General features: G+C 35.3%; 8 protein-coding genes across 16 annotated transcripts; 6 read left to right on the top strand and 2 right to left on the bottom strand.

The window, feature by feature from the left end:
• Positions 1–15,457: 15,457 nt before the first annotated feature.
• On the top strand, positions 15,458–16,924 carry LOC127120890 (chalcone synthase 1). The gene is made up of 2 exons (NM_001427552.1): positions 15,458–15,814; positions 15,903–16,924. The coding sequence occupies exons 1-2, from the start codon at positions 15,637–15,639 to the stop codon at positions 16,892–16,894; spliced, it is 1,170 nt and encodes a 389-aa protein (NP_001414481.1). The 5' UTR covers positions 15,458–15,636; the 3' UTR covers positions 16,895–16,924.
• A 6,526-nt stretch (positions 16,925–23,450) lies between these two features.
• On the top strand, positions 23,451–24,939 carry LOC127120889 (chalcone synthase 2). Its single transcript, NM_001427551.1, has 2 exons — positions 23,451–23,691; positions 23,780–24,939. Exons 1-2 carry the CDS (start codon positions 23,514–23,516, stop codon positions 24,769–24,771), a joined length of 1,170 nt encoding a protein of 389 aa, NP_001414480.1. The 5' UTR covers positions 23,451–23,513; the 3' UTR covers positions 24,772–24,939.
• A 19,829-nt stretch (positions 24,940–44,768) lies between these two features.
• LOC127120885 (uncharacterized) lies at positions 44,769–48,650 on the top strand. Its single transcript, XM_051051472.1, has 8 exons — positions 44,769–44,956; positions 45,064–45,254; positions 45,535–45,702; positions 45,841–46,149; positions 46,292–46,371; positions 46,624–46,987; positions 47,142–47,354; positions 48,198–48,650. The coding sequence occupies exons 1-8, from the start codon at positions 44,914–44,916 to the stop codon at positions 48,525–48,527; spliced, it is 1,698 nt and encodes a 565-aa protein (XP_050907429.1). The 5' UTR covers positions 44,769–44,913; the 3' UTR covers positions 48,528–48,650.
• A 108-nt stretch (positions 48,651–48,758) lies between these two features.
• LOC127120887 (beta-glucuronosyltransferase GlcAT14A) lies at positions 48,759–51,001 on the top strand. The gene is made up of 4 exons (XM_051051477.1): positions 48,759–49,025; positions 49,722–49,797; positions 49,883–49,998; positions 50,082–51,001. The coding sequence occupies exons 1-4, from the start codon at positions 48,791–48,793 to the stop codon at positions 50,594–50,596; spliced, it is 942 nt and encodes a 313-aa protein (XP_050907434.1). The 5' UTR covers positions 48,759–48,790; the 3' UTR covers positions 50,597–51,001.
• A 1,071-nt stretch (positions 51,002–52,072) lies between these two features.
• LOC127120886 (pentatricopeptide repeat-containing protein At1g71060, mitochondrial) lies at positions 52,073–55,098 on the top strand. 3 transcript variants are annotated; one of them, XM_051051474.1, is made up of 3 exons: positions 52,073–54,147; positions 54,843–54,918; positions 55,004–55,098. In XM_051051474.1, the coding sequence occupies exon 1, from the start codon at positions 52,101–52,103 to the stop codon at positions 53,676–53,678; it is 1,578 nt and encodes a 525-aa protein (XP_050907431.1). In that variant the 5' UTR covers positions 52,073–52,100; the 3' UTR covers positions 53,679–54,147; positions 54,843–54,918; positions 55,004–55,098. The 3 variants fall into 3 exon arrangements, with proteins under 3 accessions (XP_050907431.1, XP_050907430.1, XP_050907432.1); XM_051051473.1 differs by having other exon boundaries at positions 52,073–54,266; XM_051051475.1 differs by having other exon boundaries at positions 52,073–54,028; positions 55,004–55,097.
• Positions 55,099–57,848: 2,750 nt separating this feature from the next.
• Positions 57,849–58,358, bottom strand: LOC127123923 (elongation factor G-1, mitochondrial-like). Its single transcript, XM_051054099.1, has one exon. It carries the CDS (start codon positions 58,356–58,358, stop codon positions 57,849–57,851), a length of 510 nt encoding a protein of 169 aa, XP_050910056.1.
• Positions 58,359–59,123: 765 nt separating this feature from the next.
• LOC127121591 (pentatricopeptide repeat-containing protein At1g71060, mitochondrial-like) lies at positions 59,124–59,972 on the top strand. The gene has a single exon (XM_051052052.1). The coding sequence runs from the start codon at positions 59,199–59,201 to the stop codon at positions 59,970–59,972; it is 774 nt and encodes a 257-aa protein (XP_050908009.1). The 5' UTR covers positions 59,124–59,198.
• A 584-nt stretch (positions 59,973–60,556) lies between these two features.
• Positions 60,557–69,870, bottom strand: LOC127120883 (uncharacterized). 7 transcript variants are annotated; one of them, XM_051051465.1, is made up of 12 exons: positions 69,663–69,864; positions 67,334–68,842; positions 67,039–67,263; positions 66,637–66,701; positions 65,946–66,533; positions 63,955–64,158; positions 63,470–63,637; positions 63,023–63,331; positions 62,801–62,880; positions 62,185–62,548; positions 61,818–62,030; positions 60,557–60,982 (listed from the first exon to the last, which is right to left on the bottom strand). In XM_051051465.1, exons 4-12 carry the CDS (start codon positions 66,670–66,672, stop codon positions 60,653–60,655), a joined length of 2,292 nt encoding a protein of 763 aa, XP_050907422.1. In that variant the 5' UTR covers positions 66,673–66,701; positions 67,039–67,263; positions 67,334–68,842; positions 69,663–69,864; the 3' UTR covers positions 60,557–60,652. The 7 variants fall into 7 exon arrangements, with proteins under 7 accessions (XP_050907422.1, XP_050907423.1, XP_050907424.1 ...); XM_051051466.1 differs by having other exon boundaries at positions 67,334–68,832; XM_051051467.1 differs by having other exon boundaries at positions 66,637–66,704; positions 67,334–69,864.
• Between the last annotated feature and the right edge of the window lie 658 nt (positions 69,871–70,528).

The raw sequence follows: 70,528 nt of genomic DNA, 5'->3' as shown, positions 1-70,528 counted from the left end.
GAGACCTTTTTGACATAAACATGTAATAAAATGAAATGCGATACCAAACTAACAAAACATGATAAATGACTCTGAAACAACTATAAACAAACACAAATCTTACCAAAGTGATGAAAATACATCAGATTAATGGTGGGAATTCAATGGAAATGGTGACCGATCACAACCCCAAACTTGTCTCATTGCTTGTCCTCAAGTGATGTATTAAGTCCAAACAAAGGTCACCCACGAATTCATTTCCCACAATGCAACCTTGTCCTTCATAATTTGTGTTCTTCCTTTCCAATCAAGTTTCCGGTATCTCCGACTCAGACAATTCGCCACATTTCCACATCAGAAGCCTCGTTACCTGCAAGCTTTTTCACACACTCACAACATCTCTCATGGTTAGGGTGTGTACACTCTCAGCACAGTATGCAATACCAAACTCTTAAATTTGAATATATTCTAAATTCACGACAACAGCAGATTTCACACACTTTACAAGGTCTTTTAGGTTGTAACGGGGCTTGGGTACGGTGGGATAAACACAAAAATGGATAACAAAAGGTTTAGAACTCGGCATTCATGTTGTGTGATTTTTCTTTCTCTTTTTTTTTTCTTTCGTGCATCACTTAAACTCTGGGTGTTAATTTCACTCTTTTGACTCTTTTTCCACTCAATTCTTTGCGAGCATTTTATAGGTGTTAGAGTCTTAAGTCTCGGCAAGTGCATTTTTCTCTTTTTTTTCTTTTTTTTTTCTTTTTGGACATACACAAATCTCTTATTTTTGTATGATCTCTTATTATGCACTTGCCCTATCTTTCAAGATTACCACCCCAAACTTAGCTTTATGCACATCTTGTAACTCACAACAATCATGCCGAGTGATAGAAGAAATGAATGATTAGTGGTTACATTGGGTTTATTATGAATAAAATGGCTAAGGCTCAACGGGGTTCACGAAGGGAAAACATACAGATAGGGATGGCTAGAAAGGCCCTGGCTAAACAAACAACTTGCCTCAGTGTGTGTTGTCATGCTGTGAAGTGTCAAAAGGACACACGCAAAATCAGAGTGGTAGAGTCATACCTGGCTGAACTCTCATGCTGATGTGTGTTTGGCTTTTGTATTCTCACCATGTTGGTTAGCCTTACAAGCTCTGAAGCCTCCTCGTGTCATGTGGTTTCTTTTCTGATTCGGTTCTACCATACCGCTCTCTTGGTCCAGTGTCACCAAATTGTGTCCGACTTTTACTTTTCATGGTTGCATCAACTTCTGGGGTACCTTAACAGAACAAGTATGAGGAGTGTCTTTCATCCACTACAATCGATTCTGGATTCATCCAACAATTTCTCATCACTCTGTACACACAGGTAAAAAAACAAAATACTACGACAACAGAAGCAAAAACGAAAGCCAAAAACGATGAAGGAAAACATGAACAAAATGAAAACGAAATAAAACATGAAAGGAAAAAAACCCCCCACACCTGAACTAAACATTGACCTCAATGTTTAAATCCAGATACAAAGGGGACTCACAGCGACTACTATTATTTTATTGCACTTGTGTGGTTTCCTTCCATTTTGAGGCGTTTGTGACTTTGCCCTTCTCATTCTCCTCCTCCCCTACAACAAAATTTTAGCACACACAAAGAAAAAGAAAAATGACATAAATTAGAAATCAAACGTGTGGGTTGCCTCCCACGAAGCGCTTCGTTTAACGTCGCATGGCTCAACGGTTCATTTCCCTTATCATGGGGGGTATTTCAGGTTCAAAACCTTGTTGAACCTCTTGTCTATAACTCGGATGTTGTCTCTTTTATCAGTGTGGACTCCTTTGTGCCACGATTCCTTTTTAACCTTACTTTCGGTGTTAGGAATCTTTCCGTTTAGGGTGGCTACTGGCAGTGGTGAGACTTTGATAGTATTCAATGTCCTGATTAAGCCTACTTGATACTGAGATTCTGTATCTTCCTCCATTTCCTGGTCTTCAATAGCATTCAATGTTATTTCCTTGTTGGGAACTTTCAAGGTTAACGTGCACTCATCCATGTCGAGCTTGCATCGACTCGTCTTCATGAAAGGTCGACCCAGAATGATGGGTGCCTCATTGTCTTCAGGTATGTCTAGGATTACAAAATCGACTGGGAAAGTCAAGTCCGATATCGTTACCAACACATCTTCAGCCATACCATAAGCATCTTTTCTTGAGTGATCCGCAAACTTCAGGTTGGTCTTTATATCACTGATATTTTTAATACCCAGCCTGTGATAGATCGATAATGGCATCAGATTCACACTAGCTCCCGAATCTATTAGTACCTTTTTGAAGGTTCTTTCTTTGATTGTGCATGGTACTGTGACGGTTCCTGGATCCTTTTGTTTGTTAAGAATGTTCTGCTCCAGGGAGTTTGCATTATATTGTTCCTTACCGGATACCTGTTCTTCAGTAGTTGGTTTCTTTTCAGCCATTACCTCTTCCACGAATTTCTTGTACATGGGCATCCTTTCAAGTGCTTCAAACAAAGCCATATGACCCTCAATCCTTTTAAACATTGTCATGAATTTCTCCAAGTCTGACTCACTAGGTTCCTTCTTTGTCATTCTCTGAGGATAGGGCAACTTAATCACCGGTTTAGTTCCTTTGGTAGTTTCTTCTTTAGTCGGTTCGCTCGGTGATGTAATTTTTTTCTTTTTAGCCGCCTTTTTCTCTGTCGTCGTGACGGTATTAACATTCTCCTGACCTCTCGGATTTTGAACTGTTTCACTTGGTAGGGAACCTGGTGTTCGAGAACTTGCCAGTTGCTGGGCTATCTGCCCCAGCTGAACTTCGAGATTCTTTAGGGATGCGGTGGTGTGTTTCTGATTGTTTCTAGTCTCTTCTTCAAATTGCCCATTTTGAGCTGCCATCTTTTCAATTGCAATCTCCCAATCTGCCTTCTTTGGGACTTGTTGTTGCTGTTGCTGATAATGGTTTTGATATTGACCTTGTACCTGCTATTGCACATTCCCTTTCTGGTCCTTCCATGCAAAGTTGGGATGATTCTTCCACCCCGGGTTGTATGTGTTGGAGTAGGGATTGTTTTGCTTTAAAAACTTGATATCTTCTATCTGTTGTGGTGTTGCAAAACAATGAACAGTATTGTGTGGTCCATTACAAATGCCACACACATCGTTTGGTGCCTGTTGCACTTGAGCCACTTTCTGAGCACCTATGTTTAATGCCTTCAACCTTTTCTCCACCTCTGCAGCAACTGCTTCTTCAATTTTTACCTATTTATTTGTCTCAAGCTTCAAATCAATTACTGCAGATTTGCTTGACACCCTATCATACAACTCCAGATGCTCATTTGAGGCAATTGCTTCAATTATCTTTTTCATACCGGTGGCTGTTGCAAAGTTAGCTGAGCCACCAGCTGCTGAATCAAGGATTTATCTCGTTTGAATTCGAAGACCATTAACAAACATTTGCATCTGCTCAGTTTCATCCATGTTGTGAGTAGGACAAGCCACTAGGGTTCTCTTGAATCTTTTATAGGCATCTCCTAGTGACTCACCCTCCTTCTGCTTGAAGTTAAGGATCTCGTATCTTTTTCTCAGTGACACAGATGCGGGAAAATATTCCTGCAAGAATGTTGTTTCCATCTGCTCCCGTGTAGTGATACTGCCAGCAGGTAACGAATAGAACCACTCTTCGGCTTCATCTGCTAAAGTGAATGGGAACATACGAAGCCTTATTGCTTCTTCGTTATGTCCAGGCATTTTCAGCGTTGTGCTCATAGTCAAAAACCTTTGGAGATGCTTGTTGGCATCTTCATTCACTCTTCCAGAAAAGGACCGCCTTTCGAGTTGACTAATTGTGCTGGGGTGCAGCTGAAATTGTTCTACATTAACCTGTTGGTTGACAATTGTCACACGACCACCCGCAGTGTTGTTTCCACCATAGTCACCGAGAAGTCTCTCTAGTGGTGGTGGTGGTGGTGGGTTTGCAGCCATGATTTCAGGAACTGTTTCCGCGTCTGAATCTGAATTCTCTGAGTGCACTGAAACAATTTCCTCCTCTGCTTTCTCTGCTAATTCCAGTTTTTCTCGCTTAGCTTGTCTCAGTCTAGCGCGAAGAGTTCTTTCTGGATCTGCGTCAAAAGAAAAATCCGTTGAGGCCTTACCTCGCATACACAAGTTAGACAAATATTAGACTCGAATAACAAGATTGTCACAGATAAAATTTTGGTTGTCAAGCAACAAAATTTCAATAGAATAAAAATTAAAATAGGTATTTTGGCAATCCCCGACAACGGCGCCAAAAACTTGATCGGAAAAATAGCAAGTGTACTATTTTTACCGATGTAGTAATAAGGGGTTTTATTCCCAAGTATCGATCTCAGGGATTGCGTAGGAAATACTTATTTTACTTTTGATTCTATTTGAACAAAAAGATAATGGTTTGGTTGGTTTTGGGAATTTATAACAATAAACTCAAAAAGATAGTAAAAATAATTGATTAAGATGAAACATGCTAGGGTGAGTGGTTGATTTAACTAGTTATGAATTCAGTCAAGATTTCCTTAATACACATGAAACATTCAATCACCTAACCTCAGAATGTTCTTCCTTAAGTCCTTAAGGAAGAAACTATTAAACTACCAATTCTTACTCAAATGTCCATTCAATTAATCATTGGTTTTAATCATAAACAATATCAAGGTTTATGGCGATTTACAAAAGTTCCTAGTCCTAGGTGATGCAATTATAAACCCAATTGTGTGAAAACCCTAACAATCACAATTCTGTTATTGATAGTCATAGATCTATTTGTATTTGTCCGATACAAAAGCATAAGCACATCACACAATTGAATTGAAATTCGTAACATCGTAATAAGGAAATCAATAGTTAGAATTCATAACATCAGATCAAATCAGGACCACCCCCCTAACATTGGGGGTTTAGCCTCTCATAGTATTCAAAGAAATCATAGTATAGAAATTAAACATTACAAAGAATTAGGAGATTTTGATCTTCAATGGGTGATGCCCTTGAATCTCTCCGTCTTCGAATCCTCCGTAGTAGCTATCTCTCTCGTGCAATGTTTCTTTTCGTACGTCAAAAAGTCCCTTCTCCTTTCTCTCCCAAGCCTTCTAATAGTTTCAGATGGATTTTTCCAAAGCAAAAAGTCCAAACTACCCTTAATGAGCAGAATAGATTCACATGGCAAAAGTTGAAGTTTCTAAGCCGCGCCTATCAACACGGGCCGTGTGTGTACACACGGGTGCCCGTGTGTGCTTTCCAACATGATTATTTTCATATTAAGTTACGGGGGCATCAACACGGGCCGTGTTCCTACACACGGGTGCCCGTGTTAACTCTCTGTTTTTTCCCTCTCCAAGCTTGCTTTGCCTAACCAACAACACGGGCAGTGTTGTGGCACATGGGTGCCCGTGTTGAACTGTTGTATTTTCATATTTTTGCCTTTCTGAGTATCCCCAACTCCACTATTAGTGCTTTTAAACCTGTGCAACGGCCTGTAACAATAACACTACCAAAACGAAGCGTAAAAGAGACCTTTTTGACATAAACATGTAATAAAATGAAATGCGATACCAAACTAACAAAACATGATAAATGACTCTGAAACAACTATAAACAAACACAAATCTTACCAAAGTGATGAAAATACGTCGGATTAATGGTGGGAATTCAATGGAAATGGTGACCGATCACCAGGATTAGAAAGAAGTCAACTAAAAATACCAACAACATAAGCAATATCGGATATTGTGTGTACCATAACATACATCAAACTACCAACTGTAGATGCATAAGGAACAGTCTTCATATCTTCTTTGTCTTCTTCACGTGTAGGACATTGCTCTGAATTTAGTTTGAAATGACTAGCATATGGAGTACTACGGATTTTAAATTTCTCATGTTAAACCTCTTTAACACCGTCTCAATGTAATTGTATTGAGACAACCATAATTTACCTTTCTTTATGTCACGAGAAACTCTCATGCTAAGGATTTATTGTTCAGGACCCAAGTCTTTCATTGCAAAGGACTTGCTTAATTATTTCTTTAAGCTTTGAATTTTATTATTGTCATGACCAACAATCAATATGTCATTAACATATAACAAGAGAGTTATATAACCACCATCAAATAAATTCTTCACAAACAAACAATGAGCAGCATTAGTTTTACCATAACCATTTATTTCCAGGAAAGAATCAAACTTGTCATACCATTATCACATAGCCTGTTTGATGTCATGCAAACTTTTCTTTAATCTACAAACAAACTCTTCTTTACCTTTGACTTTGAAGCCCTCAGGTTGACCCATATAATCTCTTCCTCCAAATAACCATGAAGGAAAGCAGTATTCACATCAAGTTGTTCAAACTCTAGATTCAAGCTAGTTGTTAATTCCATCACAACTCGAATAGATGTCATCTTCACCACGGGTGAGAAAATTTATTCAAATTCAATACCTTTTCTCTGATTAAAACCATTCACAGCCAATCTTTATTTGTATCTTGGTTGAGATTTATTCTCTTCATACTTTATCTTGTATACTCATTTATTTTTTAGTTCTCTTCTACCCTTAGGCAATATCATCACTCAAATGTGTGATTCTCATGCAAGGAATTTATCTCTTATTGTATTGCTTTAAGGCACTTTTATTTCTCAATACTTGAAATGGCCTCTTGGTAGTATTCTGGCTCTCCACTATCAGTGGTCATCACATATTCATATGGAGGATATCTCTGAGAAACTTGATGCTCTCTAGTAGATCTTCTTAGCTCCAGTTAAATTGATGGCTCCGGTGGAGCCTCTTCAACTTGCTCATCATGATAAAGTTCTTGGTCGATGGTTACATTCTTGTCCCTACCGGGATTTTACGATAACGAAATCGGGACTAAAGAAATGCCAAAGAGAGGTAAAATCAGAAGAGTCACCATCAAGTTTTATTTGTGTGCCTCTATCAAAGAGGCGAGGGGAAATAATCGATAAAACCCTCAAAATGATATGCGCATGGCAAGCGCTAAAAGGGTATAAGGAATCGGTCTCGCAACCGATATTTCGGTTCGGAATTTGGTTACGCAAGGGGAAGGTATTAACACCCCTCACGTCCATGGTACTCCATAGGAACCATTTGGGTTGTTTACGTACACGGGGATTTATCTCATTATTGTTTTATTTTCAAAAAGAGTGTGTGTGAAAGAGAGGGGCTTTGATTTTTTATTAGGGTGCTCTCCAAGGATTAGGGCCCATATGCCTACGTATCACTCATTCGGGGATGAGGAATCAGAGCTCCGTAGTTCAGAGTAGAAAATATTTGTGTGTTGATTGATTTTACTTTTGAGAACAGGGTTTTCGGGATGATGCCCTAAGGCATAAAAGTGAGTTTGATGAGTTGTATTATTTTTACCTTGAATAAGGGTTTTATGAAAAGAATGTTTGTGATTATATTGTACTAAAGTCTACGGGCGGATGTGATTATTCTAGACAACAAGTCAAATATCTTGCATCCAAAATAATCAGAGTAAGGGTAGGAATGCTCTATTCTTACTCATTCTCCACCACTTAAGGCTCGTGACGCACAATAATAATTATATTTTTGAATTTTATTATGAAAATGCCACTTGGCATTGAATCAATGGTTTGCTTATTTAATTATGAAATTTGGGTAATGCAACATGCATGCAAAGTAACCAACAAGAAAATAAAGGGTCTCATTGTAAGGTAGTCCAAGAGAAAGTCTTGTATGTGCAAAAGTGACCTAAGCTAAACAAATGATAATGGTATTACAAACATGTCCCCTTAATATAGTGTCATGATGCCATTCTTACAACATGAATGTAAGTTACATGAAATCCGAAGTTGAACCAAGTATCACAATAGAGTTGTAGCAAAGAAAGTTATACAACCCCAAGTCCATCTATCAATATTTTGACAAATAGAAGATTATATCACTCAAATAATTATGATTTGTTTTCTTTCTTTTATTTTTACTCTTTTTTAATTAGCAAGATAGTAAGAGAACTTAATGTAAATGATATATGGTTAGATAATAATGGATATAAACATAAGGTACTTGAAATAAAATGAACAATAAAATAAATTGTGAACAAATAAATAGCAAAGAAAATAAAGTGCAATAATATAAATGTTAGAAGTTAGTAGTTAGTGGAATAACAATAAGCAAATGAATTAGCAAGTTAATGTAAAGAATATGGTTTCATCTATGCATCAAATGACTTAAATATGGTTGAAATAGAGGCAACATATCAATGCCTCAAAGTATCATGAAGGATCTATTGATCAATCATTAATAAGTTTGAAAAATTAAATATTTTATCAACTCTAAACAATCATAGTCATGACCTAATAGATTTTATGAACCAAACAAATGTAATAATGAGTGAATAGCAAATGAAAACAAAATAACAAAGTTAAATTGGCAAATGATAAATAAAGAGTAGTAAGAGCAAAAATCCCCAAAAAAAATGTGTGAACCAAACTAGACCATTTGTTTTCAACTTGACTCAAATCTCTCTAAAAAAAACAAACAAGAACCACCAACCATTTTCAATACAAAAACAGAACCAAAAAATATTAAAAAGTTTGAGCTACAATCATTACCAAAAATGTGAAAAAAAGCTAGATTGTTGTGATGTTGAGCTTGAATGTGAAGCAAGAGGTTTTGGATGGAAGTGTTTATGGTGGAAACTTAGTGAGGAGATGAGTTGTGAGTGTTAGAGAATGGAAGGTTTTGAAGAAAAAAGTGAACTAGGAAAAAAAATTGGTGGGAGGTGATTTTGAGAGGTGATGATTTTTTGTTTTGACTTAGGTTTAAGGAAGAAGGTTTGATTGATGTTTGGACAAAACTTTTGTGGGCTGCAAGCATGGTAAATGAGGGGTAAACAATGTTAATTTATAGGGAAAACAAGTGGGTAGGTGAGTGAAAAAGAATCACTTTGTGTAATAAAAATAAAATTATTGCTGCTGTCTGCGCAGGTGTAATCGGTTATCATAATCTGGCTAACCAATTACACAAGCCAAAAATGGCTTAGGGAGCATGCGTAACGTCTGTATAATCGGTTAGCATGATTTGGTTAACCGATTACACAAACCAAAAAGTGACTTTTTCCTTCTTCTTTTTTGTTGCATATTTTTCTCTTGAAGCTTTATCCGAAAAACCCTCGATTTTTTAGATGTGAACACCATTCCTTGAGTTCGTGTAATATGTTTTTGCTTATGAATATTTATGCAATTATGGTGATGGAACAATGAATACATGTATGTGTAATATGGCCAAGGATCAGATGAAAGTTGTCTAGGGTAGGGTGATTTTTTGGGTATGACAATTCTCATATCTACCTATATATCTCTCTCATCAACAAAACTTCTAATAGGAGGTTTAGGCATAACATCAATGTAACTTCTACTATCAGAGTTTTTCTTCTCTATTTTATCAAAATTTTCAATAGTTTGATCTTCAAGAAATATCATATCACGACTTATGATAATTTTCTTGTCAACTAGATCCCACAATGTATAATCAAAATCTTCATGACCATAACCTACAAAAACACATTGTTTAGTCCTTTTATCAAACTTAGATCTCTCATCTCTTGGGATGTGAACAAAAGCCATGCAACCAAACCCTTTAAAGTAACTAGAAGAGACATATTTTCCCATTCATACTTTGTTTGGAACACCACCATCAAGTGGAACAGATGGACAAATATTGATCAAATCCACTTTAGTTGTAAATGTTTCCCCAAAAAAAAATTGATAATTTTTCATGCGGGAGCATACACCTGATTATGTCATTAATCGTACCATTCATTCTCATTGCAACTCCATTTTTTGTTGAGGTGTCTTTAAAACAATCTTCTCAAGCTTTATTTCATGCTCTTTACAATAATCTTCAAATGAACCTCTATATTCACCACCATTATCAGCTCTGACACATTTCAGCTTCCTTCATTTCTCTCTTTCAATACTTGCATGAAAGTGCTTGAAAACATCGAGTACACAGTCTTTAGATTTCAAAACAAAATCCCACACTTTTCTAGTGTGGTCGTCAATAAAAATAACACAATATGATGCACCACCTAAAGATTCACCATCTATCATGAAAACATCAGTGTGAACTAAATTTAGAATATTTGGCCTCATACGAGGATCATTATTATTAAAGGAAACTTTATGTTGCTTACTAGAAAAATAATTAGTGCATGTTTTTAGAGGAGTAGCTTTCACCTGGAGGATTTTTTTTTCAAGAACATTGAGACCTTTCTCACTCAAGTGACCAAGGCGTGTATGTCATAAATCACTAGATTCATCTTCAAATGCATTCACTTCCTCTTTGCATAGCTTTATAGGCACCCTGTAAAAAGTTATGGGACTTTTCTCCTTTACTATCACTAGTGATCCTTTTATGATCTTACACATGCCAACACTACTAAAGTAAGTGTGACACCATTCAATATCCAAGGCTTTAACCGAAACCAAGTTGAGACGGCTATCAAGATCGTGTCTCACATTTTTCAACTTAAGCTTGCATTCAACACCAATTTCAACCCAAACATCTCTCATACCAACAATTTCAAAAACTCCCTCATTTCCCATTTTTACTGTTTCAAAATCATCAATAGTATAAGATCTAAGAAATCACGTCTAGGAGCAACATGGTACGAGGCACCTGAATCAATAATCCAAGTTGAATCTTGACATGCAAGGTTTATTGAATTATCATCATAAATAATGTAGGCATCCCTGTCAGATGCAACTGCTACTATGTCTTTATCAGTTTTCTTCTCATTACCTTAATTTATTTCCCTTGAAAATTCTCTTTTGAGAAACCTACAATTCATTTGTACGTGTCTCATCTTGTGACAGTCGTAGCATATAATTTCTTTTCTAGTTTTTGTCTTTCTTCTTGACTTTCCCGACTCTCAAATTTGTCACGCTTATGAAAATTAATGTTTTGCTTCTCCCCTTTGACTTGATAACTAGATCTTCAGACTGGTTAGGAGTAACAATCAAACCACACTCATTTATTCTAACTTCTTCATTAACCATGCTATCTTTAATCATTGACATTACTATTTTTCCATCCGGATCTGAATTAGTATGTGTCACAACAAGAACTTCCCATTTATCAAGCAAGAAATTAAGCACTAAAAAGGCTTGCAACTCATCATCCAACTTAATATCAGTAGTTGCCAATTGATTCACAATATTATGAAACACACTCATTGAAGGTGTGAAAAACACAAGAAATGGGGGGTTTGAATTGAGTTTTACAATCAAAAGTTTTTTCCAAAACAAAAACACCACTAACAAGTTAAATAATGAAGAGATAAAAACACAATGGTTTTTATCATGGTTCGCTTGAAACTCAAAGCTAACCCAGTCCATCTGCCAATGTGATTTGCCTTATACACAAGTACTTAATCCACTATAATCAACAGATTACAATAAACACAAAGAATACCCTTCTTTGTCTTCTCAATGGTCCAACTAAACCTTAGTCTCCTCAAGGATTCACAAAGAACAACATTCTTTGTCTTCTCAAGGATAACCTCCTTAAGGAATCAAATAAATAGTTTGAATAAAAGTTAATGTGTTACAAGATGCTTCTACAAAAGCAGATTTACACAAATGAATAATAATACTTAAAGAACATTGTATGCAAAAGATAATAGCTTTTCACAAAGAAAATTGGCTTGTCAAAATACTTGTGTATATCAGCAATCTCTTCAAGTCTCCAATGCATGCTTATATAGTGTAAGCATGTGACCGTTGTAGGGCAAAATGGGGAAAGCTCCTTGAGCATTTGTCCATTGTTGGATGAGAAAGGAATAATACCATGTACAGTCCTTTCGCCCGCATATTCAATGACAGGTGTGATGAATAGTGAAGTCCTTGCCCACGAAATCAGGTAGTGGAAAGGTTGTTTGATTTGTACTATGTACTATTTGATCATGTTCTCATTTGATCTTATCTTCATATTCATTGGCTTCTGATAAAAGATGATTGAAGAATGAAGTGAAGAAGTAGAGAGCTGGATTCAGAAACTTCTGAACCTTGTGTCAGAACCTTGACAACGTCAGTAGTCTGACTTGAGTTCTTCAGTGTCTTCAGAATCTTCAGAGTCTTCAGAATCCTCAGTCAGAACCTTGATAACTTCAATCTTCTATCTTGAGATCTTCAGAATCTTCAGCTACATAACAAAATTTCAGAAGCTTTCTATTCTTCAGAAGCTTGTTGATCAGAGTCACGTCCAGAAGAAGAAATTGAGAGAACATCGCAACAACAATAGTGAGTCTCCTCAGAAGCTTCTGATGGGTGAGATAACACAGAAGCAGAAAGAACATTGCAACAGCAATATTGACGTCTTTCAGAACTTCTAAAAGCAACGCAGAAGCGAATTTGGAACACAAAGTTCATAAACTAATGATGTTGCACATCATATGATCAGAATCAGAACTGGTTGTTAAAGCTACACAATAACAAAACATTAGGGTACCAAAATTGTTCTCACACAAATACAACATTGTTATCGTCAAAACTCAAGGTATAGATGCAGAACCAAATATTTTTCTCACACGCATATGCTCTACCATCGAGTCGCCATCCTTGTATTTCATATTAACTAGCTTCCTAGTCGAACATGTTTTATTTTGCACATTCTTGCGCTCATACAAATCTTTTAATGTATTCCATATTTTCAACGCATCAGTTTCAGCGCATCTTTTAATTCTATCCTAATTGAAAACATGTATAGTCACTATTCTGAAGGAGGAAATGCTACCTCACACCTTGTGGGGAGAAGTTGTTGCCACTGCAGCATATTTGCTCAATGGATGTTCAACTAAGAAGCTGAAAGAAATTGTTCCTTTGGAGAAGTAGACTGGAGATAAGTAAAGTGTGAGCCATCTGAAGGTGTTTGGTTCTGTTTGTTATAAGCATGTCCCAGATGCTAAAAGAAGGAAGTTGGATGACATAAGCAGAGTCGTGTTTCTTATAGTGTACCACAATACATGTGCTTATAAACTATATTGTCTTGTCACTAAAAAAGTTGAATTTAACAGAGATGTCATTGTGAAAGAATCAGAAGTGTGGTATTGGAACAAGTCTCAATCCAACTCTGATGCAATGTTAACACCTGAGTTAACTTCTGAAGACATTTCAGACTCTAAAGAAGAATTTGCCATTGAAGGAGATTCTGAGTCTTAAGATGAGTCGGAGTCTAAAGGTGACTTTGATGCTGAAGAAGAGTCTGAAGATGAATTTGACTCTGAAAGTGAATTTGATTTTGATCCTGATGATGATCCAAACTTTGGTGGTAATCATGCCTTTGAAGGTGTTCATGCCTCTAAAGGTGGACAAGACTCTGAAGGTAGTCCAAAATATGATATTGTTCCAACATCTAAAGAACATTCTGAACAAATTTAGAGGCTACAAAGAATCTGACAAATACCAAGAAGATTTGCAGAATTTGACATGTTGCAAGATATTGAGATAGACTCTAAAGGAGAAGTCATTCAGTGTTCCATGTTGGCAGACTTTGAACCAGTAAGTGCTGAAGAAGCTCTCAAGAAGAAAGTGTGGTTGAAGGCCATGAAATAAGAACTTGAGGCTATAGAAAGAAATAAAACTTGGAAGTTGATTGAGCTTCCAAAGAACAAGAAATTCATCAGTGTCAGATGGGTTTACAAGGTGAAACTAAATCCATATGGATAAATTAGAAAACACAAAGCAAGGTTAGTATATAGAGGATTTCTAAGAAATTTGGACTAGGGTTACTTTGAGGTGTTTGCTTATGTAGCTAGACATGAAACAATCAGACTGGTGATTGGTATTACTGCTAACAGGAATTGGCCTCTGATGCATTTAGATGTGAAATCTACATTTTTGAATGGTCCTTTACAAGAGGAAGTTTATGTATCACAACCTCCGGTATTTGTGAAAAATAATCTGGAAGGGATGGTGTACAAGTTACATAGTACCTTGTATAGGGTGAAACAAGCTCCTAGAGCCTAGAATATGAAAATTGATTCATTTTTCAAGCTTAAAGGATTCAGAAAATGTGAGATGGAGTATGATGTTTATGTTCAACATACATCTTATAGCAATATGATTTTGGTGTGTCTCTATGTTGATGACATATTGCTAACAGGGAGTTGTTCAAATGAGATAGCTAAGTTCAAAAAGATGTTGGTGAATGAGTTTGAGATGATTGATCTAGGACGTATGACATATTTCCTAGGGATGGAAATTATGTACTCTTATAAGGGTATCATCTTGCATAAGCTAAAGTATGAACTTGAGCTTCTAGAGAGATTTGAGTTGATGAATTGCAAGTCTGCAATCACACCTACTGAAACAAATCACAAGTTGGATTCTGATGTTGAAGGTATGATGTAGATGCTACAATTTTTAAACAGTTGGTAGGCTCATTGAGATATCTCTGTGATACCAGACCTGACATTTGTTATGCAGTTGGAATGGGGAGTAGGTTTGTTAACGAATGAAAGTGGTCACATTACCAAGTTGTTGTCAAAATACTAAGGTATGTCAAAGGAACTCTGAAGTATGGAGTTTTTCACTTTCCGATAAACAAGCACGTTGACACAAAATTTCATTTTGAGAAACCAAATTTAGAATGGGGTGCTTGAAGTTGTGTAGTGTAGCACTTAGAAACAGCTGACATATGTTCTGATCAAAATAATAAAGACTGAACATTTTATCTAGTTGAAGGGTGAAATTGATGTTGTTGATTTTGATTAGCTGAATATAAATTAAAGGATGGTGTTGGATTGTAATTCATCTCAATTTCATTTAAGTTTAATTTAGCTTTCATTTCAATTTGTATTTACTTTGATTAGTAGTATATAAACCAAATGTGGTTTTAGTTTGTATTAGATTTTTTATATATAACATAATTCTAATTTTTTATTAAAGTTAGTTAAAAACTTTACTCTCTCTTCTCTCTCTTCCATCTTCATCTTCTTTCCCTCGTGCACTAATACATAATAATTTAGTAAAAAAGAAAACATTAAAAAACTTAAAAATTCATAATTTATCGGCAAGAAAGACACAAAATTTGTCGTTCAATTATAACTTTATTTTTCTCTGTAAGTTCTTTTTCATCTTTTATTTTTCCTTTTATTAAACTATTAAATTATTATTATATTTAGATTTTTTTCAAGAACTAAATACTTTTTTTCTTAAATACTAAATTGAATCTTATAACTTTTTAAGAATTAAAATGAATCTTCAAAGACCAATTCAAATTAAAACGGTCACATATATAATATTGTCAATAAAATACTATCCATTCGTTAATAGTAAAATACTTAAAGCAGGGTGTTGTAAGTCGTGCTGATATTTACGACCAAACTCGTGCGACGTCAAGTCATAGACGAATACACTAGCCAGCCAGCCATAGAATATTACAAGTGTTTTTGTGAAGCACGTGAAGTAATGTTCATCTACCTACCCTCTAATATCCACTCTTCCTTTCATATAAAATCTTCCCTCTGCAACCATCTTTCCACCACAACACTCTTCCAACCCTTTCTTTTTCCATAACAAGTACTCAAAACCAATTGAATTCTGCTACCAAATATATCAATATGGTTAGTGTGTCTGAAATCCGCAAGGCTCAGAGGGCAGAAGGTCCTGCAACTATCTTGGCCATTGGCACTGCTAATCCAGCCAACTGTGTTGAACAAAGCACTTATCCTGATTTTTACTTTAAAATCACTAACAGTGAGCACAAAACCGTACTCAAAGAGAAATTCCAACGCATGTGTAAGTATTACTTTTTTGATAAATCTGTTATTAAGTTGTTTCTAAAAAATGGTTGTACTGATATGTCATTTCTTTATAACTATTTCAGGTGATAAATCTATGATTAAGAGAAGATATATGTACTTGACAGAAGAGATTTTGAAAGAGAATCCTAGTCTTTGTGAATACATGGCACCTTCCTTGGATGCTAGGCAAGACATGGTGGTCGTCGAGGTACCTAGACTAGGGAAGGAGGCTGCAGTCAAGGCTATAAAAGAATGGGGGCAACCAAAATCCAAGATTACTCACTTGATCTTTTGCACCACAAGTGGTGTAGACATGCCCGGAGCCGATTACCAACTCACCAAACTCTTAGGTCTTCGCCCATATGTGAAGAGATACATGATGTACCAACAAGGATGCTTTGCAGGTGGGACGGTGCTTCGTTTGGCTAAGGACTTGGCTGAGAACAACAAAGGCGCTCGTGTGTTGGTTGTTTGTTCTGAAGTGACTGCAGTTACATTCCGTGGTCCAAGCGATACTCACTTGGACAGTCTTGTTGGACAAGCACTATTCGGAGATGGAGCTGCTGCACTTATTGTTGGTTCTGACCCAGTACCAGAAATTGAGAAACCTATATTTGAAATGGTTTGGACTGCACAAACAATTGCTCCAGATAGTGAAGGAGCCATTGATGGTCACCTTCGCGAAGCAGGGCTAACATTCCATCTTCTTAAAGATGTTCCTGGGATTGTTTCAAAGAACATCGATAAAGCATTGGTTGAGGCTTTCAAACCATTAGGAATTTCTGATTACAACTCTATCTTTTGGATTGCACACCCAGGTGGACCTGCAATTCTTGATCAAGTCGAGCAAAAGTTAGGCTTGAAGCCGGAAAAGATGAGGGCCACTAGGGAAGTACTTAGTGAGTATGGAAATATGTCAAGTGCTTGTGTGTTGTTTATCTTGGATCAAATGAGAAAGAAATCAACTCAAGATGGTTTGAACACAACGGGAGAAGGACTCGAATGGGGTGTGTTGTTCGGCTTTGGACCAGGACTTACAATAGAGACTGTTGTTCTACACAGTGTCGCTATATGAGATCTTTAAATATATTTGTTTTATTTATCATTTTTAATTTTTCTTTATTTTTATGTATGGAAAATAAAACTCATAATTCAACATGAGCTTTTGTTTTAATCAATGATATATAAATAAAGGGAGCCAAAAGATACAAAGGAATGGGGACTGTGGCAAAACCCTCAACTAATGAAAACCGAAATTAAGAAGCCAAATTCTATCCCTATAGAAAACATGTCTAGCCTCTATAGAATGTCATTCTACCAATTAAAATTGTGTAAAGAAACATCAACATTAGCAAGATTATTGATGCATTGATTCCTCTTCCACATCCTTCGAGTCACTTACGGCCTATTCCTATATCAACTGATGTTTTGGATTCTTTAGATAGTAACAAAGCGATCAAGGTTTTCAAAATTTCAAAGCAATTAAGTTTTAGTTTTTTAGTTCTAAGGTTGAGGGTTTAGTGGGTCTAAAAAAATAGATAGGAAGTTGAGGTTAACTAGGTTGTCCAGGAGTTGTGTTCGATGTTGATTGGATCTTTTAATATTGGTGAGTTATGGAGTAAGATTAAGTAGAGTAAGGTGAGAGAGCTCATTATTTCGAAATCTTTTTCATCGCGATTCAGGAGACAAATATCAGTGAGGTTTCTGATTCTTTTGCTCATGCCTTGTAGGAGAACTCTTTTTGTGATTGGAGTTATTCACCATCTTTGGGTAATAGTGGTGGTCTTATATCTATTTGGTGTAGTTCGAAGGGATCATATCTCTTTTCTTTTGTTGGTCATGGGTACTTAGGTGTCTGTCTTGAGAGGGGGTGGCTAAGAACATTTGTTTCATCGTTAATATTTATTTTAAGTGCAGTTCAAGAGAGAAAAAAGCCATGTGGATGGATCTCCTATTAAGATGGTTCAATCTTGGTGGGGAGGTGCGATGTGTTCTAGGGGACTTAAATTTTGTTTATTCTTCGTCAAAAAGAATTAAAGGGGATGGCTATATCAATAAATGTTGGTAATATTGATTGTCTTGAGTTCAGTAATTTCATCTATGAGATGGTTTTGCTTGATCTTTCTCTTCTAGGAAGGAGTTTTACTTGGTACCAGCCTTTTGATTGGGCGAAGAGTCGTATGGATATGACTCTTATATCGAATGGTTGGTGGGAGTTGTGTGGGGGAAACGTCTTAATGGGATATGCCAAGAGATGTGTATGATCATTATTGTCCTATCATTCTTAGATATTCCAATAAACTATGGGATTAAAGGCATTTCTATTTTAATAATCATTGGCTTTTTCATCCTCGTCTCCGTTAGATGGTGCTTAGTAGTTAGTCTAGTTCCCAGTTCTTTATTTTGAAAAAAAAAATCTAAAAGATAAACTTAAATCCCTTAAAGGTACTTTGAAAACTTGGAATCATAGTTTTGGGAAACCTTGATTTCCATATTACTTCCTTAAGGGGGAGGTTAATTCTCTGGATGTTATAGTTGTATATGGTGGACTTTCGGTAAGGAAGATTGATTCTAGAAACAAGGTTGTCTCAGATAGATATCTGGTCTCTGCTTTGTATCAAAGATTCCCAACTTTTTACAAAGATCTAGAGTCAAGTGGCTTAATAAGGGTCATGCAAATACTGGTTACTTTCATGCTTGTATCAAGAGAAGGTCTAGAAGGAATGCAATTTTATCTCTTAAGTAGGTGATTCTTAGGTGGAAGGGGTGTCTAAGATTTTTTAGGAGGTAGTTAACTATTTTTCTAATCATTTTATATAACTTCTCCTTGATCGGCCTAGGTTGGATGGGGTCCCTTTCCCATCTCTCTCGGAGGATAATTGTGCTAGTCTTATAGCCATTTTTCTCGTAGCCGAGATTGATTAAGTTATTACTTTGTTTGATGGGAATAATATTCTTTGACCCAATGGGGTCTCCTTTTTTTATGAGGTTCTATCTCCTTCTTATGGTTGAGATTGAGACTATGTTCGAGCAATTCCATCAATTTACTTATTTTTCCCATGGTTTTTCTCTTTATCTGTTATCTTGATTTCTAATGTCGATTCTCCTTTTCACATGGGAAACTTACTGCCTATTTTCTTGGTAAGGTCTCTTTATAAACTCTTAGCTAAAGTGTTGGTGGGTAGGCTCGCTAGTGTTATTTAAGCTTAACCAACAAGAATTCCTTAAGGGTATGCTTCTAGTAGATGGGATTGTTGCTTGGAATTAGTTGGTGGACTTAGCTAAGAAGACTGAAAATTCTTGATTCATTTTTTAAGTGGATTTTGAGAAAGCTTATGACTCATTGAGTTGGTACTTTCTGAAATATATGCTTTCTAGATTTGATTTCAATGATAAGTGGAGAGTTTGGATTCGTGCACGTGTTTTTTATGGTAATCTAATGGTTTCCTAAACCAAGAAATTAGCATCCAAATGAGGTAGAATAAAGGTGATCCTCTAGACCATTTTTCTCTTGGTACACTACAAACAGTCTGGTAAATTGCGGCGGCTATTAAAGTACTATTACTATGTGAATTTGGATGCCTCTACGTTATATAAGCTCCAGGAATACAACCATAATTTACAATGAATATAATGGCGGTTCCTTATTTGTAAATAAAGGCGCTCTTAACCGCCACATTATTCTGTTTATCAGTTTTTTAAAGTAGGAAATTGTGGCAGTTCCAACAGCCACAAGTTTCAAATTTTCAACAAGAAATAATCCTTAATGATACACATTTTATAAATATAATCAGAAATTAACAAAGACATAATACCTGAAGTTTTACATGATAACATCTCTATAATCTAAAAAATCTATGTACGACTAATATGCTTGAACTTATAAAGAAACCTTTGTGGGAAAAATCTATTGGTCTCATGCACAAAGTCTTCACCAAGACTATGTTTCCTGAATAGCACATTTTTAATTTAAATTTTATATAACTAAATAATAATAATCAAATCCACAAAATTCATTTCAATTCCAATGGAAGACCAAACTAGACATAGTTGATAAATGATAATAATATCCATCATCATCCGTAAGACTTTTAATAATTTTAGAAACATTTGTAATGTGTGTATTGGTTTTTGTAGTTTTTTTTTTAAAAACATAATACAGATGGAAGGTACCAACATTTCACCTTATGCTTCTTTTTTAAGTTTATAAGTCAAATTTCCATTAATAACTCTTTTGTGATAAAAGACCCATTTTGTAAACCATGGCAAAAAGTGTTAGATTTATGCTTCCTTCATGCATTCTCCTGTAGAATTATTACATTTGGTGATATGCCCATGGACTTTTTATCAGTGGGGGAGGACATCATTAGTCCTTTTCCTTTAGCTGTCGGGCAACTAAAATTTCTTATAGTGGTAGTAGATTATTTCACCAAGGTGGGTGGAAGCCGATGTTGTATCTCACATTACAGCAGAGAGAGTAAGACATTTTTACTGGAGAAATATCATATGTCGTTTTGGTTTACCATGGATCACTGTATCGGATAATGGCAGTAATTTGCGAGCTCGACTATTGAGCACCTATAGACTTCACCTTATCATGTCCTTTACCGAGTTCAAATGATCATAGAGATATCTCAAGCCATTAAAATTGTTAGACCAGAACTTAAATGCAGTGGATGGTTTAGATCTATGGTTACTACCTGAATCCTGCACCATGGTAGTAATTATCAAGTCGGCTTGACTGACGTTATCGCTCATCAGGGTCTTCTTCCTCTTTGGATAACCCGTCTTTGACTCCCTAGAAGGAGGAATGGAGGCAGTCTAGGGCTCTGATACAACACGGGGTTGCTTTGACAGCGTCCATCTTCTTCCTTTTGAGAGTTTGGGTATGAATACCCGATAAATCGCTTTTAGAGGCATACTATTCTCCAAGCCTCGCTTTTGCTTCAGCCATCAACTTCTATTTTTCTGATAGTTTGAGGTTCGTCGTGTCAGCTAGAAAGAAAAGAACAAAGTAAGGTTCATAAAAAAATAAGGTTATCAAAGAACAATAAATGGCATATATAAGCATTACCAAGGAATTTAGAAATTTTTTATGGGTCGTCATCCATATGTACCAAGTCATTAACTTTATCTACCCGGAAAACATCTAAAACGGCTAAAGTTTGGATTTCTAGAACATTCAACTTATCATAATCAAAACTGAAAACCGATAATGGGCTATCCGACCAATAAATCGAGAAACGATAGTTTCCGTATAGTGCATACATAACGAGAGGGCACCTTTCCCAACTCTTTACTCGAAGGAACATGTCCTTAAATCCCTTATAGTTAGTAGTATAAGCCTGAAGGAAGCTTTTCCCTGGAATTTTGCTGAGGGATACCCAACCTTCTTTTTCCGTCCCCTTCAGCTCAAAGAATGAGAAAAATAAACCTAAAGGGAGAGTTATATTCACCGCCTCGCAAACGAGTTCAAAAGCTTTGATAAAGCCTCAATCATTTGGGCGTAACTGAGAAGAGGCTTTATTTAGGGTTCTAAGGAGGTTGGATTCAAAATCAGTAAATGGGATACAAACTTTAAAGTCCTCAATTATCCCTAAGTAGAAATAAAAATACTCATCAGGACTCCTTTTGGCCGAGTAACACAAACTCTCTCATCAACCACACAAGGTTCTAACACAACATCCTCCTCGTTCCCGGTGGAGGAAACTTGATTGTTAGAGCGAAGCTTCGAAATATGGTTATCGTCGATGATGTTATGGTTGTAGCTTAGAAGCTCTTTATCAATCAAAGATCTTGTTGTCTCCATCAGAGTATCCACGAAACCTGATGATGAAGACTCTGAGTCAGTTTTACTACTAGGTGAAGGGATCTCACCATAAACTTCCCTAATAATTTGGTCAAACTCCACTCGACTCAGATGACTCTCACACTCTCTCATGCATTCATTCCATATTTTACTTCTCTCGTTAGGAGTAAGGAAATCGGGAACTCTCCTGAATCGTCACAATCCTGTATTATAAACATAACAAAAAATTTATTAAAAAAAAGGAAAGGGAAAATAATACTTGGGGCTTGAGCTTGCAGAAAGAACGAGTGGTTGAGGAAGCAAAAAGAAACTCGTCAGCAATACTTGAAAGAAAGGTCACTAGCTTTGGCAAAAAAATGAAGAAAGAGTCCTTTTAGTCGAAATAAGTTAACAACTGTCAAGAGAACAAAAATAATGATCACAAGTTGGAGTTCCCATAAAAAACCATCATGACAAGGAAAGAGAAAAGTTTGTCATCATTAAATCATTGTCACACAGTAACTCACGGAATAGATGATCGACTTAAGACAGAAGGAATTTCAAGATTTTCTTGTTCAGACACTTCAATCCGATTAGACCTCGTGATCGGGGGGCTTATGTACATCCCGGAATTTCCAAAGGTCGAGCTTTTGCAGACCGAGTACAAAGGAGCAAGCAAGTCGGATAAACGTAAGCCTAAGTACGTCGGAACCCAGTCAGGAAAAACATAATTGCAAAACTAGAGCGGGTCGGATTCGGTCTCATAGTAACTCTGGAAGAGGAACAAGTCGGATTCGGTCTCATGAAAGATGCTAGGAAGCAACATAAATAATCACAAAGGACGGTTACGAAACATCTCCATGATTGCATGAGAGTTATAGAAATTTAAGGAAGAGATGTTACTTGGTAGTTATGAAAGATGACAGAGTTACCAGAGTCATTTTAACATGGGATATGAATAGACATCCTTTAAAGGTCATTGACGAGTGAATGAGTATAAAAAAAGACTTTCCGACGAGGAAGAGGGACAACAAATACCTCCTAACAAAATAGGACGATTGTAACCTCATCTGATTCTAATCAGAAAGATTTTTCTAAATAGTGTTTAGTAGCAAGGTGTTATATCAGTGATTTCGTTTTTAGTTGTTTTTCTGCTGGTTTGTTTTGATACCTTTTATATCTCTAGTAGTCTCTTCTTTTGTACCCTTGTCCTTTAGTGCTTCTTTATATCTATAAATTATATTAGCTTTTAAAATAAATAAAAAGTTAAGAAAGGGAAAATGTATAAGTAAGTGCTCCTTTGTATTTTTTATAGTGATTTGTTAACTTATAAAAAAGTCGATTCAACTATCCTTTCCTTCTTTATAATAAATACCACTCAACTCAATACATAACAATAAAAGCAATGTAATTTTTGAAAGTCAAAGATTGCAAAAAAAATATGTACAAAAATATTATCCCAAGCCTATCTAATTAAGATTCAATCTATATTCAGAGCACCCAATATCTAGTTAATCAACTCATTATAGGCAAGTTGGTATTTATTAAGTGGCTAATTTTACCACACATGTTAAATAGTGGAAAAATTCAATTTATAAAAAAAATGCAAGCCAGTTTGGTTATAATACACATAATTATTAAAAAGAGAAAAAGGTTTGACTAGAGAGAGTCTTCAACAAACTCATCGGGCTATTTTCCACGAAAGACTTACATGGTCAGTTCAAACAAGCCAGCCAGCCAGCCAGCCATGTTCATCTACCTACCCTCTAATATCCACTAACTCACCTTCATACTATAAAAACCTTCTAACCTTAAACATGTTAATTACAACACCTTTTCTTTTCTATAACAAGCACTGCAAACCCCCCTAACTCACTTCAATTAACTACAACCGTATCATATCAAGATGGTTACTGTCTCTGAAATCCGCAAGGCTCAGAGGGCAGAAGGCCCTGCAACTATCTTGGCCATTGGCACTGCTAATCCAGCCAACTGTGTTGAACAAAGCACTTATCCTGATTTTTACTTTAAAATTACTAACAGTGAACACAAAACTGTACTCAAAGAGAAATTCCAACGCATGTGTAAGTATTACTTTTTTGATAAATCTGTTATTAAGTTGTTTCTAAAAAATGGTTGTACTGATATGTCATTTCTTTATAACTATTTCAGGTGATAAATCTATGATTAAGAGGAGATATATGTACTTGACAGAAGATATTTTGAAAGAAAATCCTAGTCTTTGTGAATACATGGCACCTTCCTTGGATGCTAGGCAAGACATGGTGGTCGTCGAGGTACCTAGACTAGGGAAAGAGGCTGCGGTGAAAGCTATAAAAGAATGGGGGCAACCAAAATCCAAGATTACTCACTTGATCTTTTGCACCACAAGTGGTGTAGACATGCCCGGAGCCGATTACCAACTCACCAAACTCTTAGGTCTTCGCCCATATGTGAAGAGATACATGATGTACCAACAAGGGTGTTTTGCCGGTGGGACGGTGCTTCGTTTGGCTAAGGATTTGGCCGAGAACAACAAAAATGCTCGTGTGCTAGTAGTCTGTTCTGAAGTTACCGCGGTCACATTCCGTGGCCCGAGTGACACTCACTTGGACAGTCTTGTTGGACAAGCATTATTCGGAGATGGAGCAGCTGCACTTATTGTTGGTTCTGATCCAGTACCAGAAATTGAGAAACCTATATTTGAAATGGTATGGACTGCACAAACAATTGCACCTGATAGTGAAGGAGCCATTGACGGTCACCTTCGAGAAGCGGGGTTAACTTTTCACCTTCTTAAAGATGTTCCTGGGATTGTTTCTAAGAACATCGATAAAGCATTGGTTGAGGCTTTTAAACCATTGGGAATTTCTGATTACAACTCTATCTTTTGGATTGCACACCCAGGTGGACCTGCAATTCTAGATCAAGTGGAACAAAAGCTAGCCTTGAAGCCTGAAAAGATGAGGGCCACTAGGGAAGTACTTAGTGAGTATGGAAATATGTCAAGTGCTTGTGTATTGTTTATCTTAGATGAAATGAGAAAGAAATCAACTCAAGATGGTTTGAACACAACAGGAGAAGGACTTGAATGGGGTGTACTATTCGGTTTTGGACCTGGACTTACCATTGAGACCGTTGTTCTACGCAGTGTGGCTATATGAAATTCTTAATTATATTTATTTTCATGTTTTTCTTGATTTTTTTTTATGTAAGCATGAGAAAATTGTTTAGAATTCAACATGTACCATCTTATTAAAATAATATAATTATGACCAGCATTTCATTTGCTATTTATTAAAATAATATATACTTTTGGTTTACACGAGCTATATATATTTGTCCTGTGTTAATTTTGTTTTCACTAGTTATTTTATTTTAGTTCTATGTCGATTTTAGTAATGCAGATTCATTGTGGATAGCGTATGTGTATGTTGTGTTTAACTTTCTATTTTTTTTCGATTATTTTAAGTTGATGTAAAAAATTATAACATTATTGTAATAATAATAATAATATGTTTGATTGTTTGTTTGGTTTATCATTACGTTTAGGGGTGTTCATGGGTGCAGGTCGACTCACGAACGCGTAGACCCAAACCAACTCAACCCATAAATTATTTAAATCCATTTATTCATGGGTATACCCAACCCAACCCATAACAACCCGTATATTTTTGGTTCAGGTATTGGGTTTGAGTTTTGCAACCCGCGGATCCATTGACCCAACTCATTGATGTGGCTTTAATAATTTCTTATTATTTTTATTATTATTTTAAATAAATATAAAATTAATATCTCACTAATAATCATAATTTTTTTAAAAAAAATTATTATCGACCAATAATATTACTAGACCAATGAATTTACATCATTTTAAATGTTGTTTCTTCTTTTCTTTTATATCATTTCCAACTTATGTATTTTACGGAAATAACGTGGTTTGTTGAATTTTATATTATTATAAAGTGTTATGTCGTGTTGATAAATTTTATTATACATTATATTACGTGTTTCATTGAGTTTGAGTGTTATAAATGAATATGATTGTATTGAATTGTGTTATATTTTTTTAAAACCGACCAAAAGAATCATAAAAAATATATTTTTTTTATTTGAAACTCAATCCCCGAACCCAACCCAACTCAACCCATTAATGAACGGGTCGGATCGGATCGGTTTTTACAATGAAATTACGGGTTGGACGATGGACCCAACCCATTGAAGTTTGAACGGGTTGGGTAACGGGTTAGGGCAAACCCGGTCCAACCCCAACCCGCGTACACCCCTAATTACATTGCAATTTTGGAGCTAAAAATTCAATTTAGTTTTTGAAATCGCTTGGACGCATAGATTTTTGCTCGACTTCTTATAAAGTGATTCCTACATGTTACACTCTAAGTTAACTTGGATATAAATCCAATTTGCTTTCGATTTCGGTTGATTTCTGGTTCCGTAACTTACTTTTTGACCTTCTTACAATGAGATCTTTTTGTTTACATTTACTTGTTTGTTTGGGCTTGTACATTACTCATTTTCTTACTCTCCATTGACAAAATGTACCCATATCCTTTGTTTGTAATTAGTATTTGTTCTCTTGTTTTTATTTTCTTACCTTTAGTTAGGTTAAATTAACTAATTTAAAATAATCAACCAAAAATAAAATCAACATTTCAATCAAGAACAAACACTTGATCAACATCAAGTTAGTTTTCAAAATCTCACCAACTCAAACTATTTTCAAATCATGTCTCATCCATACGATCTAAACCTCGATTAACATCGAGTGATTTTTCTTAAATAAAACGTAATATCAAGTTCTTTTCCTGAAACAAACGCGAAAGAAAGGGATCATTTGAAGTATAGCATTCTGATGGAACCCTCAAATGATTGGTCCCGAGATACACATTTTGGGATAGCCGCGTATTCTTTCTTCCGCACCCAAAACACTTAAGAAAACTTGGACTAAAAAGGTTCATTGGAATCTAGAATTTCGATGGAACCCTTGAACAATTGATTCTAAGGCATGTGTTTTGTTCTTATCAAGCGTTCATTGTCCATCAAACAAATTTCTTAAATACCTCGAATGAAAAAGGACCGTTGGAATCTAGCATTTCGTTGGAACCTCGAATGATTGATCCTGAGACTTATGTCTCGTTCTCATCGAGCGTCCGTCATTCGCCTAAAATATATTCAACCAATCAAACTTTGTTTCTCGCTGTCGTGCGATCCTCAAAACCCTTTTCAAAAACAAAAGATATTTTGTCTTGAGACGATGTAAAACAACGTTTTGTCCACATATGTGTGAGTTGAGATAAGTGACGTTTTCCCGTGAATGTTGATTTGTAAATCCATTCAATGTGATACAAACGTCTGCTCCTCACCTGTTTTGGGTAAGTAATGTTTTTCATCGATTGATACAAAATATCTTTTGCTAAAACCGATCAACAAACAAAATATTTTCTACCCATAACTACGTATGCCTTGAGTTCTCCATCGCACCAGGGATACGTATGAGCAAGACCCACAATCTTGTCAGGCACATTAGTAAAAAAAATTGCGACCCATTTCTTTTTCTTTTTACGCTTTTAATAATTCGAAAAAAACAATTAACATAAGTTAATATTCAAATCAAAAATTTAACTAAAAGGTACCATTTGAGTACAACGGACGTGAGGGGTGTTAATACCTTCCCCTTGCGTAATTGACTCCCAAACCCAAATATGGTTGCGACGACCATGTTCTTTTCCAAAGGTTTTATCGATATTTTCCTATTCTTTTATTGGAATAAATAAAGTTCGGTGGCGACTTTGTCCGAACATTTTTTCCGCGAGTGTGCGATGCGCTTTGCGAAGGATCGTATTTTTTGAGGTACGACACTAAGTCTAAATCAGAAACAGACACGGAAAAAAAACTCTAACTATTTGCTTTCTACAAACTCCCAAACCATCCTCAAAGCTCTGATTCCTAGGGTTTTAGGGTTTCACATTGAAACCCTAATTCCTTTGAGTTCAACCACTATCACAATCTAGAAGTACCTTGCACGAAGAAGAAAAGAATAAGTTAGAAGAGGAAGAAATGATAAATTGGATCAGGGAAAAGAAAAGGATCAAAGTAGTTACCTTTTTTGACCAGGAATAGCCTCATCCACGTAGGTTGGTTATCTCACTTTACGTGTTATTAATCATGCTTGCATGTTGTTGTAGCTTAGACTATTGTTTTGATCTACACAGATACGAGCTTGTTTGTTTGAAATGATTTGTTATCTGGAAATTTGATTATGTGTTGAGTTGTTAGGGTTAGTTTAATTGTGTTTTTGGGTAATTTTGGAGTTAGGGTTCTAACATGTTAGGGTTAGGGTTCATTGGTTGGGGTTTAGAGTTCTTGAATTTAAGGGTTTATGGGTTGGTGTATGAAGTTTATGGTTGAGCTTCAACCTGAAATTGGGTGATACGGTGGTTTGGGTGGTGGTAATTAAGAAGATAAGGTGGTCGGAGAGGTAGAAAATAGAGGGGATGTGTGTGTGTGTGTGTGTGTGTGAGAGAGAGAGAGAGAGAGGGAGAGAGAGAGAGAGGGAAAATGGGAGCATTTTGAAGGAAAACGATTTATATACTCCGTCTGATCATGTCCAGTCACGCCCATATGGTTGACTTTCATCCAACTAATTAGCTTACTCAGACTAACCATATTGTACCAGCACCTACCATATGACTTCTTTGACTTTGCATTTCCGCCTTCCTTAGTGCATACCTTGACTGGTAAGACCAATCAGAGGCTACGATTTCACGCAGCAGAACCCTTCTGATCATGATCAAGTGATCTAGAGAGAGTCAACCGTTGATTCTCTCTATGAACTGTCCCTCCAGCGCGGGCTTCAGAGAGTATTGGGTCTCTCTCCCTTTCTATTTGCACACCCTTGTATTTGGGCCACTGCATATATAACTCAATTTACACCACTACTGATTTTATTTAATGTATTTATTTTATATTATTTTCCAGAATTATTTAGGATTATTAATCAGTTGTTAAATAATTAGTTAGCATAATTAAGACTATTTAACTTAACCATAATAGTTTAGGTCTTAATTATCTTATTATAATTATTATAATAAAAAAATATCAAAAATATAGATAATTAAGTGTTTAATTAGGTTTTTATTAGGATAGGGTTAAGGACAGTTTTATGACGATATTAAGATCAATAAAATATAATTAGAGTACTTAAGCATAATTAGGTTTAATTGATTTAACATATTGGATATTAGTTTATTTTAATTATTTTTTTATAATTAACATGATTAAAAATATAATATTAATCTTTTTTTGTTAGCTTGTTTAATATTTTTCAACTATAATAATCATATATATATATATATATATATATATATATATATATATATATATATATATATATATATATTCTTATATCAAACTAATCATAATATCTTGCAATTAAAATCAAAATTAACCTTCACACATTCAAATCTTAAGTCATCTGTCATTGCACATTGAGGCATTTTCAAATCAAACATTTTTCCGCCTGCGATGCATTGAGAAGTTTCAAATCTAAAAAACAACAAACAAACAAACATTTTTTAGACGAACTATGATACTATGATCCTTCAATAAACCTGAGGGTGCATAGAAATAGAGTTGTAAGACTCTAACGAGTACAATAACAAAAACCATTTTCTTTGTCCCTTTTTCCTGATTAATAATCCCTTTGTAAATAAGTAATTAGACCAAGAATAATCAATTTTAGCAAACAAACATCCTTAACCCTAGAATTAGAGAAGACTCTCATTGAGTACAATGGAAGGGAGACACAATTGAGGAAGACAAAGCCATCATGATGGAGCTTCAAAAGAAGACTAAATATCATAGGAGAGAGAAAGTACACGAAGTTGGTCATACTATCTATTGACCTAATTGATGAGATACCCTGAAGTTTGAAGGCGGATGAATACATGATGGACATATTCAAGCCTCTAAAGGAGATCTATGAATTCATCAAATTATGTCGATACATGGTAGACGAGTTTAGAGCTAGGATTAAAAGCATTGTTAGAAAGTTTTCTTGTAATGGCTTTTAATTTGTGTTCTGACTAAGAGGCATTCATGGATTGTATTTAATATACATCTTGGTTTACTGTGACATTAATGACTATGTTTATTCGCTATATTGAGAGTTGAAAAGAGAGGCATGCCTTAAATTAAGTATTTCAAGGAAGCAACTATTTTTGTGTTGGGCACTAATTTTATAGAATAATTTTATAGATGATGTGACTTTTTTAACTATTTTGTATTTCATGCTGCTTTGTAATATCCGTGTTTGTTATATGTTTTTAGATGGTATCCAATAGTAAATGAACAGGGCTCCTCCAAAAGGATCAAGTAAGGGTGAATACTGATAGACCCTTCATTTTGTCAAAGCACATTTCTATGTGATGAGAGTTGTAGAAGTTTAGTTGATGTTTATAGAATAGTTGAAGGGATGTGATTAACATTAAACTTGCTAAAGTTGGAGTTATAGGTGCAATTGATATTATTGAAAAAGCAAGATCAACAGATTTGATGATTGGTGGTATGGTCGAGACAAGGTAAGCTATGGGATTTGCTAGTCATCTTGATGCTGGCCTTGGATGTCTTAAGTAAGTACTATTGTTATTGCATACTATTGTTATGGATTTTGAATAGTACTTACTTAAGACATGATATAAAGAATTCTTGGCACCTCAAGGTGAGCTATGGGATTTGTTGGTCATCCTGCTGCTGACTGGATTGTATGTCAATGATATAAAGCATTCTTGGCACCTCAATCTACCACAATGATCTATGAGATATATTTTATAGCGTTGTAAGGATCTTAGCTTTTTTTTCTTCCAAAACTTAAGGAAAGTTTTATCCAATAACAAGCTAAATTTTACAATTTGTAGACTATTTTACAATTTGATCACCTTCAAAAGAATCATTTTGCACTTCATTATCAAACTATACTTAAATGGGCTATGCTTGCAATTAGCTTCAGATGTCAGGGAAACAATCATCAATTGATCAGCACAATAGACACAAATTCATATATGATTGAACCACAAGCCTTTGCTTTACATCATTATTGGACCTTTGCAATGCTTCAGCTAGATACACCATGCAATAATTAGACAAACCCTAGAAAGCTTAACATCCCATCGGTGTGGCGTATCCAGTCATGAAGAACAACATGAACAGGGATAGATGGACCAAGTCCAAGTTCCTAAAAAAATCAAATAAACATGATGACGATTATCCATGTAATCGTAAATGTGGCATTATTTAATATATAAATAACTATGGCTGAACTGATTTTAACTTACTGAAGCAAGTTCCTCAATGACAATAGCCTGGTTTCTGTCTTTCTCAAAAATTTCATATGCACAACGGGCATGTTGTTCCCAACGATCAAGAGCTTCGAGTTGATACACACTTAACGCAACAACACAAAATTCTTCAAAATCCATTCTTCTATATTGTAACGAAGTCATCTATAGTAAAACTAAAATAACAAGGTTTTATTACCGAGGAAAGAAAATCAATGATACGAGACTCTTTCATAACATCTGTCGCATATTTCTTCAAGGCATGTCTAGAAAATATGAACGAGAAAAATTTATTTTATCTTACAAAATAATAAACTTCTTACAAGTTGATATGATATGATATAACAATAAATCTTGAATGTGGTGGCATCCAGGTTTAAATATTAATTGTTTTTTATGATGTGTGGTCAAAATTTCTACTAGACCACCTTGCTTTTAGAATATCTCATGTAAATTACATTGTTGTTTCAAGGTTCAGATTTATTGACACAATTTATCAAGTGAAAATATTGTGATTCAAATTTTTTTATTTACGTGAACAACTTTACTATTGATTCAAATATTTTTATAAATTTTGTCAAAATAAAAATAATATTTATATAAGGAACAAAATACATTGTTGATTCAAAAAAAATTATATACGGGAACAAATTAACTATTGATTCAAATATTTTATAAATATTATAAAAGCAAAATAATATTTTTATACAGAGAAATATACATTGTTTATTCAAATATTTTTATATACGAGAACAACCTTATTATTGATTTAAATATTTCATAAATATTGTTAAAACAAAAGTAATATTTATTTACTAGAAAAAATATATTGTTGATTCAAATATTTTTATATACAAGAACAACTTTATTATTGATTCAAATATTTTTATAAATAATGTCAAAACAAAACTAATATTTATATACGGGAAAAAATACATTTTTAATTCAAATATTTTTATATACGAACAAAATAATAATGTTATAAATGGATACAAGTTTACTAATGATTCAAATATTTAATAATAGAAATTTATTGATCATTTTTTTCAAATATGTGAAAAAATTAAGAGAGTTTTAAAAATATTGAGTATATATTTTAAAATTGCTTTCTCTCTTATAAAATCATTGTCTTATTTATAAAAAAAAACTAAAACCAATAATTTATCTAATACACGTTCCAATAGTTTTTATTTTTAATCATATTATTCATAATATTGTTGTTTATATTTCATATTCTACATTTATTACTATTTTAACTTAAGTTTACCATTATTCTTAAATTTATTCTTTTTTCAACTTCCTATTTTTATTACAGTCTGAAAATAAATATGCATCCAAAATCGTACTCCGTCCTAAAACGTACCTCGTGCGTAGACACGGGTTTGTTACTAGTTACCTTGAAAAATGGTAGCGGCTATGTTACTCGAATCACCATTTTCTTGCTACTCTCTTTTGAGCTTCATACATTCTCTCTTCACGTGACCTTTCTCGTGATAATGATAACATTCTATGTCTTTTCTTGTCCATGATCTTCCCCTGAAATTATCTTTAGACTTTCCCCTTGCCTTGTCTCTAGTATTGAACTTCTTGTGGATACTTCTTCCACGATACTCTGTGACAAGCATATATGACTCTGACGACATTCTTGGTTTCTTCCTTCTTGATTCTTCATTAAACATGTTATCTTTTACTATGTCCAATGTTAGAACACCTTATGGTGCTGAATTACTCAATAAAACCACAAGCGTGTCTTAATTGTCTAGAAAAGAACTTAATAATGATAATGCTTGCAATTTATATTCAAGCACCATCTTCATATTGGTCAACTGATTTATCAATCTTTGAAAATCACTCAAGTGTTCAAAAACACTTTGAGTTTCTCTATACATGAGGTTCACCAATCGACGAGTAATGGTGGCTTTATTTTGGGTTCTCTTTCTCGCGTACAAGGCGCTAACACCTCAGGTCTCCGCCGTCGTTTATCATCGGTCAGAGAGAACACCGTTGTTGCGTCTGCGGAATCCTTGGGCTCTTGCGTTCACATCAGCGCGTTCCCTCAGTTCACCATTATGATTTGCGTCTTAAGCTTTGGCATCATCGTCTTAACAACGCCGCATCTTTCACATCACAACTCACATTTCTCAACCCACCACGTTCAAAACACGAGCTGAATACAAGAATCTTCTGACTTTCTCATCGCCATCAACGTCTGCAAAATTCTATTAACATCCTTGTTCACAAACCGGATTACGACGAAGACCGCTCCGTCGTTTTGCAGAAGAGTTGTGAATGGCGATTGAAGCTCGGTTCTTCTCCTAATGAATGACATTGATGAACGCGACATCGAGATCAAAAGTGTCCATGAGATCGAGTGCTCTAAGTCACTTATGCATATCTAAACAGTAAAGTGGAATGAGAACAAGGAAACATACCTGATTGGACTCTCGATTACGAACATCTACAATTCAAATCTTTCTCAGATTTGGCTTGCCTTCTCTTTTCCTTCTACGTATGAGTTCCGATTTCACTTCTTGAGCACGAGATGAAATCTTGACACCCAATAACTGATTATTCCATGTAACAGGGAGAAAGAACTTCATGAAGAAGAATGATTGTGCAATAGCTGAAGCACAGAAAATCGGCTGCATGGAAAAGATGACTTAGTCGCTCGTCCAGGAACAATTTGTCGTTGCACCATGTCAATCTCCAAACCAGGTACCCGTTCGATCGCAGCAAACCGTAGACCGACCAAAACTCCAACCATCCATTCTAACTCAAGTATCAATTTCTTCTTTTCTTCAAACTTCTGCTATGTGATGTCGTTTATGCTTCTTCTTCTCGCAGTTCCTTGCAGTGCTTGACTTGGTTGTTGTAACACCCTGTTTTTTTATTAGGTATTTTATTATATCTTAATTGTTTGAATTATACATTTTGATGATTTATTTTATGGCTGAGTGTTGGCGAGGTATGTATCCTTGAGTTAGGGGTATAAAGAGATGATAGAAGTAAGTAGAATAATTTAGAATTCTTTTAATAATTAAAAATAAAATATTTTATTTATTTTTATTATATTAATTAGAGAAGATGGAATAATTGGACCAAATATGAGAAATTGAGAAAGTTAGTGGGAGGAAGGAATATGAGATAATTAAGTTTAGGCCAAGTTGGTGATTTGAAAAAGTTTACCCTAAAAATTAAAAGTTAAGAGGAACCTAGGTTTATGGAGATTCTCACATTTGAGAAAAAGGAGCAAAGAGACAATATGAAAAGTGATCAAGGGAAGAGAGTGAAGGTTTTAATTTAGAATTTTTGCAAGGAAATCAGGTAAGGGTGGGAACTTATTCCAATAGTAAAGGGTATGATAGAAGGGTAAAATGGAGGAACCCTTAACCTCCTTAGGGTTGGGTGTTTTGATTCATAATTTTGAATTTGGACGCTATGATGGTTGTTATATGATGATTATTTGATGAATTTTGTGTCCCTTATGTGCGTGTATTTTTCTATTTTTATGATTGAACATATATCCACCATCGTTGCAATTTCGAAGGTTTTAGGCATAATCTTAAAATTGTAATTAAATGATTTAATTGTGTTAAATCTGTAAATTAACTTTATATAATTAGAGTATTGTATGGGTTGTAACTTTTGGAGCGTTTGGCTTTTTACGGAATCGAAATCGGAGGTCCGGAAGGCCTTCAACAATGAAAAACGCAGAAAATTCTGCATTTTGTCTCTCACGATCGCGCTCAACGCGGGAGCTTTATTGTGTTTTTCGATCAAAATCATTTTGGCCATAACATTTGATCTGTAAGTCCAAATCGAGTGTCATTTGAAGTGTTGGATATATGAAATAGAGGGCTATAACTTTGTTACAGGGATAAAATAATTTTGGTGATTATTTCATGGACTTTTTTGGGGTTGAAAAATATGAAAATTGTGTTGGAAATTTTAGAAAACAACAACTTTTTAGTAACGCCTTCGTGCACGGTTTTGATTATAAATTTTAACTCGTGAATCATTTTGGGTTGGGGTTTGAAGCATTAGAAAGTTGAATCTAATAGATATAATGTGATTGTGATAAGTGAATTGATTGAGTATTATTTATATGCTTATTGTGTTGCTAAAGTTTTTGTTCATACGTTCGGTTAATGAATTGTTGACACATCCCGACGATTTTGGTCATAACTTTTATTTCGTAAGTCTGATTTTGATGTCGTTTGAAGCCTTAGAAAGCTAATCCTCATACCTAAACATGATAGTGATTGTTGAGATGTTTTAATAATATTAACATGCCTACTATGTTAATAAATGTATTGGTTTATACGTTTGGTTGATGAATCGTTGCATTGTTGTAATATCGTGGTATTATAATTATGTTGTTATGTCGATGATGTTAAGATGTTGAAGAGTTGATTCTGTTTGTTGATATTATTCACGTGGTAGCATGAAGTGGTTGTTGCATGATGAATGATGTGATGCATAAATGATGAGATATGTGTGGGGATCCTTTAGGTGAACCTTGTTGTGTCAATGCATGTTATTTGAGAGTCATGCATCTTGGTGTATGGGCTTAGGTCCAATTTTTGTGAGCCTCGATTCTATGGTGATGGATCGGGTACGAGTAGTTAATTCTTATTATGAGGGATTAATGAAGTGTTACCTATGTTGATGGTAACGAGTTTTGGTGAGCCTCAATCCCATTATGATGGATCGAGAGCGAATAGCCAATTCCTATTATGGGGGATTAGTGAAGTGTTACCTATGCTAATGGTAACGAGTTTTGGTGGCCTCTATCCTATTATAATGGATCGGGTGCGAGTAAATAATTCCTATTATGGGGGATTAGTGAAGCATTACCTATGGTGATGGTAGCGATTTTAGTGTGCTCTAGTTCCAAGAGGGAATCGATCCTATGGTGGGGATCATGGAGTGAGATGAACCTGAGTGTTCATATTTGATACCACATGCATGTCGAGTCGGTGTTGAGTATATTGCATAAGTGTTGCATTTGTATTGGTTGTTATTGATGTGTTATTGGATGCGATGTTGTTGCATATGATGTTAATGATAATTGAGATGTGGTTTTGTATGATGTTGGTGATAATTGAGAAGTTGTCGTGTATGATGTTGATTATGATTTGGATGTAAGAATGTGATATATTGTGGTGCATGATTATATAGACGTTGTACTCTATTCTTCATATATCGTTATTATTGAAATGAATTCTCACCCCTTCTGTTTGAATGTTTCCTTTACATGGGCATCGTACAGATACTCAAGAGTAGTATTGCTGAAGTAAGTGGAAGGTAGCTCTTGGATTAACTCTTTATTTTGTCACTTTTACTAGTGGTACCTTGCTCTGATCATGTAACATCATGTTGGGTTAAACACTTATTTTATTCATTATGTCTGATTATGTTGAAATCATAAGACTAATTTTGTTGTTGAGAATTCTTAAGATTTTGAGATGATTGATTACAACTCTCTTATTTTGTCATTGCAATTGAAGTTGAGACTAGATGTTATTACTTGTTTTATCTTCCATAATGTGATGATAATTCCGCTACGATGATACTTTAAAATGGAAGTGAGCTTGCGGTGACAAGTTATGAATGTCTTATTATGTGAATACATAATACCGATTAGATGAGATGGATGTCGTGTAAACATCCCAGGTATGATTCAGATAAGTGGGATGTCGTATAAACATCCTTATTATAAATGTGTGTATTAAAATTTACTATTGAAACTCGTGTTAAAGAGCAGGGCATGTTGTTATGAATGTGTGACACCCGACATGGTTTTATTTTATATTTAATTTATGCGATAAATTATGTGTGAGGTTTAGGGTGTTACATTAGTGGTATCAAAGCAGGTCAGTCCGTCCGTCCAGGTTGTTTAATTATGTTTGTTCCCTAGTGTGCGACATGTGTGTGAGAACACTGTCGATGCTTATTTTATTTTCCATTTGCAGGTTGGGAATGAAACAAGTGGGAGAGAACCGTCTGCTTATCTTGGATTTTCCAACTGTATCGATCTTGGACATTATGTTGTTGCATGCAAGAGTGCAGTGTTGGCTAGTTAACCTGTTTTGAGAATGTTGTGCTTTTCCTGAACCTGAAGACAGGTCGGATTCGAGGATTGTGTTGGTTAGAAAAATGGTGTGATCCTTAAGGGAATACGGCCAGGTGTTCTCGTTGGTCGCTTCCTTGTGAGGGGGAAGGCGGTGTTTTGGCTAGAGATGAGCCAGTGGTGTGTTGAGTATCCTGACGTGTTCCCTAAGGATGTGTATAGTTTTTATTTTTGTTCGAACAAGTTGACGTTATTCTTGGAATGAATTGGTGGGAGTTAAACCAAGTGTTTACCAATTTTTTTGTTAAGTTTGTGCAGTGTGTCACTGATTGCAAGAGCTCAGGCGATGCTAAAGATGTGTTATTCCTAACACTGGAGATGTTATGGATTCAAGATTCTTGTCTACCAGTCAAGTTGGGAAGTTTTTTAGAGAAACAATCAGCTATTGTTATGTTGTTTCTCAGAGAGTAGAGAGCGATGTGACAACTAGTGTTATGCCAGTGGTATGTGATTCCAGATGTTTTCCTAAAGATATTTGTGACTTGTATCTAGAGCGTGAATTTGAATTCGATAGAGGTGAAGAGTTGACGTTTGTATAAGCTAAGCAAGTGAGATAATTCGTGAAAGATATGGCACAAGTGTTTGTGATGTTAGCTTCGTTGGAAGCTAGCGGACAGGGAGTAGTTCGTGATCTTTCTGGAGTGTGTGAATTTCCTGAAGTGTTTCCTGGAGACATCAGTGATTTTCCTCCAGAGTGCGAAGTGGATTTTTCTATAGACTTAATACCTTGTACTAGTCTGGTGTCGATGACTCCTTATAGGGTGTCTACTTCAGAGTTTAGGAAATTGAAGAAGCAACTAGAAGATTTGCTTGAGAAGAAGTCTGTTCAACCAAGTGTTTTTCCGTGGGGTGTGTCAGTGTTATTAGTGAAAGAAGAGGGACGGTAGTATGAGGCTATGAGTGATATGAGAATTGTATTATAGGCATTGAAAGAGAACCATTTGTACGCAAAGTTTTTCCAAATGCGAGTTATAGTTAAAGGAAGTGAGTTTCCTTGGTCATGTGATTCTAGTGGTGGTATAGTTATGGATCTATCGAATATAGATTCTGTGTTACAATGGGAGACTCTGAAGTCTTCCATTGAGATTAGAAGTTTTTCTTGGATTGACTGGTTACTACAGAAAGTTCATTAAAGGTTTTTCAAATTTAGCATTGTCGTTAACTCAGTTGACTCGAAAGGCTTAAGCCTAGGTTAGGATGTGCATTGTGAAAAGAGTTTCCAAGAACTCAAGAAGAAGTTGACGTCTTCTCCAATTTTGATTTCGACAAATCCAAGTGAGTCCTTTGTTGTATATTGTGATGCTTCAAATATGGGTTTGGGAGGTGTGTTGATGAAGAATGGGTATGTCGTGGCTTATGCTTAGAGACAGTTGAGATTTCATGAAAGGAATTATCCTATGCATGATCTTGAGTTGACAACAGTGGTATTCATGTTGAAGATTTGGAGGCATTACTTATTTGGCTCCAAATTTGAAGTGTTTAGTGATTATAAGTGTTTGAAATTAATATTCATTTGATCAGAAGAGTCAAATATGAGTCAGAGGAGATAGCTTGAACTTCTGAAGGATTATGATTTTGATTTGAGTTACCATCCGGGTAAAGCTAATGTTGTAGTTGATGCGATGAGTAAGAAGTCTTTACACATGTCGATGCTTATGGCTCGAGAGTTTGAACTGATTGAGCAATTCAAAGATATGAGTTAGTGAGTGGAGAAACTCCTAACAATGTGAAGTTGGATATGTTGAACCTGACGAGTGGTATCCTTGAAGAGACCGGAGAAGTCAGAGATCTGATTTGAGTTTGATAGATCGTCTCACATTAATCAACCAAGGTAACGAATGTGATTTCCGAGTTGATGAAAATGGTGTGATGATGTTCAGAGATAGAGTTTGTGTTTTTTATGTACCCAAACTTAAGAGAAGTATTCTTGAGGAGGGGTACAGAAGTGGATTGAGTATTCATCTTGGTGCTACAAATATGTATCAAGATTTGAAGAGGATGTTTTGGTGGCCAAGAATGAAGAAAGAGGTTGTCGAATTTATGTAGGCTTATTTGATTCGCCAGAAGTCAAAGATCGAACATCAGAAGTCGTTGAGTCTGATGCAACCATTGAATATTCCATAGTGGCAATGGGATAGTATTTCCATGAATTTTGTAATAGATTTACCGAAGACTTGAAAGGGATGCAATTTAATTTGGGTGATTATGGATAGATTGACTAAATCGGCTTATTTTGTACCGATGAGGATCAATTATCCTTTGCAAAAGCTTGATGAATTGTATATTGATGAGATTGTGAAACTGCATGGTATTCCTTCAAGTGTTGTGTCAGATAGAGATCTGAGATTTACATCGAGGTCCTAGGAGAGTCTGCTGGCTACTTTGGATACTAAGCTGAAGTTGAGTTCTTCTTATCTTACTTAGACAGACGGTCAAATAAACAAGATTATCCAGTCTTTGGAGGACTTGTTGAGGGCTTATGTGCTAGAACAAAGAGGTACTTGGGATAACTATTTGTCGTTGATTGAGTTTACCTATAACAATAGTTTCTATTCTAGTATTATAATGGACCATATGAGGCGTTGTGCGGTAGGAGGTGTAAAATTTATTTGTGTTTGTATGAGTCAGGCGAGTGTGTTGTGCTCGGATATGAGATTGTTCATTAGAAGACTGAAAAGATCAAGATGATCCAAGAAAACATGAAAGTGTCGCAGAGTCATCATAAAAGTTACTATGACAAGAGAAGGAAAGCACTTGAGTCCCAGGAGGGAGATCACGTGTTTTTCAGATTTACGCCAGTAACTGGTATTGGTAGAGCTTTGAAGTATCGAAATCTCACGTCGTGTTTTGTTGGTCCGTACCAGATTTTATAGAGGATAAGAGAGGTGTCCTATCGAATTGCTTTGCCGCCGCCGCTTGTTAATCTTTATGATGTGTTTCATGTGTCTCAGTTGAGGAGATACATTTCGGATCCATCTCATGTGATCCAGGTGGATGAGATCCAGGTGAGAGATAACTTGACTGTTTAGGTATCATTCGTGCGGATAGAGGATCGACAAGTGAAGCAGATGCATGGTAAAGAGACTACCTTAGTGAAGGTAGTTTGGGGTGGACCAGTTGGTGGGAGCGTGAGAAGCAGTTGAGGGAGTCGTATCCGACTCTGTTTTCCTCATGTAATTTTTGAGGGCGAATATTTCTTAAGTGAAGGAGAGTTGTAACACCCTGTTTTTTTATTAGGTATTTTATTATATTTTAATTGTTTGAATTATACATTTTGATAATTTATTTTATGGCTGAGTGTTGGCGAGGTATGTATTCTTGAGTTAGGGGTATAAAGAGATGATAGAAGTAAGTAGAATAATTTAGAATTATTTTGATAATTAAAAATAATATTTTATTTATTTTTATTATATTAATTAGTGAAGATATAATAATTGGGTCAAATATGAGAAATTGAGAAAGTTAGTGGAAGAAGGAATATGAGATAATTAAGTTTGGGCCAAGTTGGTGATTTGGAAAAGTTTACCCTAAAAATAAAAAGTTAAGAGGAACCTATGTTTAGGGAGATTCTCACATTTGAGAAAAAGGAGCAAAGAGGCAATAGGAAAGTTGATCAAGGGAAAAGAGTGAAGGTTTTAATTCAGAATTTCTGCAAGGAAATCAGGTAAAGGTGAGAACTTGTTCCAATAGTAAAGGGTATGATAGAAGAGTAAAATGGAGGAACCTTTAACCTCCTTAGGGTTGGGTGTTTTGATTCATAATTTTGAATTTGGATGCTATGATGGTTGTTATATGATGATTATATGATGAATTTCGTGTCCCTTATGTGCGTGTATTTTTCTATTTTTATGATTGAACATATATCCACCATCGTTGCAATTTCCAAGGTTTTAGGCATAATCTTAAAATTATGATTAAATACTTTAATTGTGTTAAAACTGTAAATTAACTTTATATAATTAGAGTATTGAATGGGTTGTAATTTTCGGATCGTTTGGCTTTTTACGAAATCGAAATCGGAGGTCCGGAAGGCCTCCAACGATTAAAAACGCAGAAAATTCTACATTTAGTCTGTCACGATCGCGCTCAGCGCGGGAGCTTTATTGTGTTTTTCGATCGAAATCGTTTTGACCATAACTTTTGATATGTAAGTCTAAATCGAGTGTCATTTGAAGTGTTGAATATATGAAATAGAGGGCTATAACTTTGTTACAGGGATACAATAATTTTGGTGATTATTTCATGGACTTTTTTGGGGTTGAAAAAGATGAAAATTGTGTTGGAAATTTTAGAAAACAATAACTTTTGAGTAACGCCTTCATGCACGGTTTTGATCATAACTTTCAACTCGTGAATCATTTTGGATTGGGGTTTGAAGCGTTAGAAAGTTGAATATAAGAGATATAATGTGATGGTGATAAGTGAATTTATTGAGTATTATTCTTATCCTTATTGTGTTGCTGAAGTTTTTGTTCATACGTTCGGTTAATGAATTGTTGACACATCCCGACGATTTTGGTCATAAATTTTATTCCGTAAGTCTGATTTTGATGTCGTTTGAAGCCTTAGAAAGCTAATCCTCATACCTATAACATGGTAGTGATTTTTTAGATGTTTTAATTATATAAACATGCCTACTATGTTAATAAATGTATTGGTTTATACGTTTGGTTGATGAATCATTGCATTGTTGTAATATTGTGGTGTTATAATTATGTTGTTATGTCGATGATGTTAAAATGCTGACGAGTTGATTATGTTTGTTGATATTATTCACGTGGTAACATGAATTGGTTATTGCATGATGAATGATGTGATGCATAAATGATGAGATGTGTGTGGGGATCCTTTAAGTGAACCTTGTTGTGTCAATGCATGTTATTTGAGAGTCGTGCATCTTGGTGTATGGGCTTAGGTCCAATTTTGGTGAGCCTTGATTCTATGGTGATGGATCGGGTGCGAGTAGCTAGTTCTCATTATGAGGGATTAGTGAAGCGTTATCTATGTTGATGGTAACGAGTTTTGGTGAGCCTCGATCTCATTGTGATGGATCGAGTGCGAGTAGCCAATTCCTATTATGGGGGATTAGTGAAGCGTTACCTATGCTGATGGTAACGAGTTTTGGTGAGCCTCGATCCCATTATGATGGATCGCGTACGAGTAGCTAATTCTTATTATGGGGGATTAGTGAAGTGTTACCTATGGTGATGGTAGCGATTTTAGTGTGCTCTGGTTCCAAGAGGGAATCGATCCTATGGTGGGGATCATAGAGTGAGATGAGTCTGAGTGTTCATATCTGGTACCACATGCATGTCGAGTCGGTGTTGAGTATATTGAATAAGTGTTGCATTTGTATTGGTTGTTATTGATGTGTTGTTGGATGAGATGTTGTTGCATATGATGTTAATGATAATTGAGATGCGGTTTTGTATGATGTTGATGATAATTGAGAAGTTGTCGTGTATGATGTTGATTATGATTTGGATGTAAGAATGTGATATATTGTGGTGCATGATTGTGTAGATGTTGTACTCTATTCTTCATTCTATAGCGTTATTATTGAAATGAATTCTCATCCATTCTGTTTGAATGTTTCCTTTATATGGGCATCGTGCAGATACTCAAGAGTAGTATTGCTGAAGTAAGTGGAAGGTAGCTCTTGGATTGCCTCTTTATTTTGTCACTTTTACTAGTGGTACCTTGCTCTGATCATGTAACATCGGGTTGGGTTAAACGCTTATTTTATTCATTATGTCTGATTATGTTGAAGTTGAGACTAGATATTATTACTCGCTCTATCTTCCATAATTGTGATGATAATTCCGCTGCGATGATACTTTAAAATGAAAGTGAACTTGCGGTGACAAGTTATTAATGTCTTATTATGTGTATATAATACCGATCAGATGAGTTGGATGTCGTGTAAACATCCCAGGTATGATTCAGATAAGTGGAATGTCGTGTAAATATTCTTATTATAAATATGTGTATTGAAATTTACTGTTGAAACCCGTATTACAGAGCAGGGCATGTTGTTATGAATGTGTGACACCCGACGTGGTTTTATTTTATATTTACTTTATGCGATAAATTATGTGTGGGGTTTAGGGTGTTACAGTTGTGAACTGTGTGAATCGTAGAATGTTGCAGGTTGTGAGGTTGAACTTTGATGGTGATTGAATTAGAGTTTGGTTGAAGGATGCAAATTGAAGATTAGAAAAGAGGATTGAAGAAAATGATTGAAAATTCTCCCCCAAATAGAATGTGAAGGAAGGTACTTATATACAATTCCGAGTTTGTTAGAAATTTTATCTAAATTCACATGAAATACAAAATTAGTTGTAAATGAAAATGTTAGTTAGAAATGAAATTTGGTTGTAATGGAAATTCACTTCAAATCACCTTGAAATCCACAATTATGTTAGAGGTTATGATTCTATTTATGATGTGTTAGGTTAGTTAAATTGTGTTAAGTTAGGATAGGAATGTTAGCTTAAGTTGAAAATTAAGATGTTAATTGATGTTTGCAATGAAATGAAAGAATGAAAATTACTTTGAAATTGATTTAGCTCCCAATCGCCTTTGAACTTGATTCATGCCAGCTTTGCCGTTAAATGACAGTGTATAAAATGATTGTTAGTTTTGTATGATTCCATTGAAATATGCACGAAGTTTTCTATTAGTTAACTGTTATGCCCATAGGTGACCTTGTAATGGCAGTAAGCCAAACATTTGGTTTTGAACCAGAAATATGGTGTGAGTTAGCGAGAGTTATATTGAAATGAAATAAAAGTTAGTGAATGAATTCGGAAATGGTTAGTACAAATGAAATATGTGAATTGTGATTAAATAGGGAAATGTTAGGAATATAAAGGTTAGAGATGTCGCTTCGTATGTACATTGAAAAATCAATAGTGTATTAATCTCGGATTGAATGTATTAATGTTTTAAATTGCTATGGAGATTTAATTAGGCCAGTTTAAAATGAATGAAAATTATGAGGTTGGTTTTTGAATGTGTGTTGGATTGAATTTGGGATGGAAAGTTTAATTGAATGTTAAGATAGTTATGAAACACAAATTGAAGTTTGACATTGAAGTTATAAGTTGGATAATAGTTTTGGACATGGTGAGAAATGTATTTGAAAATTGAGAAAGATTTGAAGGGTTTAATGAAATGAGGTTTAAAAGATGGTGTAATGGTTTTGATAATGGATTTTGATGGACAAATGGATATTGATGGATATGGATTTTTGAAATGGATATGGATTATAAAAATAATCCAAAATTAATCTAAATATCAATCTAAAATCAAAGTCAATTAAAATATAAAATAATTAAAATCAACTTAAGAATCCAATTAAAACCAATTTTATTTAAAATTAAAATTAATTTGATATTAAAGTCACTTTAAAAATCCAAAGTTCGATAATTTAAAATTGGCATTAATTTAATATCAATTTAAAGAATCCAACAATCATTTGAAAATTAAAATCAATTAGAGTTTGAATTATTTTAAAGTTGAAATTAGTTTAAAAATCAATTAAAATTAAATTGAAGTTTCATATTTAATTTGAAATTAGAATTTGAAATTAATCAACTTGAAATTAAAAATCAAATGAAATCAAATCAAATTGAATAGGACCCGTGCGTTCGCATATTAATTGAAGTTCCATATTAATTGATTTAACTCTAATCACTGTTATTCTTCTTTCCTTTCTTCTCCGCCGCTGCCTTTCTTCTCCGGCGCATCTGCAAAACAACCAGAGAAACACAGTCGGAGAGAAATAAAAAAATAAAAGTGAATAAACCGCTCCGCTCATGGTGCGGCCCGCGACCCGCAACCCGCGTTTGCGGCGATCTCGTACGCGTTTTCATTTATGGTCTATCTTAAATGGTTTATTGTTTTGATCTTTTAATCCCATGGCCAACATAACAAAAAATCTTAATATATTTTGTTTCATTTTTTAGTCAAAGAAGAATTGAATCCTTATCTTAAGGATGATGGAAGTGGTTACCCAGAAGAAAGTGATGGAGTTAACGTTGCTGCAAGCAAACTTCTATCATCTTCCCTTGTTGGGGATGGAGGAGCAAGTTGGAGACTTAAAGCATTAAAGCGTGGACAAGAGCAAGCAGCTAGAGAAGGACGAAGCTTTCAAGAGGTTATATGCACTTGCTTTTCAGATATTTTTTATTTCTATTTTTGTAGTAGTTTTCCTCTATTTATTCTGTTAGGAGGGTAGAGGAAGGACCACTCTGAATTGGTAGCATTTAGGATTTGAACATTTGCTTTGTTTGTAGAATGGTAAAACCTTTGTAAGGAGAATTGTCTCCTCTTGTTCATACTCCAAAGCAGATTCATTCCCGTACTTTCTATTTACCATTTTGTCTTTAATTACGCTTCAATAGTTATTAATGCATTCACCATGTGGATATGTACAGGTTGTGGGAGAAAGGTGGGGTTCCCTTGGTGAGTTGACTGCATCTGTTGCATCAGGAGCAGCTGCCCCATCCCGAGCTCATTTACGTGCTATTAAAAGTAGACAAAGAAGGGTAGCTGAGGATAATTCACCAGATTCTGAAAAGCCTATCCAAAGAGATTCTAAAAGGGTAACTTTGAGAACAAATAGAAAACTATAGCATTTTTATTTTTTAAACAGATTCTATTTTCAATAAATTATATTGGGTATGAATCTCATTTATGAAATATATTCATTGTACTTAACTGAATTTTGCAAATGTCAACAGGATTGGCACCATGAAATGAAAGCGCCTAAAGTGCAAGATTCATTATCTTGGAGAAAGCGCAAAAGCCAGTTTGTGGTAGCTGAGGGTGCTGAGATCGTTGCGGCTGCAGCATCTAGCTTAAATAAATTTGCTAATGATGGAAGCTTTATGCGGGAATTAGTCAGTAAGCTGAGTGGTAACTCAGATGTAAGCACAACCAGTGAAGGAAATACAGTAGCAGTACAAAATAAGATGAGTGCAAACCAGTTGGCAGCCAAGGCTATGCAACTTCGTTTGAAAGGAAAGAATGACGAAGCTGACAAACTAATGGTAAGACCATTAGATGGGAGAGTGTGCTTTATTTTCTTGACTTAGTTTTCCTCTTAATATATTGTCTACAAAAGCATATCCTTCTAGTTTCATGATTATTTTGATTAAATTGTTCACTTTCCATTATTGTTTTGGTGGGCAGGAAGAAGCGAAGGTTTTGAACACAACGCAGACAAACGAAGATCATGTAATTAGATCAAGAGCTGAGGGAAGTTCTAGAAGGTATTTTTCTATCTTGGAACTCTGTGTATATGTTTTTTGAAGTCCTTAATCCCCATACATATTTTCATTTCTTCTGGATGTGAAAACATTGCGGTTAAGATGAATTTCTTGTATTGCAGCAAAACATAGTGACATATATTGTCTTTGGTTTTTTCAAAAATAAATTCTTTATAAGTTCTGAAACATGTTGATGTCTTCCATCAATTAGTATTGGTTTCTACAACCTTATACATATATTTCACTTTACTCTAGGTATGCTATGCAAAGGATATCTACTGAACAGAACAAAGGCGAGGATGATGCCGATATGAATCTTGCTCGCAATATAATGCAGAACAAACAATTTAAGGTTCACACTCAAGCAGATGATGAATATGATTTTGAAGATGGTCCAAGTAGAAAGAGTAGAAAGAAGCAAGGAGGCGAAGACCCCAAGAATATCCCAAATAAGATGAATGCAAATCGATTCTTGACCCAGAAAGAACGCTGCCTCTTTTGTCTAGAGAATCCAAAACGGCCTATGCATCTTGTTGTATCCATTGCAAATTTCACATATCTTATGTTGCCACAGTTGCAGCCATTGGTGCCTGGTCATTGTTGTATTCTACCCATTCATGTGAGTTTAATTTCTTCTACTATAAGGTTTATAAAGTTTAATATGAGTTTAAAGTTGATGAACTGATTTTTTAGTCTGTTTTTTATGTCATAAAAAACTTCATTATTTTTATTTTATTGACTCATGCAACTTTTTCTTATCATCAATATGGCAGCATGAATCAGCTACAAGAACTGTGGATGATAATGTGTGGGTAGAAATCCGAAACTTCCAGAAATGCCTAATTATGATGTTTGCAAAGCAAGATAAGGAAGTAGTGTTTCTTGAAACTGTGATGGGATTGGCACAGCAACGACGCCATTGTATGATTGAGTGCATTCCTTTACCCAAAGATATTGCTAAAGATGCTCCTTTATACTTTAAGAAGGTCAGATGTTAAACGTTGTTATATTTTGTAGTTCTGCATTTCTCATATTTGTCTCTCTCCATAATTCATGCTTTTCATTTATGCATCGTTAAAATGAACTATTAATATGCTGCACATAATTGTATTACCACGTTGTGTTCTAAAAGCCAACATAAAAGTATTATTCAGCTTTCCTTTGACACAATATGATTACCAACTTTTGGGGAGTAACTTGTTAAAATGATTTTAGTATGATTAAATTATCTACTCAGTTTCATAGGATCTCTTTCATGGATGAAATATCAATTATATAGTGCAAACTAATAAGAATATGAGCCGCAAATTTTATAGTGAAAAGGTGGAGTGCTCTTGCTTCATTTTTGTTTCCATGGTGTACTTCACACTCATTGCATAAGGTGGTCTAATGGGAGATTTTTCTAAGCCTAAAACGACACCCATATAGAAAACAATTAACCACATCGTTTATAAAACTGGATTAATTTCTAGATCAGCTAAAATTGCTTTATTTTATTTTTGGGTGCAGTTCCATTCAGTTTATAAGCTTGTTTGCACAACCCTTATCATGCATGTTCTTCTGATGAGTGTGCCACATGTGGTTAAAACTTAATTGAATGCAAACCTGTAGAAATGGAACATATTTGTTAGAAAGATGTTTCTGCCTTCACTCATTTACCTAGTTTTCACTTGAGATTATTGTTCCAGTGCTATTAGTGAAAAAGATCCTTTGTAATGCTTTATTGTTGACTGCACATTTCTTTCTATTCATTATTCCTTTTCCGTTTTTGTTTCTGTTGTTTCAAACCATATACTCACCGTCGGTTTGTAAAATGACTTAAATCACAGGCAATTGATGAAGCAGAAGATGAGTGGAGCCAGCATAATGCCAAAAAACTGATTGATACTAGTCAAAAGGGTCTGCGCAACTCAATTCCCAAGGATTTTCCATATTTTCACGTTGAATTTGGCTTAAACAAGGGATTTGTTCATGTCATTGACGATGAAAAGGACTTCAAAAGTAGCCTTGGATTGAATGTTCTTAGAGGCATGCTGCATTTACCTGAGGAAGATATGTACAGACGTCAAAGGTATGCTGCATTGGAGGTACAGAAGCAAGCAGTCACTAGCTTTTCTAAAGAGTGGAAGCAGTTTGACTGGACTACAGAACTTCATTGACGTATTTTTGTAGTATTTATAGTCTTGATAAAAACAAATCATGCATTGTAACAAAAGGAATGAATGGAGTGAAGTATTAAATAAGTCACTCTTTTTAATCAAGTATTAATTATTTTCTTCTAATAGCAACTGTGTAATGGTGATTACACAATTGGTTTTAATTTAAAAAAGAAACATAACTTCTCACTAATAGATAGAGACGGATCTTTTGTTTGTTGTTGGGAGTTTACCATCCGAGGAACCGTTACTTGCTTCATCTTGGAATGGATGCTAGGCAAGAAGAGAGACAGGATTTGGCTGATGATGTTGGTTCGGTTCCCGCGATTCGGGCTGTCGGGAATGTTGATGTTGTTGGTAAGGCTGATTGGATTACATACTTGGGATCTTCTAATGTTGCTATTGCTCTACGTGCTGCTGCCATTATGCTTAAATTGGATAGTGGGTGGAGTTGGTTTATTACTTTGAGTGCTCGTGATTATCCTCTTATTACACAGGATGGTATGTGAATTTTGGTTTTCTTTGTGCCTTTTATTTGATTCATGATGTTTGAGTGTGGTGTGAATTGGAAATTTGAACATGTTGTGTTATAAACTAATGAGCTTGGCAATTTGATGTTAAACATTGTTCTGTGTGATGCGTGATGGCTTTGTATTCATGGGAAAGTTTTCACCACTGTTTAGGAGCTTTGTTTCTGTTTTGGTTTTTGTTCCTTGTATTTATCATTTTCTCGATCAGGTTCGATTGTTTTAGGAAATTTGATATGCATTATTACTTGGAAACGTGATATCTTTAAAAAATCAAAATCCTGAAGTTTAAGGCTTATCCTTTTTGAATGATACTGAAATATCTTCAGGCTATATTGTTATAACATTGAATTGAATACAATAGTTTGATTAAAATGAAAATGGTGAAAAGGTGCCAGTTGAAATAGGGGAGAGGAGTAAGTGGGTAGAAATGGTGGAAGTAGGGTTTCACATAGAAAATTTGTAGAGGGTGCTTATAGTAGATGGGGCAGGCCTCAATTGCCTTCCCTGAAGCCCTTGCCTCTATGCTGGCTACTGTCTGTTGTTGATAGAACCAACTGGTAATTATTACTGAAAATGGCAGCACTTCTGATTGCATCTGATTTCCTGTGATTGTTCTTTCATGAGATGTTTCTAATGTTTGTTTGTTGCGCTTTGTCCTCTTTATCAGATCTATCCCACGTATTCTCCTCCGTAAGTAGAGACCTCAATTTCATAGATCACACCAGTGACCTTGGATGGAAAGAGTATGAAAACCATTGCTAAATCTAACTGCTACTTTGTGGCACTTATTTCTCGGTGCCTGGGTTATTTATTTATTCAATTGTGCAGGAGTGATAGATTCCAACCTATTGTAGTTGACCCGGGAACATATTTAGCTAGGAGAAGTCAAATATTTCAAGCTACAGAGAAGAGGACAACACCCGATGCATTCAAACTCTTCACTGGTAAATCTGGTTTCTCATACTGTCTGTGCAACACATCTATGCCTATGATTTTTTTTAAATTGAATGTTTTTCACGCCATGCAGGTTCACCGTGGGTCACCTTGAGCCGACCTTTTCTAGAGTTCTGCATTTTTGGTTGGGATAATTTACCACGAACGCTACTGATGTATTTTACGAATGTTAAGTTATCTCAAGAAGGCTACTTTCACTCGGTCATTTGCAACGCACCGGAATTTAAGAATACGACAGTAAATGGTGACTTACGATGCATGATATGGGACAATCCTCCGAAGATGGAACCTCTCTTCCTTAATACATTGGTTTATGATATGATGGCAGAAAGCGGAGCAGCTTTTGCAAGACAGTTCCAGGCCAATAACCCTGTTCTGGATTTGATAGACAAAAAAATTCTGCGACGCGGTCGGAATCGAGCCGCCCCAGGGGCATGGTGCTCAGGACGGGGAAGCTGGTGGGTGGATCCATGTTCCCAGTGGGGCGATGTCGATATTCTGAAGCCAGGTCCTCAGGCTAAGAAGCTAGAGGCGTCTGTTTCTAGTCTTCTTGATGACTGGACGTCACAGACGAATCAGTGCCAGTAATCATATAATAGACACTAAGAATAGAAACCATTGTAGGAAGCTGTGCGGGTCTATCTTATCGCACTGACCAGTAGAAGTTGCCATTTTATTTTTGAAGGAAGAAAAAGAAAACACATTCTTCGGTTGCGAAAGGTTAATATCAATCTTGAAAAAGGATGGACTCTGTGTATAAGAAATCAAGAGTTGAGAGACGGAAAGAGGAAATGCGTTTTGGCTGGGATTTTTTGGAGGCTTTGATATTTATGTTGGATCCTCCGATGATCTTCTTGCTTTCTATTGATAATGTTGTATGTTCTATAATGTTTTCTCATCTCGACGATTCGAGCAGGATAGCAGCTAGCTTATTCTTTTTGGATTATGAATATGATTGTCATTTTCCAGTCTCTAATCCATATATTTCCATTAGTTTTGACATGTTTTATACTATAGACAGGATATTAGATGTTTGCTGGTCCTGCATGCACACATGCTGACTTTGATAGGGATGGATATTGGCAAGTGGAAATGTAGTCCATTGTCATTGTCACCTATTGTATTGTCAAATAACTACAGGGGAACATGAGAGGAATGTCTAATTTATCAATTTTCAATTATTTTTTCTCTGAAATTTTTGTATGTGTTTTCCTCATTTTGAATGGTGAGAGATTTCATAAGAGAAAATCATGCATGAGAAAATCGACCTGAACTGAATCAAATCATACTAAAAATTTATTCGAACCAAATCAAACTGTTTTAGTTAATTAAGAACCGAATCAAATTAAAATTATTGGTTTGGTATACGAAATATTAGAAGATAATTTTTCTTAAACCGAATCATTTATTAAAAAATTGAAGCTTTAAACTATTTTTGAATTAATATATATATTGGTTTTGTATCTTTTTTAATTCTTTTGTGTTTGATATAGTATTAAAATGTTTCATTCATAAAGTTTTTGAGTTATTTTATAAATTTTAAAAAATTTAGGTCAAATTTTAAATTTGAAAAAGAAAAATTAATTTACAACTTTTTAAAATTTAAAGAACTTTATAAAATTTGAAAATTATGAATGCTATTTTGTAAGCTTTTGAAAATTTTAGTGTCAATTTCAAAATTTAAAAGAAATGAACTTACAAAAATTTAAAAGATTAATAATAATAATCAATTTGACAATTATAATGTATAAATTGAAAAAAAATTCAAATTCTTTACTTTTTATTTAATTATGTAATTTAATAGCCAGGAATTTTAATTTTAAAATCAGAAGTTTTCAATTTCAGACATACAGTCCTGCATTAAGATGTATTTGTATAACTAAAATGAATTAACATAACAATTTTTTTACTTTTATTTGTCCTTTAAAACTTCTTCAACAAAACACTTTATAAATTTTAATTATTTTAATAATTTTTCATATTTTTCATCCAAAATATTTTGAGTCATTTTATTTATTTTTTCAAAAAAATAAACTTTATTGAGTACTTAAGTAAAACGATTTGAAAGTAATACAAACCCTTATTTCTTGAAATGACACTCTCACGATTATTCAGAAAATTCCCCAATTTTGTTCATCTCTCAAAATCTTGTTACCCAATTTCTCTAACACCATCACCAAGTTCAAATTTTGATCACCATTCCTCAAAACCCACCAATCAATTCAGCCAAAACCCGTCTGGGTCTCTCAAATTCAACATTTTTTCATTTCACACTTCACGTGTTAATGTTAATAAACCCAACCCAACCAACCCAGATGCAGAAACAATCTGCAAAATCTTATCCACCGCACCAGATTCTCCCGTCGATGTCTCCTTCCGCAACTTCCCGGCGGAGGTGTCGCCGGAGCTCGTTGTTGATGTCTTGAACAAGCTCAGCAATGCTGGGATTCTCGCACTCTCGTTCTTCCGTTGGGCGGAGAAACAGAAAGGGTTCAAGCACAGTACAGAGAGTTTCCATGCTTTGATTGAAGCATTGGGTAAAATCAAACAGTTTAAGATGATTTGGAATTTGGTTGATGAAATGAAACAACAAAAGTTGATAAATGGTGACACTTTTGCTCTCATTGCTCGGAGATACGTCAGAGCTAGAATCGTTAACGAGGCATTGAAGACGTTTGGGAGAATGGAAAGATATGGACTGAAGCCTCAGATATCGGATTTCAACAAGTTAATTGATGTATTGTGTAAGTCGAAGTTTCATGTTGAGAAAGCACAGGAACTGTTTGATAAAATGAGGCAATGGGATTTGGAGCCTAATTTGAAGTCTTATACTATTCTGTTAGAAGGTTGGAGTCAGCAACAGAATTTGTTGAAGGTTAATGAGGTTTGTAGAGAGATGAAGGATGAGGGTTTTGAGCCTGATGTTGTTACCTATGGTATAATCATTAATGCTTATTGTAAGGCTAAAAAGTATGATGAGGCTATTGGTTTTTATCATGAGATGCAATTGAAGAATGTGAGTCCTAGTCCTCATATATATTGTACTTTGATTATTGGTCTTGGTAATGGTAATAGATTAGATGAAGCTCTTGAGTTCTTTGAAAAATCTAAGGCTAGTGGATTTCCACCGGAGGTACCGACTTATAATGCTGTTGTTGGGGCTTACTGCTGGGCAATGCGGATCGATGATGCATACAGGACTGTTGGTGAGATGAAAGAGCTTGGGATCGGTCCGAATTCTCGAACATATGATATAATACTTGTTCATTTGATAAAGGGTGGAAGAACAAAAGAAGCTTACTCGGTTTTCAAGAGAATGAGTAGCGAGATGGGGTGTGAGCCGAGTGCAAACACGTACGCGATTGTGGTGAGGATGTTTTGTAATGAAAACCAATTGGATATGGCAATGGTAGTTTGGGATGAGATGAAAGACAAGGGAATTCTTCCTGGAATTCACATGTTCTCGACGTTGATCATTTCCTTGTGTCGGGAAAATAAGTTGGATGAAGCATGTAAGTACTTTCAACAAATGTTGGATGTTGGGATCCGGCCTACTGCCAATATGTTCAGCGCCTTCAAGAGTGCTCTAATGGACGCGGGAATGGAGAATACTGTGAAACATTTTGCTCTGAAAGTTGATAAACTGAGGAATACTCCATTTATTGCTTAACTTAATCTTACACAAAGGAATTCCAGGATGTTGGGAGGTTAATAGACCCATCTAAATCACACTAAGATATCTTAATGATTGATTGACTACCTTAAGCTTCTAGTCTTTGACTTCACTGGCTCCCCCTCTTGAGATTCTCTGTTCAACTTTGCTATGCTATATTTCCTAAGATCTTATGGAGTGATGTGTTTAGACATCAAGTCTGAAATAATCAGATTTGCTGCGAATGAAGTACTATGGAAACGGTTTGTGCCATCTTTTTTATTATGTGGTCTGATGCATTGGTTGCATCACTTCCAATTTCTGAGGCAGTAGAAGAAGTGCAACTTAAGAGGATTACAGAACTACATGTATGAAAATAAATCAGGTCTAGGGGTTGTTTATGCAAGCATTAGATGCATTGGTTGCATCACTTCCAATTTCTGAGGCAGTAGAAGAAGTGCAACTTAAGAGGATTACAGAACTACATGTATGAAAATAAATCAGGTCTAGGGGTTGTTTATGCAAGCATTAGATGCATTGGTTGCATCACTTCCAATTTCTGAGGCAGTAGAAGAAGTGCAACTTAAGAGGATTACAGAACTACATGTATGAAAATAAATCAGGTCTAGGGGTTGTTTATGCAAGCATTAGATAACTGTTTGAACTTGATGAAACCTTAGTTGTAACTTGTGAATTTGGCTATTAGAAATTTCTTTTGACAAAAGAGCATGTTTTAGGAAATTTGATATGCATTATTACTTGGAAACGTGATATCTTAAAAAAATCAAAATCCCGAAGTTTAAGGCTTATCCTTTTTGAATGATACTGAAATATCTTCAGGCTATATTGTTATAACATTGAATTGAATACAATAGTTTGATTAAAATGAAAATGGTGAAAAGGTGCCAGTTGAAATAGGGGAGAGGAGTAAGTGGGTAGAAATGGTGGAAGTAGCGTTTCACATAGAAAATTTGTAGAAGGGTGCTTATAGTAGATGGGGCAGGCCTCAATTGCCTTCCCTGAAGCCCTTGCCTCTATGCTGGCTACTGTCTGTTGTTGATAGAACCAACTGGTAATTATTACTGAAAATGGCAGCACTTCTGATTGCATCTGATTTCCTGTGATTGTTCTTTCATGAGATGTTTCTAATGTTTGTTTGTTGCGCTTTGTCCTCTTTATCAGATCTATCCCACGTATTCTCCTCCGTAAGTAGAGACCTCAATTTCATAGATCACACCAGTGACCTTGGATGGAAAGAGTATGAAAACCATTGCTAAATCTAACTGCTACTTTGTGGCACTTATTTCTCGGTGCCTGGGTTATTTATTTACTCAATTGTGCAGGAGTGATAGATTCCAACCTATTGTAGTTGACCTGGGAACATATTTAGCTAGGAGAAGTCAAATATTTCAAGCTACAGAGAAGAGGACAACACCCGATGCATTCAAACTCTTCACTGGTAAATCTGGTTTATCATACTGTCTGTGCAACACATCTATGCCTATGATTTTTTTTAAATTGAATGTTTTTCACGCCATGCAGGTTCACCGTGGGTCACCTTGAGCCGACCTTTTCTAGAGTTCTGCATTTTTGGTTGGGATAATTTACCACGAACGCTGCTGATGTATTTTACGAATGTTAAGTTATCTCAAGAAGGCTACTTTCACTCGGTCATTTGCAACGCACCGGAATTTAAGAATACGACAGTAAATGGCGACTTACGATACATGATATGGGACAATCCTCCGAAGATGGAACCTCTCTTCCTTAATACATCGGTTTATGATATGATGGCAGAAAGCGGAGCAGCTTTTGCAAGACAGTTCGAGGCCAATAACGACATGAAACGAAAACCTTACAACAGAGTAAACAGCATAAGCAATTTCAAACTGAAATCAGCAACATTCCTCATGGATCTACCATAGTCTATACTTAAATCAAAACAATTCATGAATAAACAACAAAATCGTCAAGTCAGATACGCAATCGGCGACTACATGGTGATATAATGCCTTGAAAAGGTTGAACAAAGGGTGAAGGACGTCACCGGAACCTTCCGACTCCGGCGAGACTCCGATGAGCGTTTACCTCAAGTAAGTGTCTTTCTTTGTGTGAGTCCTTCTCCCGTCTTCGTTTAGCTTTCGATTCTTCTCTCTTCTTACTCCAATGTTTCTATGTCGCAAGTCACGATGACGGTTTAGTTCAACTAATCCAGAGCTCCGATGAGAAACTCTGGATAGTTTTCGATCGTATGAACTTTTAATGAATGGTTTGGTGTTTGTTTTGGCAGGGTAACGGTGCACTTTTTTCTCCTCTTTTTCAATCGATTGGATCCCCCTTTTATAGAGTGAAATGAGGTCCCCAAAATCATGTGCGGATCGTTGGCAGCTGGTGCAAAAAGAATCATTCCGTTAGCAGGGGATTTTCCTTAGATTTTGTGGTAAGCATCCCTTTTGTCTGTAGCGAAACCTTTCACAAATGTGGTCCTGCTTTGGATTTCCCACTCACTGCCGTGAAATATTTACATGTCGTGGTAACAATTCCGTTTTTTACTGTCTATTCAAAACCTTCATTTCACTATTTCTTTAATTCGCGGGTCTGGTTTAGGTTCTAACTTGTGGTTCCCCCTGTTCTGATATGACCTTGCTTGTTAACCTTCAATGCCTGTATGTGAGAATCCAGATAGAACCGTTTACGTGTTTCATCTTGGCTTGCTATTGTATTAATGCGGAGTTTCTGCGTTTTGCAGGTTCATTGGAGGTGTTGTTATGGAGTTTCTGCGTTTCATCTTGTGTTTTGATTGAAGGGTGAATAAGGTTAGAAAAAGGGAGTCTTGGAAGCAGGTTTTGTTATGGTGTTGAGGATTGTTAGAAGTTCTGTTATGAGGCTTTTGTTGACAGTTGCGGGGTGAATGAATTTGCAGGGGCGATGTTACGAAAACGCCGGTGGATTATGTATGGTATGCTGCTCAAGTATTTTCGAGTCCTGTGAATCTTTGCCTTTGGTTTATCATAACGATTGTGTTCTTACAAGTCTTATAACCATTGAATTGATGCCATACTTGCTAATGCTTGGTTGGACGTTTGGTAGGTGATCTGAATAATTCTCAAGATGCTTGATGATGCTTTGCCTGTGCGTGAGCTGATCTGTGGGCTGCTATGCTTGATGATGCAGCGTGTTTTGTATTTGGATTGAAACTCATGCAGGTTTGCTGCTTTATCCACCCATAGCAGCTCATTTTTTGGGAGCCGTTTACATTACCGTTTGGCTTTGAGCTTACACATCAGAGGTAGTGGCTGGAGTTTTGTACTGCTTTGTTGCAGCTTATTTCTTTCGGTAGTTTTCCATGTTTTGGACTGTTATGTGTAGCTTAAGTTTGTAGCAGGCTTTGGTTGTAACTTTGGTAAACCTTCTGTTGTAACAGGTAGTCTCGAAACCATGTGTGCAGCCCAATTCCACATCTATGCATTGTTTCATCGCCGACGATGATAGGTGTTCTGCAGCAGGTTATTTGTACATTAGTTTGAAGGGTTGTAATGTATTGTTCTCCTTGTATTTGATGCTTTTTGTGGTTCTGTATTGACAGTCCGGGTCTTGTGGCGACATCTCTTCCCGCATTCTTAAATGGCACTGACTTTTGGATGTATAATCCGGTGCGTTATCGCCTCCTGCTAGAAGGTGTCTTGTGTGAAAACGCCTTTGGGAGGTTATTTGAAGTCTCCCTAGTATCTCATGCTTGGAACCAAAATCCGTTAGAATTAACTAGGGCCATTTGTATGCTTGCGTATTGGTTTTGAGTATGGCTGTAATGCTTGTAAAGCAATTGACTTAGTATGTCAAAACAACGATGTAACCGATTGTATTGTGATGATGCGTCTGGTTTTTGTTTTGTCAACCGTTGTAACACCCATTGTAAGGTTCCTTATTGCCAATTCTCGCTTGATTCGGCATGGACAACTCATTTCTGCGTTAATTTGAGAATTAGTAGATATTTTGACAATTATTCTTGGTTGGACCTGTGTCACTTTAACTGTACCACGAATGATGGTTGAACCTGTACGTTACTTAAACCAGTAATATTGCCAGCATGCTCTAGTTCCACTCTTTGACTAAATTACAGCATATGAAGGGCCTGGAGAGGAAAGGCATTGATACATAGTGTGATTCATTTTGACAACCAAGCTCCCTCTAGTAAGTATCTGAAATGGCTTCATCACTAAGAAGTGCTTCATCAAGTATATCATCAACTTCTGACACGGTTTCTATTAGTTTGCCTCTTTTTTCAGCCACCAAGGCTTTCATATCTGAAGGCACCTCTTTGATGACAATTTTTTTTCCATTTGAACCATGAAAATAATAGGCCTTTAGCTTCACGAGATCAACAAGTCCCTTAAAAACATCTTCCGAACCTATTGGAACTTGAACTGCAGCATTATGATGCCGAAGCTTAGATCTAGCCTGATTCATTACTTTCCATGGATCTGCTCTCATTCGATCAAGCTTGTTAATAAATGCAAGTCTTGGAACCTCATATCTTCTCATTTGCCGATCAATAGTAATGGACTGACTTTGCACCTTTTTCGTGAGTTGATCGCCTTTTGCCTTTCCTTTTCCAGCCAGATTGCATAGGCGTGTTGTGAATTTGTGGCGTGGTTTTGTATATGTTGTAATGATGCTTAGGTTATGTACTTTGGTCATTGTATTGTGTATGTCAACATGTGAGTTGGTTTTTGGTTGTAATGAGAATGGGCAAGGTTTATGTAATGGTTTTCAATGGCTGATGTAATGTAAATTGGCTTTTTGGAATGAACATGATTTACATCGTCTTATGTATGGTAGTGTAAAAAACAGTGGATTAATGATTTATTTTAGGTTTTATTTATGATGAAATGCATGTCATGCTATTCATATGATGCAAAATAAAAATGAAATCAATTCTATGAAAATTTAAATATGCCCGGACAAAATTGGGGTATGACAGTATCAATCAGTTTTTTTGCATTGTGCTGGCTCCACTCATCTTCTGCTTCATCAATTACCTGTGATTTAAGTCATTTTACAAACAGTTTATGGTTTGAAACAATGGAAACAGAAACAGAAATGGAATAATGAATAGAAAGAAATGTGCAGTCAACAACAAAGCATTACAAAGGATCTTTCACTAACAGCACTGTAATATTAGTAATCTCAAGTAAAAACTAGGTATAGCAAACATCGTTTTAACAAACCTGTTCCATTTCTACAGGTTTGCATTCAACTAAGTTTTAACCACATGTGGCACACTCATCAGAAGAACATGCATGATAAGGGTTGTGCACACAAGCTTAAGAACTGAACAGAACAACACCCAAAACTAATACAAAGCAGTTTTATTTGTGGCTCATATTCTTATTTGCAGTTTGCACCGTATATTTGACATTTCATTCATAAAGGACATTCAATGAAACTGAGTAGATGATTTTGAAGTCTTATACTATTCTGTTAGAAGGTTGGAGTCAGCAACAGAATTTGTTGAAGGTTAATGAGGTTTGTAGAGAGATGAAGGATGAGGGTTTTGAGCCTGATGTTGTTACCTATGGTATAATCATTAATGCTTATTGTAAGGCTAAAAAGTATGATGAGGCTATTGGTTTTTATCATGAGATGCAATTGAAGAATGTGAGTCCTAGTCCTCATATATATTGTACTTTGATTATTGGTCTTGGTAATGGTAATAGATTAGATGAAGCTCTTGAGTTCTTTGAAAAATCTAAGGCTAGTGGATTTCCACCGGAGGTACCGACTTATAATGCTGTTGTTGGGGCTTACTGCTGGGCAATGCGGATCGATGATGCATACAGGACTGTTGGTGAGATGAAAGAGCTTGGGATCGGTCCGAATTCTCGAACGTATGACATAATACTTGTTCATTTGATAAAGGGTGGAAGAACAAAAGAAGCTTACTCGGTTTTCAAAAGAATGAGTAGTGAAATGGGGTGTGAGCCGAGTGGAAACACGTATGCGATCATGGTGAGGATGTTTTTTAATGAAAACCAATTGGATATGGCAATGATAGTTTGGGATGAGATGAAAGATAAGGGAATTCTTCATGGAATTCACATGTTCTCGACGTTGGTCATTTCATTGTGTCGTGAAAATAAGTTGGATGAAGCATGTAAGTACTTTCAACAAATGTTGGATGTTGGGATTCGGCCTACTGCGAATATGTTCAGTGCCTTCAAGAGTGCTCTAATGTTCACGGAAATGGAGAATACTATGAAACATTTTGCTCTGAAAGTTGATAAACTGAGAAATACTCAATTAATTGCTTAACTTAACCTTACTCAAAGAAATTCCAGGACGTTAGAAGTTGTTTATGCAAGCATTAGATAACTGTTTGAACTTGAAGAAACCTTTGCTTTAACTTGGGAATCTGGCTATTAGTGATTTATTTTGTCAAAAAAAAAAATCACATAGACTATATTTGATAGGTGGCAATAAATATGGCAATTTGATGTGAGCAAGTATAAATTTTCTTATTAATCTATATTGATTTCTACATAATTAAATGTGTTTTTATAAATTAAGATTAAAATATGACATCATATAGTTTATAGGTAGGTACAACTTATATGATAAAAAGGGATTCAAAACCGCAATTTGCAATTTATATGCACTCTCTGTATGAAATATATGATAAAAAGAATGCATAATCAAAAATGGTGTTTCAAATAAGTAGTAATCGTCTATAAAAGAATTTTATTCACTCACTTGTGGACAGTGAAACTAATTATCCGTCTCTGTCCTACTATTAGTGAGAAGTTATGTTTCTTTTTTAAATTAAAACCAATTGTGTAATCACCATTACAAAGTTGCTATTAGAATAAAATAATTAATACTTGATTAGAAAGAGGGACTCATTTAATACTTTACTCCATTCATTCCTTTTGTTACATTCCTTTTGTTACAATGCATGGTTTGTTTTTATCAAGACTAAATACTACAAAAATACGTCAATGAAGTTCCGTAGTCCAGTCAAACTGTTTCCACTCTTTGGAAAAGCTAGTGACTGCTTGCTTCTGTACCTCCAGTGCGGCATACCTTTGTCGTCTGTACATATCTTCCTCAGGTAAATGCAGCATGCCTCTAAGAACATTCAATCCGAGGCTACTTTTGAAGTCCTTTTCATCGTCAATGACATGAACAAATCCCTTGTTTAAGCCAAATTCAACGTGAAAATATGGAAAATCCTTGGGAATTGAGTTGCGCAGACCCTTTTGACTAGTATCAATCAGTTTTTTGGCATTATGCTGGCTCCACTCATCTTCTGCTTCATCAATTGCCTGTGATTTAAGTCATTTTACAAACCAACAGGTGAGTATATGGTTTGAAACAATAGAAACAAAAACAGAAAAGGAATAATGAATAGAAAGAAATGTGCAGTCAACAATAAAGCATTACAAAGGATCTTTTTCACTAATAGCACTGGAACAATAATCTCAAGTGAAAACTAGGTAAATGAGTGATGGCAGAACCATCTTTCTAACAAATATGTTCCATTTCTACAGGTTTGCATTCAACTAAGTTTTAACCACATATGGCACACTCATCAGAAGAACATGCATGATAAGGGTTGTGCAAACAAGCTTATAAACTGAATGGAACTACACCCAAAAATAAAATAAAGCAATTTTAGCTGATCTAGAAATTAATCCAGTTTTATAAACGGTGTGGTTAATTGTTTTCTATATGGGTGTCGTTTTAGGCTTAGAAAAATCTCCCATTAGACCACCTTATGCCCAATGAGTGTGAAGTACACCATGGAAACAAAAATGAAGCAGATGCACTCCACCTTTTCACTATCAAATTTGTGGCTCATTTGCACTATATAATTGATATTTCATCCATGAAGGACATCCTATGAAACTGAATAGATAATTTTAATCATACTAAAATCGTTTTAACAAGTTACTCCCCAAAAGTTGGTAATCATATTGTGTCAAAGGAAAGCTGAATAATACTTTTATGTTGGCTTTTAGAACACAACGTGGTAATACAATTATGTGCAGCCTATTAATAGTTCATTTTAACGATGCATAAATGAAAAGCATGAATTATGGAGAGAGACAAATATGAGAAATGCAGAACTACAAAATATAACAAAGTTTAAGATCTGACCTTCTTAAAGTATAAAGGAGCATCTTTAGCAATATCTTTGGGTAAAGGAATGCACTCAATCATACAATGGCGCCGTTGCTGTGCCAATCCCATCACAGTTTCAAGAAACACCACTTCCTTATCTTGCTTTGCAAACATCATAATTAGGCATTTCTTGAAGTTTCGGATTTCTACCCACACATTATCATCCACAGTTCTTGTAGCTGATTCATGCTGCCATATTGATGATAAGAAAAAGTTGCATGAGTCAATAAAATAAAAATAATGAAGTTTTTTATGACATAAAAAACAGACTAAAAAATCAGTTCATCAACTTTAAACTCATATTAACCTTTATAAATCTTATAGTAGAAGAAATTAAACTCACATGAATGGGTAGAATACAACAATGACCAGGAACCAATGGCTGCAACTGTGGCAACATAAGATATGTGAAATTTGCAATGGATACAACAAGATGCATAGGCCGTTTTGGATTCTCTAGACAAAAGAGGCAGCGTTCTTTCTGGGTCAAGAATCGATTTGCATTCATCTTATTTGGGATATTCTTGGGGTCTTCGCCTCCTTGCTTCTTTCTACTCTTTCTACTTGGACCATCTTCAAAATCATATTCATCATCTGCTTGAGTGTGAACCTTAAATTGTTTGTTCTGCATTATATTGCGAGCAAGATTCATATCGGCATCATCCTCGCCTTTGTTCTGTTCAGTAGATATCCTTTGCATAGCATACCTAGAGTAAAGTGAAATATATGTATAAGGTTGTAGAAACCAATACTAATTGATGGAAGACACCAACATGTTTCAGAACTTATAAAGAATTTATTTTTGAAAAAACCAAAGACAATATATGTCACTATGTTTTGCTGCAATACAAGAAATTCATCTTAACAGCAATGTTTTCACATCCAGAAGAAATGAAAATATGTGTGGGGATTAAGGACTTCAAAAAACATATACACAGAGTTCCAAGATAGAAAAATACCTTCTAGAACTTCCCTCAGCTCTTGATCTAATTACATGATCTTCGTTTGTCTGCGTTGTGTTCAAAACCTTCGCTTCTTCCTGCCCACCAAAACAATAATGGAAAGTGAACAATTTAATCAAAATAATCATGAAACTAGAAGGATAAGCTTTTGTAGACAATATATTAAGAGGAAAACTAAGTCGAGAAAATAAAGCACACTCTCCCATCTAATGGTCTTACCATTAGTTTGTCAGCTTCGTCATTCTTTCCTTTCAAACGAAGTTGCATAGCCTTGGCTGCCAACTGGTTTGCACTCATCTTATTTTGTACTGCTACTGTACTTCCTTCACTGGTTGTGCTTACATCTGAGTTACCACTCACCTTACTGACTAATTCCCGCATAAAGCTTCCATCATTAGCAAATTTATTTAAGCTAGATGCTGCAGCCGCAACGATCTCAGCACCCTCAGCTACCACAAACTGGCTTTTGCGCTTTCTCCAAGATAATGAATCTTGCACTTTAGGCGCTTTCATTTCATGGTGCCGATCCTGTTGACATTTGCAAAATTCAGTTAAGTACAATGAATATATTTCATAAATGAGATTCATACCCAATATAATTTATTGAAAATAGAATCTGTTTAAAAAATAAAAATGCTATAGTTTTCTACTTGTTCTCAAAGTTACCCTTTTAGAATCTCTTGGGATAGGCTTTTCAGAATCTGGTGAATTATCCTCAGCTACCCTTCTTTGTCTACTTCTAATAGCACGTAGATGAGCTCGGGCTGGGGCAGCTGCTCCTGATGCAACAGATGCAGTCAACTCACCAAGGGAACCCCACCTTTCTCCCACAACCTGTACATATCCACATGGTGAATGCATTAATAACTATTGAAGCGTAATTAAAGACAAAATGGTAAATAGAAAGTACGGGAATGAATCTGCTTTGGAGTATGAAAAAGAGGAGACAATTCTCCTTACAAAGGTTTTACCATTCTACAAACAAAGCAAATGTTCAAATCCTAAATGCTAACAATTCAGAGTGGTCCTTCCTCTACCCTCCTAACAGAATAAATAGAGTGGTCCTTCCTCTACCCTCCTAACAGAATAAATGGAGGAAAACTACTACAAAAATAGAAATAAAAAATATCTGAAAAGCAAGTGCATATAACCTCTTGAAAGCTTCGTCCTTCTCTAGCTGCTTGCTCTTGTGCACGCTTTAATGCTTTAAGTCTCCAACTTGCTCCTCCATCCCCAACAAGGGAAGATGATAGAAGTTTGCTTGCAGCAACGTTAACTCCGTCACTGTCTTCTGGGTAACCACTTCCATCATCCTTAAGATAGGGATTCAATTCCCTAGGATTTGTCTTCTTTGACTAAAAAATGAAGAAAAAATATATATTTAGATTTTTCGTTATGTTGGCCATGGGATTAAAAGATCAAAACAAGCTGCCCAAAAATTGAAAGCATTTAAGATAGACCATAAATGAACATACAGAAAACTTGTTAGAGCATGGGAATGTTGCTATTCATTAGTCATTCAAACATAAACATACAAAGATACATGAAAATATTAAAAAAAATCCTCGCATAAATAATATTAGACAAATGAATATAAACTAACTCTCATGCAGAAGAAAGCCATAGATTCAAATCATACTTCAGAAGGCTAATGCTCCCTAAAAGCCAACATTGATACCTTTTTCTCAGTTTTTGGATAACATATTTCATCATTTTTTCCATTTTGTAAGAGTTCAATCTAGAATGCTTTATTTTTCATTCTAGTTTCTTTCTGTTATTCAGAGTTGTGTCGGCAAGCACCTCTGTTACAGCTTTCTAGAGTTAGTTACATTCAGTTACAAAGGGTGTATGTTAACCCTTGGTGGGTGTAGCTTACATATACCTACTTGAGTCTCATTTTGTTATAATTAATCAAAACAGAATTTCACAAATTATTCTAGAATGCATTTCTTCATCTTATTCGCTATTTCTAAAACATTTACTTATTAGTTATTCTTTCTATTTAATCACTTAGTTTTCATCATTTTCAAAAAATATTACAATGAGTGATGACAATACAACAACATGAAGGGGAGCCTTGGCATAAGATTTGAAGATATTATCATGTCATGTGTGACTAGGAAGTTAAAATTATTGATTCTCAGTTTCTTTCTGCACACATGTCCAAACCATCTAAGGTGGGACATTACATTCTTTGCTACAAGAAGTGCTACCCAAACTTCATCTATTGTGATTTTATTCCCAACCCTACATTGTCTCGTATAACTAGTCATTCATTTGAACATTCAAACAATTGCCACAATGACCTTACTTTCTTGATGAATCTTTATTACCGCCCAACAATAAGCTCAGTGTTGACAATGGCAGATGGCGGTCCATGGCAAAGAGCCACCGAGCCAAAACCCTGCAGTAACACCAGACATATGGCGGCACCATATCTGCATATGGCGCCACCATATCGGCATATGGCGCTGCGGCACTGCCATCCTTCACATATTTTGGCCATGGTGGATAGCCTAAAACCCACCATTGATATCTGCCATGGCCGATACTTAACAACAATGGCTCTATATAGTGTTACGGGTCTTAAGTTATATTACAATACAATTGTCCTTTAATATTATGTGGTATGTTCTATCACAAATCACATCTAAAGCATTTCTTTAATCTTTAGTTCATCCATACTACTTGAATCCTATGGTTTACATCTTTCATCTCAAGGTCAATTTGTATGATGTATCCACATTCACATTACTTAAACTCTAATACTTACGCTATGGTATATTTTCTACTTTTTACCTCTAAGATAGTATTTGTGTGCATTGCACTCCATATATGCTATTTTAGTGATGAGTGATGACCATACTAGTAAAATATTAGAGTTTGTCAATGCTTACTTTCCCTGATTTTTTTTATCTTTCCCTTCTTTACCTTTTTTTCATTTCTCCTAAGAAATAGCTTGAAAATGACGCCAACGTGTTTTAATATTATAAAGAGAGAAGTCATTACAAAACCGAGAAAGAAAAAAACAGATAACAATGAGGCTTCCTTTGAGGACACAAAGATATATCAAAATAGCCTAGACATGAGAATTAGACAAGTAAACAGCTGAGGGGAAACAGAATTTTATACTAAGACGTACCTCCTCAACTGGAGCTTCTTCTGGTAATATCTCATTTGTTTCTGAAACTGCAGGCCTCGTACTTTCAGACCTAAGCATCCAATCCAACCCCATTTCTTTTCTAGCAATATCCTTCTTACTTGTAGAATTGGCTGCAATGTTGGCAGCTTCTCCTTTGATCTTGTTCTCTCTACTCCTACCCTTTTTCTTCTTTCCTTTCCTTCTCCTTTTCTTATCATCCCGGTCGCTTTCACTTTCGCTTGTATAAAATGAAGAATTCTCATCAGATGAGTACCGCTTCTTTCTAGATCCCTTTTTCATCTCATCCAACGCATCCTCATCAGACGAGATATTCATATAACTCTTGTCCTTTTTCTTCTTTCCTTTACTTTTCCTTTTCTTATCATCCCGATCACTTTCACTGTCGATTGTATAAAATGAAGAATCTTCATCCGATGAATACAACTTCTTCTTTCTAGAACCTTTTATTCTATCAAGCTCCTCCTCATCAGAAGAGCTATTCCTAGGGCTCTTATCCTCTTTCCTCCTACTGTCTGATTTCTTTCTTTCCTTGGAGACAGAATCCTTATCTAAGTCCCGATCTTCTACCTAGCACAAAGCAGTGGATAGAAAACGAAAACAAAGTCAGACCTAAAATTAGGATTGAATAACAAAAGTGACAATATGATCGAAGTATTGTTACTCTACAAACCTGGTCACGGGGAATGAATTTCACCCCAAAAAGCATTTTTGTAGATTGCACCGCCTTACAAATGCCTGCTTAATGATTAGAAAAAAACACCAAATATCATAAGGGAGTGTAATATTAAAGTATAAAATTGGACATGAACAAGGAAATAGCCTTAAGGAACAATAAATATCATAATTGTTAGTACATGTGAATGAACCAAACCCTCAGTGGTGATGGAATATACAATTCATACAAACAGAATACCTTTTTTTCAAATCAGAATACAATAGATAACAACAAACTAAATCAGAATACAATTATAATTAAAATACAATAGATAACAACAAATTGAATTTGAATACAATCATAATCACAATAACAATAACAGATAGAATATAATTAGAAAAGAAAAAAAAACGTTACTTGAGGGAGGCGATTTGGAAGAGATGCAGCTGCGAAATCTGAGGCCAAAACGGTGGGAGGATGAAGCCAAATTGCAGAAAAAGAACCCTATTCTGAATTGGGGGAAACAGAGAGCCCTAATTTGTTATGACGTTAGATTTGAAGTAAACGCGCGTCGAGCTTGAAGGAGCTTATTTATTTTCACACTGAACTTAGTCTCCTTCTTCTCCTTAGGGTTATAGCTCCCTGGTATTCAAAAATACAAGCTGGTAACAATTAATCAAATGCAATCAAGAGAAGTGAAACAGGAGCCTACCTTCAGAGCGATGGCTTGGTCTGGGCGTCGTTGCAACGAAGAAGATGAAGACATACGAGAATTCCAGAGATAACTTCACTGAGGTAATTGAATCAAAATCCTAATCCAATGCGGTCTTCTTCGTCTCCTTCTTCTCGTGTCTTAGTTTGTAGGTCCGAGTCGTTGTTGTTATGGATTTGCATTGCGTGAGAGTGAGGTTGGAGTGTGTGTGTGTGTGTGTGAGAGAGAGAGAGAGAGAGAGAGATTTGTGTAAAATGAAAGGTGAATCCCTAATGATTGGGGATAATGATGAATTATATAGAGATGGAAGGTGTAACAGAAGGGAAATATGGTCAGGGGTTAGGGCACCGTGGTTAAGTGATTTTGTGAAGTGGTTTTTAGAAGTTTGTTAACACTGTTAAACCTCTGTCAAATGCAGTTAGAGTTTGGACTTGAAGTTAGTTATTAGGATGAAAAAAATTAGTCAGCTTGGATGGATTATTATTGAAGGTTAGTTAGAAATGAATGAAACATTTATATTTCAAGTTAATTATTTAGATCTTAGTTAGAGTTGTTAGTATGAACTTTTGTATTTGAATTGTAGTTAATGAATGAAACAGTTAGTCAGTCTGCTAAACTTATTTTGAAATGTCAGTTGAGAATGTATTGGAAGTTTTAGTTTGTTTGAGTTGAAATTATTTGATTAGTTAGAGTTAATACTAATGAGATTGGTTGTCATGAACTTTCAAACAAGAAGGATGGTTAGCTTCGGTTAGGATTAGTTTGAAGGTGCAATTAGTTAGTGAACTTGAGTGTGAATTGATTGTTAATGTAATTTGTTATATTGTACTTGGTTGTATCAAAAGCCAAGTTTTATGAATTGTTAGTGATCAAATGTAAATGGAACTGATCAAATGTTAATGTACTGAAATGAGTAGGATGGGAATAGAGATGGGAATTTTACTAAACTCTATGAATAGAGATGAAATACTTTGAAAAATTGGGTCAAACATCCCGTATCCAAAGATATTCAGAATAAGGATGGGAATACTCCCTCTCATTCCTTCTCCACTTCCTAAGGTTCGTGGCGCACAATTCTAATCGTATTTTTAAGTGTGTTTGAATTCATTTACAAAAATGATTTTAGTCTTATATGGACAAAGAAAGAAAATTTGTGGGAAGAAGACTTGATAATTATTCAATTTTAATTGCACTAAAGTCTACGAGTAGAGATGAATACTTTGAACCATTGGGTGAGGCGTTCCGTATCCAAAGATATTCAGAACAAGGATTGGAATGCTCCTTATCATTCCTTCTCTACTACTTAAGGCTCTTGGCGCACAATTTGTATCACAATTGACAAGTGTTGATGGGAGAATCTTTTTGCTATGCTTGAATGATGAAGCGTTGATCCAATCTTGATGTCTTTCATGATGATGTCTTGAATATGAAGTGTGACTTGAGTTGATATCCAGTGTAATGCCAATATAAAGGACTAATCCTATCAAGTGATCAAGAGACTTTTGATCACTTGATTGGATAGAGAAATTAGACATGTGTCAAAGGACTACTTGATCAAAGATAACTTTCATCAATAAGTCAATCAGGGGTTAGATCAAAGTATGAACAAGCACATGAGTTTTTATGAATTCTAAAAACCCTAAGGAAAAGTAAAGTGTCATCATACTTAATTTCTACAGATTAATCTAAAATTAACATGAACATATGTGTTATTATTTTTTTTTCAAAGCATGGATTAAATGGTAAAGACAATTAAATACAATTATCTAAGTATATCATGATTTTATAAGTATTTTCCGTGGTATTAAAAATCAACAAAAATTCTAAAGAAAGAGATAAAAAAACAAACAAAAAAACATATGATGTAGATGGTATGCCTGGGATGGCAGGGTGTGTCATGTAATTATGGATGCAGACCCATGCAACAAGGCTCAAGTTTGTTGTTGGTAAATTAGTTCAGATCAGGGGAGTGTAATAGCAATGCGCATGGTGTATTAGCAATTGTTGTGGGGTTGATAGATTGTGAGCCCAAACGAAACTAAGCAAGGATTGAGGGAGTAAGGATCCGAAAATTCCACCCTCTATCCTACATTGTTATGTTTGTCTCTTCTCCTTTTCTTATAATCTTCAAACCGTTTCCTCTAATTTCTCATCCAAATTTCAAATCGAAACAAACACCATATGAACCCTAAGTTTCCAAATCCAAATTAAATACCATACAAGCCTAATTCAGACTCAAAACCTTAGGGTTATAGCTCCCTGGTATTCAAAAATACAAGCTGGTAACAATTAATCAAATGCAATCAAGAGAAGTGAAACAGGAGCCTACCTTCAGAGCGATGGCTTGGTCTGGGCGTCGTTGCAACGAAGAAGATGAAGACACACGAGAATTCCAGAGATAACTTCACTGAGGTAATTGAATCAAAATCCTAATCCAATGCGGTCTTCTTCGTCTCCTTCTTCTCGTGTCTTAGTTTGTAGGTCCGAGTCGTTGTTGTTATGGATTTGCATTGCGTGAGAGTGAGCTTGGAGTGTACGATATATATATATATATATATATATATATATATATATATATATATATATATAAATAAAATATGGTTTCACATATTTTAATTAAAACAAACATAAATAAAATATATTAAAAAATCTGAATTTTTTATGCAAATTCTATGATTCTCAAGTTCACGTTAACTCGTGTCTACGCAGGGGATATATGTTTTGGTGGAATATGGTTTAAAACGCGTATTTGTTTATCAATTAGGTTAAAAATTGGAAATTAAAAAAAAAGTTAAAAATAATAGTAAATTTATGTTAAAATAATAATAAATATAGAATATAAAATGTAAAGAGTAATATTATGAATAATATGATAAAAAAATATTGAAATTTATATTAGATAAATCAATCGTTTTAGTTTTTTTATAAATAAGACAATAATTTTATAAGAGAGAAAACAATTTTAAAATATACACTAATTCTATTATTCAATATTTGGATCAATAATAAAGTTGTTCCCGTTTATAACCTTATTTATTTATGGTATTATTTTTTCATATATAAATATTATTTAGTCGATAATTTTTTATTATTCGATAAATTTTTCATATATAAATATTATTTTTGTTTTGATATTATTTAAAAAAATTGAATAAATAGTAAAATTCTTTCAGTATATAAAAGTATTTAAGTCAA

The sequence above is a fragment of the Lathyrus oleraceus genome, chromosome 2, assembly GCF_024323335.1.
Source record: "Lathyrus oleraceus cultivar Zhongwan6 chromosome 2, CAAS_Psat_ZW6_1.0, whole genome shotgun sequence".
Lineage (NCBI taxonomy): Eukaryota > Viridiplantae > Streptophyta > Magnoliopsida > Fabales > Fabaceae > Lathyrus > Lathyrus oleraceus.
Note: the sequence above shows the minus strand (reverse complement) of the source record. Positions and strands in the feature narration are given on the sequence as shown.

Excerpts from the sequence above, each read along its gene's own strand:
- LOC127120890 (NM_001427552.1), top strand. The coding sequence starts at position 15,637 with ATGGTTAGTGTGTCTGAAATCCGCAAGGCTCAGAGGGCAGAAGGTCCT. Across the intron at positions 15,815-15,902 it reads AGAGAAATTCCAACGCATGT|GTGATAAATCTATGATTAAG; the intron begins GTAAGTATTACT and ends TAACTATTTCAG.
- LOC127120889 (NM_001427551.1), top strand. The coding sequence starts at position 23,514 with ATGGTTACTGTCTCTGAAATCCGCAAGGCTCAGAGGGCAGAAGGCCCT. Across the intron at positions 23,692-23,779 it reads AGAGAAATTCCAACGCATGT|GTGATAAATCTATGATTAAG; the intron begins GTAAGTATTACT and ends TAACTATTTCAG.
- LOC127120885 (XM_051051472.1), top strand. The coding sequence starts at position 44,914 with ATGGTGCGGCCCGCGACCCGCAACCCGCGTTTGCGGCGATCTC. Across the intron at positions 46,150-46,291 it reads ACGAAGCTGACAAACTAATG|GAAGAAGCGAAGGTTTTGAA; the intron begins GTAAGACCATTA and ends TTTGGTGGGCAG. Across the intron at positions 46,372-46,623 it reads GCTGAGGGAAGTTCTAGAAG|GTATGCTATGCAAAGGATAT; the intron begins GTATTTTTCTAT and ends ACTTTACTCTAG.
- LOC127120887 (XM_051051477.1), top strand. The coding sequence starts at position 48,791 with ATGGATGCTAGGCAAGAAGAGAGACAGGATTTGGCTGATGATGTTGGT. Across the intron at positions 49,026-49,721 it reads TCCTCTTATTACACAGGATG|ATCTATCCCACGTATTCTCC; the intron begins GTATGTGAATTT and ends CCTCTTTATCAG. Across the intron at positions 49,798-49,882 it reads AGTGACCTTGGATGGAAAGA|GAGTGATAGATTCCAACCTA; the intron begins GTATGAAAACCA and ends TCAATTGTGCAG.
- LOC127120886 (XM_051051474.1), top strand. The coding sequence starts at position 52,101 with ATGACACTCTCACGATTATTCAGAAAATTCCCCAATTTTGTTCATCTC.
- LOC127123923 (XM_051054099.1), bottom strand. The coding sequence starts at position 58,358 with ATGACCAAAGTACATAACCTAAGCATCATTACAACATATACAAAACCA.
- LOC127121591 (XM_051052052.1), top strand. The coding sequence starts at position 59,199 with ATGAAGGATGAGGGTTTTGAGCCTGATGTTGTTACCTATGGTATAATC.
- LOC127120883 (XM_051051470.1), bottom strand. The coding sequence starts at position 66,672 with ATGCTTTTTGGGGTGAAATTCATTCCCCGTGACCAG. Across the intron at positions 63,332-63,469 it reads TCCCAAGAGATTCTAAAAGG|GATCGGCACCATGAAATGAA; the intron begins GTAACTTTGAGA and ends AAATGTCAACAG. Across the intron at positions 62,031-62,184 it reads GTTGTATTCTACCCATTCAT|CATGAATCAGCTACAAGAAC; the intron begins GTGAGTTTAATT and ends TCAATATGGCAG.